Genomic DNA, 72,089 nt, shown 5'->3' with positions numbered 1-72,089 from the left:
AAGATAAGACATGAAACAATCGTTGAATAAAATTGTTTTCACTTATTTAACATATGATGATGCATCTCTTTTGATAAAACAGATAATCTATAAATATTTGCAGTTTTCTGGACAGTGAACATCGACTTTTATGTGTTATTGCTTATCTTTATTTTCAGATTATATTATTATATTGGTGTGATATGGAAATTCTTACTGGGCTGTAAAGCTCACACCCCTTCATCTTTCTTTTCTTATCAGAGTTACAAGATGTCCATGGTTGGCTATGGTATGGATTTGTGAGTGAGCGGATGCATAAATAGAGTACCATTGATACCTGATCAGAGGATTGAAGGAATGTTAATTGTAATTATGCAAGGTTTTATGAATTATATTAGAAATTAATTGTTATGGATGTTAAGGTTGTAATGATTTATTTTGGCCTTGCATATTCTTTAGGGCTTGCTCTAAGGAGTGTGCGGCCATCACGTATCCGACCCGGGTGTTGGGTTCGGGGCGTGACAGAATGGTATCAGAGCCAGGTTATGATCATTAGGGATTATGATATAAGTGATTAGAATATTATAGAGTGATATCAGAGCTTAAATTATGATCATTGGAGATTACAATATAAATGATTTGGATGTGATAGAATAATATCAAAGCTTAGGTTTGAAATCACTAGAGATTATAAAGAGATATTAAAACCTTATGTAAGATCAGTAGGATGTGACAGAGTGGCATATGAGCTTAGAGGTTAGGTTACGTTTATTTGGAGACAATGATACAAGTGATTAGGATATAACAGAACAGTACTAGAGCCCGAGTTTAAGGTCACTAGGGATTGTCATATAAGTGATATCAAAACTTTGGGATTATAATCACTAAAGTATGATTGATAATATCAGAGTTTAAGATTTTGATCATTAAAGGTATGATAGAATGATATTAGAGTTTAGGTTATGATCACTAGAAAATATGATTTAAGTGGTATTTGAGTTTAAGGTTATAATTATTCAGAATTATAATTCTAGTGATATCTGAACTTAGGTTATAATCATGAGGAATATAATAGATATAAAAGAGAAGATTCAATATTTAGATTTCGAATCAATAGATATTAAGATAAAATTTATGTATAAGTGGCATATGATATCTATAATAGAATTGATGAGTTATATCTTAGATTTCAATCAGTAAGGTTGACCTAAGTATAAAAGGAGTTGATCTTGGAATAAAGTGGGAGGTATTGATGAGTTATGTTGAGTATACTAGAGGATTTTGGAATGTAAAATTTTTATGATTGAAGATCATGATAATTTTTTTTATTTCGATGATAATTGTCTGAGTATTATGAATTTAGACTTATCAAAGAAAGTTAATTAGGGTATGGTCTAAGAAGAAATTACATCATATGAGAGAGAAATATTTTTGAACACTGAACCTATAAGAGGTCATATATGAAACTCAATCTTAGATGAAAAATATACTTAAATTTTATTATGAGAATATGAGATACACATCTTGGTGAAATTTTTGGTTACTCAAAATATCATATTCTGAATATGATTCCTTGATCTTTCAAGTTACATTGGATTTCAAGTCAAAAGTTTACTTCTCTAAGTGGTTCAAAAGTATTTTGATATTATTGTTAAATTAAAGAAGAAAATTTATTGTGTCAGAGAATGATATACAGGTTATGATGAAATTTTTAATAATTCATATTACTATCTTTGGATTAGATTTTTTTCTGTGATTATTAAAAATGGTGAAGTGTATTAATTATTCAAGTCAAAGTTCGGATTTTTAAATTAAATTAAGACATCTTGCTAATGTTAAATTTTGAATGACTTATACAAGGGACAAGATTTTGTATGGATTTATCGATTAATATTAAGGGTTGTGATGAAGAGAGCTCTATAAGAAATAATCAAGATGATTCTACTTAAGGATGTTGGCTTGAGTTCTTTTAGTTGTCAAGTTGGAATTAATTCTTTTGAAAAGGAAGATTGATTTAGAAATTATCTAAATGATTGTAAGGTAAATTTAAGATTAACTCCAATTAATTCTTGACATGTCGGATTTTTGAAGAGTGATGAAACTTATGCAATGATTTCAAACATAGAAAGTGGATCAAGTTTTAATTTTTATATGCTATACCCGAAGGTAGTAAAGATAAAGAAATATAAAATTTTACCGTAAGTCTTATATGAAATTTGAAGGTTGGATCTATCCTGGATTGATCTAACATATAAGGATATCTTTATCTTTGATAGACTTATATAGTTTGATAAATTAATATCAGAGTACGCAGCAAAAGCATGGTGGGTTAAAATGATTAGAAATATTAATTCTTTGATTTCGAAGATATTATGGAATACATTAGTTATAAATAAAGAATGATTTTTAATCTGATCATAGCCGGATAATTTTTTTCAGTAGGTTGTTTCATTATAGATAATGCCAAGAAAGTTTAGATATCTCAAACAACACAACTTAATTTCGAGGACGAAATTATTTGTAGGGGGGGAGAATGTAACACCCCGGCCCAAATCAGCCCAAAAAGCCCAAAGTAAAAAAAAAAAAAAAAAAAAAAAAAATGAAGAAGACTCCCGCTGGGAGTCTTCTTCCACCCAAATCACTGATGGAGAGGTTGAATCCGAGGCGGATTCGACCTCCCCTACACCCTATAAAACCCTCTCTCCTTCCCTCTAAGGTTGGTCACGACGAGCACCAAATTTTTCTTTTATTTTTCTCGAATTTTTCCATTGAAGCCGCGGATGTCCTCATCGTGTTCATCTCAAATACTCGCCGGAGACCTCACCGGAGTCGGAGGTAAGCCCTTCTCCTCTTTCCTCTCTTCCTTCCCATCTTTTCCACGGCTTCGTGCACCCTCGCCGGCCGTCAGGATCGTCGGAAAATTCATGAATAAAATGACCCTGTTTTTGCTCTGTTTCGGCCGAACTCTTCCCTCTCTTTTCCGGCCACCGGCGCCGCCGGTTGCGGCGTCCCATTCCCGAGACCGAACCCCCATCTCCCTCTCTTCCTTCCCTGAAAATTTCGACCGCCGGCGATCGGCCAATAGCCGGAAATCACGAAGAAAGGGGACGGATCCCCTGTTTCAGCCAAGGGTGGCCGCGGGAAGAAAAGAAGAAAGGAAGAAGAAGAAGAAAAGAAAAGAAAAGAAAAAGGAAAAAGAAAAAGGAAAAGAAAAAAAAAAAGAAAAGGAAAAAGAAAAAGAGAAAAATAAAAATAAAAATAAAATAAAATAAAAAAAAAGAAGAAGAATGAGAGAATTTTCCTCTCTCTCCTTTTTCCCTCTTTTCTCTCTCTTTTCTCTCTCCTCTCTCTACCTTCTCTCTCTATATTTTCTCTCTCTAGATTCTCTCTCTAGACTTTTCTCTCTCTTTACGGATTGTCTCTCTAGGATCTTTTCTTCCTCTCTGATTTCATCATGAACCCTAGAATAAACTTGAAGATGAAAATAAGATGATCCGAGGTTGCTCCGAAATTCGTGCAGTAGGTCTGATTCCAGTCTGATTCTATTCGAAATTTGTAACACTTAATTCATATTGAGTCACCCTGATAGGACCTCTGATGATCTCGATCATGAGTGCCTCATCGGAAGGATACGAAAGTTTCTCTCTCCACTTTCTCTCTCTACTTTCTCTCTCTATAATTTTCTCTCTCTTCATGGATTTTCTCTCTCTATAAGTCTTATGGATCAGTGGAGGATCTAGATACTTAGATAAATCCTAATTTTGATTTATCCTAAGAGAAATCCTAGATTTGTGTTATCAGGTCAATTATCGGTAATTTTCTCCATATGTGATTTTTATATTGATCAGGGTTATGAAGAGATATGATTGTCTGCATAAGATATCAAGTGGAATATCTTATTAGAGAAATTTATAAATCAAAGAAGAACATTGATTTCTGTGTTTGGATCAGTCACCGGTAAAGGTAAGAATCTCTGTACATGATCATCATTATATATGTTATTTTACCGTTAGTTTTATCTCCTTGATTTTGCATCGTTGGATTTGAGATCGATGAATTTGTTATATCTGAGACATTGTTATTTATTTATGTGATTTTGAGCATGAGTATGCTATATCAATACATATGTATCAGCGATTGATGGCATGATTATGTGTATGACATATTTATTTCACTGCAAAAGATGAATTGATTAATGAAGTTAAATATTTTAATTTCATGAAAATGAAAAGAAAGAGAGATATGGTTTGGACTGGCCTTGTCATGTGGAATAACTTGCCAGGAGCTTATGTCTGGGACAGCCCCCACAGGCTTATGTGTGGAAGAATATGATCCGAGAAAGATCATGAAGAATCTGATCCGAGAAAGATCATGAATGATTTGATCCGAGAAAGATCATGGCCACTTTGATCCGAGAAAGATCATGAATATTTCGATCCGAGGAAGATCACAGAAATCGATCCGAATAAAAGATCGTCGCATGATCCTGGTAGTCCAAAACCAAAGCCAAAGCCAAAGCTAAAGCTAAAGCCAAAAAGAAAGGATTAAAGATGATGTGATAATAGAAGAAAATAGAAAGATAAGACATGAAACAATCGTTGAATAAAATTGTTTTCACTTATTTAACATATGATGATGCATCTCTTTTGATAAAACAGATAATCTATAAATATTTGCAGTTTTCTGGACAGTGAACATCGACTTTTATGTGTTATTGCTTATCTTTATTTTCAGATTATATTATTATATTGGTGTGATATGGGAATTCTTACTGGGCTGTAAAGCTCACACCCCTTCATCTTTCTTTTCTTATCAGAGTTACAAGATGTCCATGGTTGGCTATGGTATGGATTTGTGAGTGAGCGGATGCATAGATAGAGTACCATTGATACCTGATCAGAGGATTGAAGGAATGTTAATTGTAATTATGCAAGGTTTTATGAATTATATTAGAAATTAATTGTTATGGATGTTAAGGTTGTAATGATTTATTTTGGCCTTGCATATTCTTTAGGGCTTGCTCTAAGGAGTGTGCGGCCATCACGTATCCGACCCGGGTGTTGGGTTCGGGGCGTGACAGAAATTTCTTTGGCCCTACAAACTGTGCAAATTATTAGTTGTTCTTTCCAAATACATATTGCTTCTTTGGAAACATGCAGAATCATATAGTTATTCTATTTATCATATTTCTTCATATAATTATTTAATTTTGCTCTTATAATTATTCTTTATTATATTTTTAATAAAAATCTAGAATTATATTACTAGCCATTAAATAGATATTCAAACATATATGGTTAAATCCCTTAAAACTTTGTTTTGTAGAACCAATTAAACAATTAATCAAAACTTCATACTGTACCAAACAAAAAAAAAAACAATCAAAACTTCACAAATAGCCTCTTGGTCTATCACCCATGTATGTGACAAGTTTAACGGTAAAGACACATAATGAATCTTTGATTCAACTACTCTAATATATTATTAGAGTCTCCTATTATTTCAATAAAATAGCATTTTAACATACCTTAAGGCATAGATAGTGAATGTAAATAATTAGAAACACTTGCAAGATAGATCATAGTTTCTAAAGTTTATACTAAACTCATAAATAAACATATAAGTAATGGACATATTATCATTCTCTTAGAACCATGTCAAGCTTCCTCAGTTGTCCATCTTACTGGACAATTATACTTTAGAATTTTGGATGAAAAATCTCTGGTGTTCACTTGTTTAAGACTTGCATGAGTTGTTGTGGAAAGCTAATAGAGATGATCTCACCACCTCCATTATATTGTCCCACCATGAGATTCAAGGTTGCTAGTTTTCTTAAGATGCAATTTTTCTTTCTCCTAAAAGATGACTGAGGCACCTCCCAAGCTTAAACAATGATTATGTCTTCATTGAATATTTAATGACTTTGTTCTTTTAATAAGAGTATGTTCCAGGTACTTAAAGCTACAAATAATTCTGCTGTGTTTTGTTAGGTTTTTAAATATTTACTTATTTATGTTATAATTTGCTGAGGAAAGGCACTTATAGTTGTCTTTTTAAAAAATTATTGCTTGTAGATTATATTCCTTAATTGTGGCCTATTCATGAAAGAAATATCTTCCTTTCAACTAAGGAAATAAAGAAAGCATGTTAAATTCTTTATGTTACATTACATCTTCTATGCCATCTAATGCAAATAATAGCTACGTGAATTGTTAGAATAATGGCCTTTTTAAGCTTGTTTATAATTTAATTTCAAAAATTCTATCAAAATGCATAGATGATTTCAACTGATCCTCTTGATCGAAAATCAACCAATGAATTTTTTTTCTTCTTAGCGCTACTGCTGTAGCTTGGAGATCGTCTAAGCAAAACATTATATTTCAAAATACTATGAAGGGCGAGTTGATTGCTCTAGATACCACCTATATTGAGATGGAGTAGATTAAAAATCTTATTTCAGAGCTATCTTTAGTACCTAAACCAATTCCAACCATATCAATCTATTATGATTATAAGGTTGCAATGGAACTGACTAATCAAAAGAATAATAATAAAAAGATGAACAGGTATATCCAGATTCATCATAAATTTGTTAGGTAAATCAAAAAGAATAATACCATTTTCTTAGAATTATTCAAGTCTGAGAAAAACTTGATAAATCAATAAACTAAGGATTTGTCTAGGAGTGGAGTCCTAGAATTATTGAGGGGTATAGGGCTTAAGTCCACTATTTGGCCATTGACAGTGGATACCCAACTTCTGTGATTTGATATCCCATGAATGAAGTTTAATATAATAGAAAAGAAGGAGATTGAGTAATCGTATTAGAGCATATTCTCGGAGTATATCTCCTCCCATCCATATGATAAGTGTTTTTATCAGTGAAAAAGTAAATTTGAAAAGGTTGAGTTATATTGTTAATGAATCCAAAATAGGCAATCTGCAAGATATTAGATCAAAAATACCTTTGAAGGACTGACCTATGTGAGAGTTATTATACAAGCTACGACTAAAGGTTTGGGCTAATCCTAAAACATTCTCAAAAAAAAAAAAATTCAAGATACTAGGCACAAAACCTTTGAATGGCGTTGGCTACATAAGTTGAAGTTTGAGTTAAAGAACCTATTTCAAGGTCTAATCTTGTGACACTTGGAGGTCCCTCATGTGTTGCTGCTTAAAGCAATATGGGGTGAACACTACAACAAAAATAACTATTAATAGTATTTTTAAATATCGCTATAGGCCATAAAGAATGCCGTAAATATGTTTACTAGCATTTTTTGTGGTATTTTCTTTTGTGCTATTTTAAGATGGTATCGATAATTAATTATTGATATTTTTAGAAAAATATTAATAAAAATTTTTATTCTAGTGGCATTTGTAAGTGCCTTTAAAATTTTAATTCTATATAAGTGCCTTTAAAATTTTAATATCGATATTTTTTATATATAGATAAAATTATCAAAAAATAAACTATATTATTATTGTGACACCTTGAATCAAGAATGTAGTGATCTAAAGCATTTATATTTAACATTTATATAGATAAATGGCACAGCATTTCATTCATGATACACTTGAGCATTTGAAACTTAATTGATTAGTAGTAGTGAAGTATAAAATTTGTTTGATACTTGAGGAAGGAAATAATTGGGGGATTGAATTGATAATAGTGATATTAAAGTTGAATTTTTAGGTGATTATTTATATCTATTTTGAAAGATATTTATAGATATATTGGTGATTATAAAGCAAGGAATGAGCTGATAATTTTTGGGATATTTTAGGTATATAAAAATAATTTTATTTTGGTGATAAGGTGGTGGTGAGCCGACTCCAAATCCAGGCGAGCTGACTTGGCCGTAGGATGATAGCAAAAATAAAGTGGATCCTATGTATTTTTTATTTTGATTTAAAAAGAAATTTTTATGGGATTAACTCAGCAGCTTCAAAATATAAACAAATGGGATGGAATTCCTGTTAATAGCACCTCAGCCAGTGCATTAATTGCATATTTTTCCTGGTGTGGACATGTGGCAAACTGCTCCATTATTTCAATTTAGTCCTAAGCCTTAGCCACCGGTTCTTTTCTGCTACTGATTTAATTCCTTAATTAAGACATATGGAATAGAAAGGGAGAGGGGCTGTAGAAGACCCTATTCTCAGTTAGAAATCCAAAATAATTCAGCAAGAAAGAGGTGATTTTGAATTGGAAGTATAAAAGTTGCTAAAATTGCTGATCTTGAAAAAGGAAGGAACTCGCTTTAATTTCAATAGGGTTTTGATTAATTGAGGTAAGAATTTTAATTTCTAAGCTAGATCTGAATTAAACCCTGAATAGTTACTATTAGATGTGATATTTTAATGAATTAAATTATAAATTTAAACCTGAATTGAGGGTGATTTATTGCTATAATCTTTTAAAATTAGAAAACAGATTGAAATCTTCCTAGCAAATAAATTAGAGTTTATATCGACTGAACTTAGAATAAATTATAAGGATGAAATACAATTAAATTGCTAAAATTTTGAGTGTATGTTGAGATTTAGTTAATCCTAAAATAGAGCAAAATAGAATTAATAAAAGCAAGAGTTGGAAGGGCCAAAGAATAGGTATAACAAGCCAAGCATGCATTCTCATGTTTATGTATCATGTAAGCATAGCATTAATCAGTGTGTACCAAATTTTATAGGAGGAAAAGAAGACTCAAGGACTATTTTGGGAGAGTCAAGCACCAAGGAGGTGTAATAGTTAGCAAGAGGTGAGTGATTTTCCATCTAACTTCGGTGTTTTCTCACCGTATTTTGCTATGAAAGGATTTACTTTGAAAGAAAGTTAGATATTTATTATTCTACAGCTTATATATGTGTATGCAAGCAAGAAAATAGGGAATGATCTTTTATTGACAGGTTGTTCTAAAATATGTATGTATATGTTTAACCAGTTTGGACAGCATAGTATTTTTGACTTGAAAATAGTTTAAATCGATTTATCAGTTTTTAAGAATTTATCGAGTATATTTTTCAACAAGCTATCCCTAGGAGTGATCAACCTATAGGGTGTGCCATTGAAAGAATAATGCCCTATAAGTCCATCGCATATGGGATGCGATAGGGTGTTTTTAAAATTTATCTTCTAGACTCATATAATTGATATTTATATTATCAATAAAATAGATATTTTTGATTCATTGTATGCTGCATCTTATTGTTTTAAAATTATAATGAACCTCATAGGTCCGAGCCATAGTTTTAGGGCCGTGATTAGATCACACCAGTGAGACCTAAATTCTTGATAGCCATGATCTAAAATATTTTCAATCATTGGTTTATTGAGTCAGAGATCAATGATACTAGTAAGACTGGCATGTCCTAGTATGCTCAGAAATGAGGATGGTTGATCTCACAACCACTTGTGTGGTAACACTAATATAAGAATATGGATATTCATTAGAGAATGAGTTTACTGAATTGACCTGTGAGAGAATATTAGATGGAGTCTTATTTATATATCAATTGATGATTGTATAGTTGGATTTGTGTAAGTGATCCTTTGATCTGAGATCACCATGGTTCCTTGTGTATATGGATCCATATTTTGGTTCACTTCCTAACTTGATTCTCTGATCCTTATATGGGGTGTTTTGGATGTGGTGAAGTATGCATGGAGATTGTGAGTGATCAATAAGAGATTAATCACTCCTAATAAGGAGAGCGAACATCTTATGTGATCTCATAGGTCAGTGATTCTGGAAGTCTTTGGCCAAAACAGGATGATAATTAGAAAAAAAAATTTAATATATCATCAACTGAATCATTGCTTTCAAATCAAGATACATAATGATAAGTGATTGGGTTTGACATATTTTCATACCCACAGCTCATCTGAGATATTGTTTGACTGAAGGATTGAATTATACAGTAACTTGCCACTGAAGGATATTTTGATAATTTTTTATCAAAATTTTAAATTTTTTGGATCATCATGATACATTACTAGACATCAATCTTAACTTATGGACTCATCAAAATTAAAAAAATTTAATTTTGAAATCAATTAGAAAGAGTCCTAGTTGATTGAGACTCTTCGGGTGACCTAATCTAATCGGATTAGGATTACATCGAAGTCTTGGTCCACTGCCAGCTAGATTTGAAACCTAATGGATCACATCCTTTGAGATTTGGCCTTGGTCTGATTTAATTAGAGTTTAATATAAATTCTATGAGTTAATTAGATATGCTAGCACATTGTATTAATCCAAAATTTTAAATTAATTTAGATCAAAGTGTTTGAGCTAACCTAAACCAGTTGTCTTTAACCTAATAGGATTGGGTCTATCTTAATTGGTTTCCTACCCAACTTGAAATAGTTTCAAGTGAAGAAAGACTCCTCTGTGCCCACCAGAATCCACACCAAAAATAAATTGCCACCCCACTCTAATTACTGTGTGAAGATGGAGAGTCCTTCTTCATGAAGACTCTTATCATTATGCATTGCCTTAAATTCTCAACTAGCTCCTTAATGCTTTTTCGTCAAATTTTAATAGGATTTTTATGGCACATAGAAGAGAGAGAGTCCTTCTATGTGAAGGCTCTCTTGTGCCATAATTCTACATGATGAATTTATTCACTGCGTGAAAAAGTGGAAAACCAAAGGTTGGCACCCCTTGGTCCCATGACACATCTCTTGGTCCCTTATATATATGGGACATCCCACACGGCCTAGTTGCTAGGATTTTGGCTGGAAACTAGAGATAAGAGGCATGTGAACTAGTGAAAAAATTTTTTAAAAAATTTGAGAAAAAGGCAAGGAGAAATTGAGTGGCAAAAGTTGCAAGAAGGGTGGTGAGAGAATTAGCAAGTATTGCTAGTGTGCCCTAGGGTTTGATTTTTTCATGTATTGGAGCCAAAAATCAAATCCTAGGTTGTGAGACATCTAAAGAGTATCTTCTTGACATAATATTGATGGCAAGTTTGGAGATGACTGGGCTTTGGCATGATCGTTCCTTGTGTTCGAAGCCTGTAGTGTTCTTGAGAAGATAAGGCTGTGGCAGCACACCGGTTAGGAAGGACCTTGGCCTACTTTCGTATGGATCACCATTGGAGGGCTTCTACTTTGGAGTCTCATGGACATCATCAATATACCACTTTTATATTTTGGTGAAAGTAAAAAATTCTATCCCTTTTGCATGCTTGTTTTGTTTTGATCGATATCGGCAAGGTGATTCTAGGATTTGAGTTTCGGCTCGATAGTTTTAACTGTTAAAGCTATTGACTTGTTTAGTTTTAAAATTTTAAAAATTACTTTTTAATACGTGGTCAAAACTCAACAGTGGTATCAGAGCCACCCTTGTCTGATTCGATTAAACAAGTGCAAAGTAGTAGCATAGAATTATTCTTGTTCATATATTGCCAAATCTATTGCTTCAATTTTTAGCATCAATCTTAAAAATTAAAAAATATTTTTGACTCTATTAGTACCATGATTTTAACTTTCAATTATTAGAATTATGAATTTATGATAATTTAGAATTTATATTATCATGGTAGCTTGATGCTTAAATCGATGTATGGTTAAGGGTGTTATGCATGCCTAATATGATTAGGGATTGTTTTATTTCTTGGATATGCTTGTCATATGTTATGACTTCAGTTGCACCCCTATTTGATTTTTCGCATGATTATATATTTGCTAGTATGATTGGTGATTACACACTGTATTGCATAATATGTAAAGTATATTTTATGTAGTCATTGTTAGGATGTGCCAAAACTAGTTCAAAGATCCTCTTAAAAATTATATTAAGTTGTAACATCGGGACTCACTTTCATTTCAAATATCGAATTCATTTGATCAATTGGTGTTGAGGAAAGTGTGAAAGGTGATTTTCTAATTAGATCTGTATGCTGGCCTGGCCAACTTTATTGGTGTCTAAGAAAAACTACGGGGAGCCTCCCACCTACTGACCTGGCCAATTTGGTCTTATTGAATTTTGAACTTAGATTGATTAGTGATGTAGACACTACAAGGGCCTTCCTTCAAACTTGGTCGATAGAGTATGTCAAGATCTTAGTGAGCTTGTTGTGCTATCTACAAGGCTTACTATAGAAATTGATATGATGTTGACCAAGTGCATTTTGATGCTTATAGCATATTTTGAATAGTGTTGCTTTGTTGTGCTATCCATAAGGGCAGCATTGTTTAAGTATGACCATATAGGATTGAAGGATCAACTTAACTAGAACACTATAGTTTGTTGTGCTATCCAGAAGGCTATATGTGATCTAAAGGTCAGAAAAAAAAAATGTTGAGAATTATAGAGGTACAATTGGCAAAGAGTTACCTAATTTTAAACTCATGAATACTTGTTATGCTATTTACAAGGTATTTGTGAGGAATAGGAATCTCAACCCCATTAAAAAATATTAAGATGTTTCTCGATTTTCATATTTGAGGGCTATAAAGTTCGATAAAATAGTGAAAGACACAATTATATAAAAATCATAATCTAGTTGTGCTTGTCATCATGAGTTGTCCGCTTATATTGTATTCTTGTTATTGTAAATTAACTACACATATGGCATTCTCACTGTCACTTAGAGGCATACTAGATGCAAACAAATTAATCAGACCTAACTACGTGGACTGATTAAGAAACTTGAGAATTATTCTCACTCAGGAGAAAGTCTCCTATATTCTGGATATATCTGCACTAGATTCACTTGGGGAAGATGCTTTTGAGGAGGAAAGGGCCACATATAAGATGTAAAAAGATGACAGTGTGACTATCAAATGCATCATGCTTGTCTCCATGAGCAACGAGCTTCAGAGGCAACATGAGGACATGGATGTTCCCTCTATACTCCTTAATCTTAAGGAGTTATAGGAAGCAAAGTAGAAATGCTCAATATGAGATATCAAAGCAGTTGTTCCATGCCCGCATGACTGAAGGCACCTCTGTGCAAATGCATGTCCTGAAGATGATTGATTTGATCACTCATCTGGGACAGTTGGGCTTTGCCATGGATGGTGAATTGAGCCAGAATTTGATCCTACAGTCTCTCCCTAACTTTTTTTCTCAATTTGTTATAAATTACCATATAAACAAACTGAACATCAGCCTGCCTGAGCTGCTGAACATGTTGAAAATAGCAGAGAGCCATTTTAAGGGTAAAAAAATGATAAGTGGTATATTTTTATATTTATTGAAGATATTTTTGATAATTTATGGTGCTAACATCTTCTTAAAAACCCTAATTTCATGAATTTATTGAATTTTCTTAAGAAATAAGTGATTTTGAAAAAAAAATATGAAATTAGATATACTTATAAAAAAAAGATGTTAATTTAATTGAGTAATTTAAACACCAAAACAAAGAAAAATTTTTGAAAAATTTAATGCATATTTTTTTTTTTATTTTTCAGATGAAAATTGGAGTGAAAACGGAGCTAAAATACCTTAAAAATAAAGAAAATAGCCTTTGGTGTACGGTGGATTGGCCGCTCGGTCCACAGAGCTAGGGTACGGCCCACCGAAAATGCTACGCGGTCCACAGGTACAGTCTACGGGTAGTGGAAGCTATTTTGCGCCATCCAACAGTTGAGATTTAATCTAAAGATCGATCCAACGACTGCTGTTCATTGCCGATTTATAAGAGAATTTTTTGCACGATCGGACGGTCGAAAATGAATCCATCATGAGATCCGACGGTTGAGGACGCTCCCGACTGAGAATAAGAGATTATCAGCGTGATCCGATGGTTCAGAACCAATCCCAGGCATAATCGGACGGCTGTGGTTCGATCCGACTTTGATAAAGATTAAAACTATGGATTTTGGGCAGATCTGGGCAGTTCAAGCTCCATCTGACGACCAAGAATATTTCTAAAGGGATTAATATGATTTCTAAGGGTTTTAGGACTCCTTTTCCTACAAAAATTATAGAAAATTTATCTATAAATAGGAGGTCCGAGAATAAACTTGGAGAGCAGAAAAATTGAGTAGAATATGTAGAAAAAAATAGAGAAAAATATTATATAGCTTTAGGGACCCAAAGAAAAGACGGAGAGAAGTCGGTTCGCTCTACGAAGTACGACGGAAGATGGAGAGGTCATCAACCATCTTTTCGATGAGGCTTGGCTGATCAACTTCAGATCTTTGTTATAATTTTATTTTTATTTTATTATTCTTTTTAAATTTTTTGTACTTGAATTTTAATTTCAATTAATACAAAAATTTATTTTCCTGCACTTTAAATTCCTGTCTTTTATTTTTTGCACGTAGATGCTGGGATCTAATTAGTAGATCTTAGTACCAATTTATTTTAATATTTTTTAAATTTTTATTATTTATTTTTTTTGTAAGTAGATGCTAGGATCTAGGTAGTAGATCTTAGTATCCGATTTATTTTTCGTACTTTTAATTTTTATTTTTTGACTTAAATTACTTTCTCCAAAATTTTATTTTCTTTTCATAAAATCAAAAATTTTAAATCAAAATCCTGTCTTCTCTATGGATTCGACCCGACTCACTACTTTCTACATGTTTTTAATTTTTATTGAAGGCAAAATTTGATTGATAATCACGATGTCCTAACGACAGCATCGCGATCGTATCAATTTTTGGCATCATTGTCGGAGAAGGCACCAATTTTAATATTTGATTTTTTTAATTTTTTTATAAATTTAACTTACTAACTTTTCTATTTTTTATCTTTGTGTAGAAAAAAAATTCAAAAATTTAAAAAAGAAAGGTAGAAAGCTTCAAATTTTGCTTGGTGAGATCAATCCTAACCCTAATCCTAACTATTTTTTTGTATTAATTATTATTTTTTTAATTAACCTAAAATTCACCCATATAAATCTAATAAAAATTGTATGACAAGAGTAGAAATTTAATTGTTAGAAGCATTCATCATCTTAGATTTTTTTTGGTGATCGCTAGAGACAAGGTAAGCTTTCAGGTTTAATTAATTTCATGCATCTAACTTAGTTGCATAGAACCCCTTGTTTGAAATTGGTTGTGCATATTCATCTTAAATCAATTTAAGGAAAACACCCATAACAAGATAAAATAGGAATTTTATCACCCTTCCTTAGCCCAAAAACAACCAACCAATATCCCGCATTAACCCAAACCTAACTAAAATCAAGTAGATATTGACCTCTAAGATCAATTGAGTTCAGTTTGAGTATTGTGGTCAAGTCAAGTACAAAGTAAGTTTGAACTCACCCCTGAAACTAGTGTCTAAGGCTAGAGGTTATAAAGGCTCAGTCTAAGTAGATTTGTGATTATTTAATTAGTTCCGTTAGCTTACCTGGCCAATTCAATTAATGTCTAAGACAAGCAACGGGGGGACCCCCACGATCCCACCTCTTACCTGGCTAGTTGAAGGAAGTGAGAACAAACCCAATTTGCATTTAAGTTAAGCCACTCTACATCGAACTATTAGGTCTAAGAAAATCATAGGTGTCTAGGTTTGCTAACTTGATTGTAATTAACACTAAACCACAACTAATTCTTCCCACCTTACGTATTTAGGGTCAGGGCTCTTTCTTTTTTCTCTCTCCTTTTTCTCTTAAAAAAAAATGAAACAAAAACAAAACTTGAATCATACATTAGGGTTTGCACTGGTATATGCAAGGTAGAAGATCTCTCTATCCTGACCTAGTTGAATCCAATCCTGAGATTGAATGGTTGATTCATATTAAACCTAAAAATCAGATGGCTGGAGATCCTAGAGAACCACCTAGGCAAATGAAGGAATATTTTATTCCTTCCACCTATAACCCATCGACTTGTATCCACTTACCTGATATCCCTGCAAGCCACTATGAGATCAAGTTGACCACAATCCAGATGCTCTCGTCTTTCTATGAGAATACTAATGAAGATCCTTACAAGCATCTGGATGAGTTCTTAGAAATTTGTTCCACGATGAAAATTCAAAATTTTACTGATGATGCACTTAGATTGACCTTATTCCCCTTCTCACTTAAAGACAAAGCCAAGTACTGACTTGGCATAATACGGAGACCAATCCAAACTTGAGCTGAAATACAGCACGAGTTTCTTAAGAAATTCTATCCTATAGGTCGAACCAACACCATAAGATGAGCCATCACTGGATTTGCTTAGCTTCCAGGAGAACAAATTCATGAATCATGGGAGAGACTTAAAGAACTTCTTAGAAAATACCCACACCATGGTCTATCTAAGTGGCAAATTGTTCAAGCTTTTTATGAGGGTTTAGGTGACCAATACAGACAGATAGTAGATGCATCTTGTGGAGGTGCATTCATAAGTAAAAATGAAGATGAAGCCTACACTTTATTTGAAACTGAGTGAAAATTCAATCAATCATGCTTCATTATTCTCCTACGAAAGATCAATCCCTCACCAAAAGCGGGCAAAAATTTTTAAGATCAAGCAAACAGAGTCTAGTCCTAAGGCCAATCTGAACCTAATAGCCTAAAGATTAGATAAAGTCGACATTCTTGCCCAGAAATTTGATCAGTTCCTAGCATTAGGTCAACAATCTCCTGCACAATACACACCACCACCTAATTATCAGGAGATTTGTTCTATCTGTGCTAGCCCGATCCATCATGTGAGCGAATGTCCCACGGCTGCGCAGTTTCCACTTTTCATTCAAGATCAAGTTCAAGTTGCCCAAGGTTACTCTAAACCTGTCAATGATCCATTCTCCAACACATATAATTCAGACTGGAGGAACTATTCTAATTTTTCTTGGAGATCCCAACAGACTCAGGCTCAGACCCAAATTCTTTCTTTGCAAAACTTTCAGAGTAGACCTCCATACCAGAATTATGCCTACAATAGAGGTCAATAAAGTCAATCTATCCAGCCACCATATCAAAATCAGCTACCATACCCACCTCTTCAACAGACCAGTCTAGCGGACGATAGATTCAACCAACTCCAACAAATGATCATGACCCAATAGCAATCCCTCGCTAGGCTAGAAGCACAAATAGATCAATTAATTAAATCTACCATGAGGAGAGAACTAGGTCAATTGCCAAATGAACTAATACCGAATTTTAAAAATAACCCACCCATCCACCAATCACTTAGATCTAGTCATCAATCCAATGTCCCACCTAAGAATCCTCAATTTGAAAATGACAAAGTAATCTTTGAGCTTAAAAGTGATAGGATTCTTAAGGACCCATATCAAGTCCAGGTGAGTGAGGCTAGTACTGATGCTAGCCAAAAAAAAAATTTAGAAGAGGAGATTAGTACTGAAACTAGCCCAATAGAAGAACCTGAGCCCAGTACTGATATTAATCTAAGTGATAACGAGAAGAGAGCGGATAAGTTATCCAAGATATATTTGCCAAAAGTTTCATTTCCTTCAGTCTTAGAAGCCAGTTCTTCCACTTTAGAATTACCATCTCCTTCAGAATTAAAATTATCTTTGATCACACTTGAGAACACATGTTTAAAATCAAAAGATACCCTTCCAGCACTTCTAACCTAAAAACTCAATTCATGAGCATTTTAGAAGAACAAATAGAAAAAATTCTCAACAAACAAAGGTCTGTGAATGGGTTTGTAAACTATCTTTCTAAAATTAAGAATGGAGATGTGAACTACTTTCTGAAAATTGATAATAAAATATTAAAGTTTATTATAGACCATCTTCTTGAGATTGAAAATTTAAAACCATTAGAATTTGTCAATCCAATATTTGACATGGGATAGGTGAGAAAATCAGCATGGTCTGACTGAAGACGGTAAACTTAATACTTCTTGGGAGGCAACCCAGGTTTCAATTTTTAATTTTATGCTTTTTACTTTCTTTTGTATTTTGTTTAGGTCAATCAAGTCTTGCTTAGTGTCTTTTGTAGGGGTCTGAAGATAATATTGGCTAACTTGGGGGAAGAACCAATTTTAAAAAAATTTCTGGATCAGGTGACATCTTTCCTTTTCTTTCTCTTTGCATGCACCGTTCATTTTTTCTACTCCATTGAGGACAATGTTGATTAAGTTGGGGGGAAGAATAATTTTTTTTTTAAGTTCTCAAGTAAGTTAGTATTTAGTATTTAAGCATCTGATTACACTTAAGAATCGAGTTAAACCAAATATTTTAAAAGAAAATTGATGCACAGATCAGAGAGTTTGTGAGAAATTGAGGCATCAAGTATTAAGAAAACTTAATAAAGAGTTAAGTTTAGAACTTAAATAGTTTTTTTTGAATATTTTTAAATTTTTCTATCAGCATCAAAGAAGAGTTTACTTCTTATGGGCTTGTGTAAAGTAACTATACATTTTTTCATATATTTAAAAAAAAAAATTCAAGTACTTCATGCTGAGTAATCAGGCCTCTTTGCCTAAGCAAGCATTGAGTTTCACGTTAGAAGGTATGAAGGGCAAAGAAGCTTTATTGTAAAGCTAGTTTTAACTCGTAGCCAGTTTGATTCGAGCAAGTAAGTTCGAGGGGTATTTTATACCTAATGCCCTAAAGTCATCTAATTTGGGAGTCATTGACTGAAAACTCGCTACATGGGTCAAACAGAAAGCTTAAGGGGTTAAGACACTCAATAGCAGTATGATATTTAAAAAAAAAATCAATCAATAAATGAAGGATGGAAGTAACAATATACTTGTTCATATGAAGGTTAATAATTTGGAGATAAAGGTAGGGATAATTTGAAAAAAATTCAAAAAAAGTTTAGTATTCTTAGTTTAACTCCCATATTGACTAGTATTGATACCCCAATGATATACCTCATTTACGCTCTACTGAACATCAGTGGCCCTTTTAAAAATTATTTGGTGAAATTCAAAACTTTAAGTTAAACGATACTTAATTCTAAATTCTTTCTTTACTCGAGGACGAGCAAAGTTTAAGTTGGGGAGTGTGATAAGTGATATATTTTTACATTTATTGAAGATATTTTTGATAATTTATGGTGCTAACATCTTCTTAAAAACCCTAATTTCATGAATTTATTAAATTTTCTTAAAAAATAAATGATTTTGAAAAAAATATGAAATTAGATATATTTATAAAAAAATAGATATTAATTTAATTGAGTAATTTAAATACCAAAATGAAGAAAAATTTTTGAAAAATTTAATCCATATTTTTTTCAATTTTTTAGGCAAAAATCAGAGCAAAAATGAAGCTAAAATATCCTAAAAAATAAAGAAAATAGCTTTCGATGTACAGTGGACCGGCTGCTCGGTCCACAGAGCCAGGGTGCGGTCCATCAAAAATGCTATGCGGTCCACAGGTGCGGTCTACGGGTAGCAAAACCTATTTTGCGCCATCCAACGACTGAGATTTAATCTGAAGATCGATCCAACAGCTGTTGTTCGTTGCCGATTTATAAGAAAATATTTTTGCATGATCGGACGGTCGAAAATGAATCCATCATGAGATCTGATGACTGAAGATGCTCCCGACTAAGAATAAGAGATTATCAGCGTGATCCGATGGTCCAGAACCAATCCCAGGCATAATCAGATGGCTGTGGTTCGATCCGACTTTAATAAGGATTAAAACTATGGATTTTGGGCAGATCTGGGCGATTCAAGCTCCATCCGATGGCCAAAAATATTCCTAAAGGGATTAATATAATTTTTAAAGGTTTTAGGACTCCTTTTTCTACCAAAAAATTATGAAAAATTTATCTATAAATAGGAGGTCCGAAAATAAGCTTGGAGAGCAGAAAAATTGAGTAAAAAGTATAGAAAAAAATAGAAAAAAATATTATATAGCTTTAGGGACCTAAGAAAAAGAAGGAGAGAAGTTGGTTCGCTCTACGGAGTACGACAGAAGATAGAAAGGTCATCAACCATATTTCCGATGAGGCTTGACTAATCAACTTTAGATCTTTGTTACAGTTTTATTTTTATTTTATTATTCTTTTTAAATTCTTTGTACTTGAATTTCAATTTTAATTAATACAAAAATTTATTTTCCTACACTTTAAATTCCTGTCTTTTATTTTTTGTATGTAGATGCTAGGATCTATTTAGTAGATCTTAGTACCAATTTATTTTTATACTTTTTAAATTTTTATTATTTATTTTTATTGCAAGTAGATGCTAGGATCTAGTTAGTAGATCTTAGTATCCGATTTATTTTTTGCACTTTTAATTTTTATTTTCTGACTTAAATTGCTTTCTTCAAAATTTTATTTTTTTTATAAAATCAAAGATTTCAAATCAAAATCCTGCCTTCTCTGTAGATTCGACCCGACTCACTACTTTCTACATATTTTTAATTTTTATTGAAGTCAAAATTTGATTGATAATTACGGTGTCCTAACGATAGCATCGTGATCGTCAAAAGGCTCCGGTACTTCTTATCGATAAGATCAATAAGAAGAAGGTGAAGAAGGGTTCTAAGAAAAAGATAGACTCTAAGGCTGGCATTTCCAAGAAGAATACGAAGAAGTTCTCCGCCAAAGATACTTGCTATCACTGTGGTAAGGAGGGCCACTGAAAGAGAAATTGCAAGGATTACCTTGCAACCATGAAACTAGTAAACATTGCCAAAAGTTTGTATATGATACAAGCTAATTTATCATTAAGTACTTTATTTTCAAATTTTTGGATATTAGATACCGCCTGTGGTTCACACCTTTACAAATCATTGCAGGGTCTATAGAAAATAAAGAGTCTGAATAAAGATGACTTCGAGCTATTCAGTGCTAGTAGAGAGTCCATTCAGACTGAAGCCATAGGAACCAAGATTTTGAAGCTGCCTTCGGGTAAAGTTTTGAAACTGAAGACCGATTATTATATCTCTAATATTGTTAGAAATATTATTTCTGTATTATTGTTATTGGAACAAGATTTTGAAATAAATACAAAGAATAATGGTTGTTCTATATATTTTTCTAACGAATATTATGGAAGTACTTTTATTGATAATGGTCTTTTATTTTTTCACTTAATAATAATGTACTTCATATTGATAATATGATGAAAAAAAAGAGAGGATGTGAATGTCACATGCCTCTGGTATTGTCGACTTGGCCATATAAATGAGTCAAGAATTGACAAGTTGTACAAAGATAAATTCTTTAATCTTTATGATTATGAATCATATAGAACTTGTGAACCTTACCTCATAGAAAAAATGACCAAGACTCCATTTACTGGACATGAAGAAAGAGTGAGTGACATATTGGACCTTGTACATACTGATGTTTGTGGTCCAATGTCGACTTAAGCCAAAGATAGATACTCTTACTTCATCACATTTACTGATAATAAATCTAGGTTTGGATATGTGTATTTAATAAAATATAAATTTGAAGTCTTTGACAAATTTAAAGAGTATCAAAGAATGGTTGAAAAATAAATTGATAAAAGTATTAAAACTCTTTGATCTGATCGAGAAAGAGAATACTTGTTTAGTGAGTTCCTCAATTATTTAAAATAAAATGGAATACTCTCTCAATGGACACTTTCTTATACTCTACAATTAAATAGAGTTGCAGAAAGAAGAAATCGCATCTTCTGGAGATATGCTCTCGAGGCCGCAGCGTATGTCCTAAATAAAGTACCTTCTAAATCTGTTTCTAACACTCCATATGAAATATGGAAAGGAAAAAGATCCAATCTTAAGCATCTTAAGTTTTGGGGTTGTCCGATTTATGTGAAAAATATTGATGGACATAAGCTGGATGCTAGATCAAAAAAATATAAGTTTGTAGGTTATCCTAAAGAGAGTATAGGATACTACTTCTATAACTCTACTCAATAAAAGATGTTTGTTGATAGACATATCATTTTCTTGGAGAAAGAGTTTATCCAAGAAAGAGGCAGTGGGAGGTCTGTTGAACTTGTGAAAGTTCAAAACCTACAATCCATCCAGGATTCACAAAGTAGTTCTTAACCAGATGTACCTATTGTTGAGACACAGCCACTTCACACACTTTCTCTCCGAAAGTCAAGTAGAGTACATAATGTACCACTCAGATATGGATTTATCATTAAGAATGATAATAAATCCCATATCATTGAGAATAATGATCCCACGACCTATTCGGAAGCAGTCATAAGTAGTGACTCTGACAAGTGGCTCAATACCATAAAATTCGAAATTAACTCCATGTATACCAATCAAGTTTGGATTTTAGTTGATGCGCTTGAGGGTGTGACCCCAATAGGCTGCAAATAGGTCTTCAAAAAGAAGATTGAAGCAGATAACCAGGTAGAGACCCATAAGGCCAGGCTGGTGATAAAAAGTTTCAGACAAAAATAAGGTGTTGATTATGAAGAGATCTTTTCATCGATAGCCATGCTCAAGTCTATTCGGATAATGCTTGCTATTGCAGCATACCATGACTATGAGATCTGGCAGATGGATGTCAAGACTGCCTTTCTCAATAAAAATCTTGAGAAAGAAGTCTATATAACTCAGCCAGAGAGATTTGTCTCTAGTAAGAGAGCAAATCGGGTATGCAAGCTGAATAGATCCATTTATGGATTAAAACAAACATTGAGGAGCTAGAACATCCATTTTGATAAGGCAGTTAAATTGTTTGGCTTCATCAAAAATGTGGATGAACCTTGTGTGTATAAGAAGACTAGTGAGAGTGCTATAGTCTTCTTGATCTTGTATGTAAATGACATACTGCTCATTGAGGATGATATCCTGATGTTGCAATCGGTCAAGATATGGCTATCATAAAAGTTTTCCATGAAAGATTTGGATGAGGCATCCTATATACTAGGTATAAAGATCTTAGAGATAGATCAAAAAAGATGCCAGACTTGTCCCAGTCTAGGTACATTGACCTTGTGTTGAAGAGATTCAATATGGAGGAAAGTAAAAGAGGTTACTTGCCCATAGGTCATGGCATACAATTCTCTAAGAAGATATCTCCTAAGACACCTGAAGAGAGAAATAGAATGAGTTCTATTCTTTATGCTTTGGCTGTAGGATCAATTATGTATGCTATATTATGTACCAAGCCTGATGTGGCTTATGCCTTGGGCATTGTAAGCAGATTTCAGACTGATCCTGGGGAGAATTATTGGAAAGCTATGAAAAATATACTCAAATACTTGCGAAGGATTAGAGATATTTTTCTAATATATGGTGGATCTGATTTAAAACTAGAAGGTTATATTGATTCTAATTTTTAATCTGATCTGGATGATAGCAAATCAATATTTAGATATGTGTTTACTCTATATGGTGGTGCAGTAAGTTAGAAAAGTTTCTAATAGCAAACTGTTACTGACTCTATCACTGAGGTTGAGTATATTGCTACTAGTGAGGCTGCTAAGGAGGCCGTCTGGATGAAAAAATTCATCATAGAGTTGGGTGTGGTTCTAGGATTTGAACAACCAGTGTCTCTTTATTGTGATAATATTGGAGCAGTTGCTCAAGCCAAAGAACTAAGGTCTCATCATAAATCCAAACACTTCCTAAGAAAGTTCCACCTCGATCGGGAGATAGTCGAAAGATGCGATGTGATCATGGAGCGAGTTGCGCCAAGAACAATATAGTAGATCCATTTACTAAGATTTTGTCAATGTAGCAGTTTGACCTCCATCTTGATAGCATGGGCATCAAGTATGGGGGCGATTGGCTTTAGTGCAAGTGGAAGATTGAAAGAATAATGCCCTACATGCCAATCGCATATGGGATGTGATAGGGTATTTTTGTAATTTATCTTTCAGACTCATATAATTGATATTTATATTATTAATAAAATAGATATTTTTGATTCATTGTATGCTGCATCTTATTGTTTGAAGATTATAATGAATCTCATAGGTTCGGACAACGATTTTAGGGCCATGATGAGATCATGCCAGTGAGACCTAAATTTTTGATAGTCATGACCTAAAATATTTTCAGTCATTGGTTCATTGAGTCAGAGATCAATGATACCGATAAGACTGGTATGTCCTATGTATGCTAAAAAATGAGGGTGGTTGATCTCACAACCACTTGTGTGGTGACACTAATACAAAGATATGAGTACTCATTAGAGAATGAGTTCACTGAATTAACCTACGAGATAACATCAGATAGAGTCTTATTTACATTTCAACTGATGATTTTCTAGTGAGAGTTGTGTAAGTGATCCTTTGATCTGAGATCATCATGGTACCTTGTGTACATGAATCCATATTTTGGTTCACTTTCTAACTTGATTCTCTAATCCTTGTATGAGGTGTTTTGGATGTAGTGAAGTACATAAAAGTTATGAGTGATCAATAAGGGATCAGTCACTCCTAATAAGGGGAGTGAACATCTTATGTGATCTTATAGGTCGGTGATTTGAAAGTCTTTGGCCAAAGCAAAAAGATAATTAGAAAAAAAATTTTAATATATCATCAACTGAATCATCACCTTCAGATTGAGATATATAATAATAAGTGATTATTTTTGACATATTTTCATATCCACAGTTCATCTGGGATGTTGTTTGACTGAAGGATTGAATTAATGGTAACTTACCACTGAAGGATATTTTGATAATTTTTTATCAAAATTTTAAATCTTTTGGATAGTCATGACACATTGCTAGACGTCAATCTTAAATTATGGACTCATCAAAATTAAAATAGTTTAATTATAAAATCAATTAGGAAGAATCCTAGTTGATTGGGACTCTTCGGGTGACCTAATCTAATCAGATTAAGATTACGTCGAAAGTCTTGATCCACTGCTGGCTAGATTTGAAGCCTAATGGGTCACATGCTTTGAAATTTAACTTTGGTCTGATTTAATTAGAATTTAATATAAATTCTATAGGCTAATGAGATATGCTAGCATGTTGTATTAACCTAAGTTCCTAAATTGGTCTAGATCAAAGTGTTTGAGCTAACCTAGATCAGTTGTTTTTGACCTAATGGGATTGGGTCTATCTTAATTGATTTTCTACCCAACTTGAAACAATCTTAAATGGAGGACTCCTCTGCACCCACCAGAAGCCACTCCAAAAATAAATTGCCGCCCCACTCTAATTACCATGTGAAGATGGAGAGTCCTTCTTCATGAAGACTCTTATCATTACGCGTTGCTTTAAATTCTTAACCAGATCCTTAATGTTTTTTGCCAAATTTTAATGAAATTTTTATAACATGTAGAAGAGGGAGAGTCCTTCTGTGTGAAGGCTCTCTTGTGCCATAATTCTACACGGTGAATTTATTCACTACATGAGAAAGTGGAGCGCCAAAGGTTGGCACCCCTTGGTCCCATGATATGTCTCTTGGTCCCTTATATATATGGGACATCCCTCATGGCCTAGCTGCTAGGATTTTGGATGGAAACTAGAGATAAGAGTCATGTGAATTAGTAAAAAAATTTTAAAAAAAAATTGAGAAAAAGATAGGGAGAAATTGAGTGGCAAAAGTTGCAAGAAGGGTAGTGAGAGAATTAGCAAGTGTTGCTAGTGTGCCCTAGGGTTTGGTTTTTTTATGTGTTGAAGCCAAAAATCAAATCTTAAGTTGTGAGACAACTGAAGAATATCTTCTTGGCATGATCTTGGTGGTAAGTTTGGAGGCGACTGGACTTTGGCGTGATCGTTCCTTGTGTTCAAAGCCGACAGTGTTCTTGAGAAGACAAGGCTACGGCAATGCACCGGTTAGGAAGAACTTTGGCCAACTTCTGTGTGGATCACTATTAGAGGGCTTCTACTTTGGAGTCTCATAAAGATCACCAATGTGCCACTTTTTCATTTTTGATGAAAGTAAAAAATTAATTCTATCCCTTTTGCATGCTTGTTTTGTTTTGATCGATATCGACAAGGTGATTCTCAGATTTGGGTTTTAGCTCGATAGTTTTAACTGTTAAAGCTATTGACTTATTTAATTTTAAAATTTTAAAAATTATTTTCCACTATATGGCCGAAATCCAACAACCAAAACAATAACTTGTAAAACAGCAGAAAAAATCCGACACCTCCTTAGCGAAATAGCATGTCCAGTGGGATTCAGCAGTATCAGATGCTTCGTATCGATTGCCCATGGTAGGGGTGCGTTGTGGTGTAATCAGCGATAGCTAATAGATTTTTTTAATTTAAAATGATCTTTTACATGGTTTTATTCTTGTTTAGCATATAACATGTTTTGAAAATGTATTAGTAGTGTATGTATATTATGTTATCATGAGTATCATAGCTAAACTTTTTTGTTTCCCTATTGTTAGATGATTTATCCATTCACTGAGACTTAAGTCTCATTCCCCCTCACATCTTTTATTTCAAATTTGGAGCATTATAGCTAGGCACATAAGTAAGGTATTAACATCTTCATCAGCATACATCTTAGCGAGGTTGGTCATGTCAGCTATAGTGAGGGGCATTTTGGTCATGTCAGCTGGAGAAAGATACATTTCGGTTATGTTTGCTAGTAAGAAAAATATTTTGAAGGATATGTTGTATATTTTGGGTTCGTTTAAATCAGAAAGTTGTTGATGTATTATATGTTAAAACCATATGTATAAAGTTATGAAATGATTAATGAAAGCTTAAAGTTGTTTGTAAATTATGTTGAGTTGATGTGTGATTTATGTTTGATTTAAGTATAGTAGGATACGGTGGCTGAATAGGATTTACTAGTGGCTTATGAACCACGGCATAAGGTACTGGTTAGACTCTGCTCAACTGTTATACCCTTGCTCGATTTAGGAAGTGGGGTGTGACATTTATTGGTATCAAAGCAAAAGTAGTAGATTGCATAGGCATATGCATACCATAACTAATTGTAAATAGTATTGTCTAGCAAATTAACATAAAAGGAGATGAGTGGTCTTCGAGCCAACTCGGTAAATTGAAGAGTCAACTTGATTCTCTGTGGCAAAAACATGATTTTTTGTTGTTTTGATCTTTTGTGTTCAAGCCAGCTCAATTTTTGTTGGAGTCGACTTATTTTCTTTTTGAGCCAACTCAGATCTCAGGCTGTAGAATTTGGCTCTCTATTTCTTTAAGAGAGCCGACTTGACCTGAGTTTGAGCTGATTCGACTGGAGTTCGAGCCGACTTGGCCTGAGTTCGAGATGACTCGATGCCATGCCAAACTTATGTGCCAGCTTTCAAAATGCATCGGAGTCGGCTCTACTCCATTTTGAGCCAACTCCAACTCCTCAAATATTTTTTTTATATGAAATTTTTTTTCGATTCATGTCTAACTTGCTCAAGGTATTCTTAATTGGTTTCAATTCTATTTTAATAGTACTTTCCATCTGCAAAAGCATTCTTAAGAATAATTTATAGGATCATAGTATACTTTTTTTTTCAATATCTAATTGTCATCAAATCATTTTGGGGTCAATGAATTTGATTATTCTAATTATATTTTGTAGGAGGATGGTTCAGACAAAATCAAGACATGGGGGAGAACCACCAGTGGGAGATAGAGATCGAGGACGAGCCCTAGATAGGGGTAGAGGCCAAGGTCGAGGTAGATCGAGGGGAGTTGATAGGGATGGCCAACATCATAAGACATCATCTAATGCCTCATCTTCTACCCCAAGGGTGGAGGTAGAAGATTTATAGTTGCATGATCATATGCATGACTCTCGATCCATTACACTAGTATGATCAGTACCTCTAGCACAGACAAAGGCATCCATTCCTAGAATACAAGAATTGATAGGTATAATCACTCAGGCTATCGCTGCTACTGTAACTTCTACTCCTAATTTTTAATCTCAAAAATATAGATAGAGAAGAAAATTATGAAAGGACTAGAAAATTGAAGGCAACAAAATTTTTGGACACTACAGATCAATACAAGTAAAGAATTGGATTCAGAAGATAGAAAGGGTGTTCGCATTGATGAAGAGTACTGATGAGTAAAAGTTGGGCACAGCTACTTTTCTATTAGAAGGTCGAGCTTGACACTGATGGACATCTTATATCGACAGGCAGCCATGAGGTATTGTTATTTTTTGGAGTAATTTTAGAAAAAAAATTTTATCAGCAGTATTACTCAGTTGTATATTAGGATCAAAAGAGAAAGAAATTCCTTAGTTTGACATAAAAAAAGATGACAGTAGCTGATTATGAAGTCAAGTTTATTGAACTATCTAATTTTGCTCCAACATTCATGGTAGATGAGAAGAAAAAATGCCGAATATTTCCAGATGGACTGCGCCTTGAGATCAAGGCAAAGATAAAGATGCATAATTACAGTAGTTTTGCAGAGTTGATTGTAGGAGCTATCAGGGTAGAAGATATTTTGAAGGAATTATATAGCCGGAGGTAGGAAAGGAGCAAGAGAAGTACGCAGAGTTTCTCCATGGGTGCAGGGGGAAGTCAACCATTAAATAAGTTTAAAGTTTTTAGGCAGCCCAGTCAGAGTTTCAAAACATCAGTGGAGTCAGGTGTGGGATCTTTTGCTTTTACCAATCTAGAGCAAAAAAGGACAGAACAGAGATTTGTGCCACAATCCACTGGAAGTAGGGTGACAGGAGGAAGAGAGAATCGAGGCAGCTTTAATAAGGGTGCCAGTTCAATTGCTACTTCACTAAGTCATGTCTCCCAGTGTACTAATTGTGGAAAGTTTTATTTTGGAGAATATAGAAAAGGATTCAGAGGGTGTTATGAGTGTGGACAAATGGGCCATCAAAAGAAGGATTTCCTTAGAAATGCTCAAGCTAGTGGTCTTTCATAAAGGCCAAATGCTCCATCGAGATTTCAAGCTAAGGGTGGCAATTATATAACTAATGCACAAGCAAGTAAAGTGGGGACTAGCACCAGTAGACAAAATGCCATATCAGACAAGTTGAGAGCTAAAGCAAGGGTGTTTACTATGATCAGGTAGGAGGCACAGGCTACCCCTGATGTGGTGACAGATACATTGTCTATATTTGATCATGATACATATACATTGATTGATCCTGGGTCCATGAATTCATATCTATTGCCTACATTTTTCATACATGTCAATAAGAGTTTGAGTCAATTAGATTGTAGTTTGGTGGTATCTGTGCCAGTGGGGGAGCCATTTGTCGCAGATCAGGTGTACAGGGGTTGTTTAGTGCAGGTAGGTGAGCATGAGTGAGCAGCAAATCTGATTCTCCTATATATGCATGAGTTTGATGCAATTTTGGGTATGGATTGGTTGTCTGCACATCGAGCAAAAGTAGATTATTTTAGAAAGAAAGTAGTTTTTCAGACCCCAGATGGCAGAGAAGTGTGCTTCTCAGGTGTACGTCATGTACTTCCTTCATGTGCGATTGTAGTTGTGATAGCTAGTAAATTACTCAGAAAAGGGTGTGAAGCCTATCTGGCATGTGTCGTCAATACAAAAGCAAGCAAGCCGAATCTGATAGACATTTTTGTGGTTTGTTAATTTTTAGATATTTTTTTCAAGGAAGTTCCAAGGTTACCACCGAATAGAGAGATTGAGTTTGGCATTGATTTGATTTCGAGAACCAAATCAATATCTAGAGCACCCTATAGAATGGCTCCAGTAGAATTAAGAGGGCATAAAATACAGTTGCAAGAGTTATTGGACAAGAGGTTTATCAGGCTGAGTATTTCATCTTGGGGAGCTTCAGTATTATTCGTTAAAAAGAAGGATGCCACTATGAGATTGTATATTAATTATCGATAACTCAACAAGATAACCATCCAAAATAATTATCCGCTACCACATATTAATGATTTATTTGATTAGCTTCAAGGGGCTAGAGTGTTCTTAAAGATAGATCTCATATCAGGGTATCATTAGCTTAAAATCAGAGAAGAGGACATATCAAAAATAGCCTTTCGAATCAAGTATAGCCATTATGAATTTTTAGTAATGCTATTTGGTTTAACCAATACCCCTGGTAGCTTTTATGGGTTTGATGAATCAGGTGTTTCAGTAGTATTTGGATAGATTTGTTATTGCTTTTATTGATGATATACTGATATAACCTAAAGATGAAGCAAAGCATAAAGAACATTTGAGGATTGTTTTACAGATACTTCGAGAGAAACAGTTATATGCTAAATTGAGCAAAAATGAGTTTTGGTTGGACAAAGTGATTTTTCTAAGCCATGTGATTTTCATAGAGCGTATATTGGTAGATCCATAAAAAAATTGGTGCCATTGTGAATTGAGAGCCGCCCACTAGTTCGACAGAGATGAGTTTTCTAGATTTGACAGGTTATTACTGAAGATTTGTTAAAAATTTCTTAATCATTGCATCTCCAATGACAAAGCTGCTTAGAAAGAATTTTAAGTTTGAGTGGATTGATGAGTGCCACAATAATTTTGATGAACTAAAGAAAAGGTTAACCATAGCTCCAGTACTTACTTTTTCTTCCAGTGGTGAAGGTTATGTGATATATAGTGATGCTTCCCACAAGTGTTTAGATTGTGTATTGATGCAACATGGGAAGATAATTGCTTATGCTTCTCGACAGCTTAGATCATAAGAATTGAATTATCTTACTCATGATTTAGAGCTTGCTGTAGTTGTGTTTACCCTTAAGATATGGAGACATTATCTATATGAAGAAAAGTGTCAGATATTCATAAATCATAAAAGTTTAAAGTATGGGCTAACCCAAAAGGAGCTAAATCTTAAGTAGAAGAGGTGGATTGAGCTTATCAAAGATTATGACTGCACAATTGATTATCATCCTGAAAAGGCTAACATGATAGCAAATGCATTGAGCCGAAAGTCCATAGCCACTTTATCTCATATTAAGGTTATGTATTTGCCATTGATGATGGAGTTGAAGGCACTGGAGGCTGAATTGTCAGTGAGAGATTTTGGAGCCTTGTTAGCTAATTTTTGCGTCAGACCTACACTAGTTGATGAGATATGTAAGGCTCATATTCAAGATCTTCAATTAATGAAGATTATAGATGCTGTTCAGAATGGATCTCGAGCATATTTTATAGTTGAGAAAGATGGTATTTTGATGTATGAAAATCATGTATGTGTTCCAAAAGCAGAGGATCTTAGGAAGCAAATAATAGAGGAAGCTCATTGTTCAGCTTATGCTATGCATTCAGGAAGCACAAAAATGTACTGAACAATCAAACAAAGCTATTGATGGAACGGCATGAAGAGAGAGATAGTTGAATTTATATCTAAATATTTAGTGTGCCGATAGATAAAGGCAGAACATCAGGGCCCAGTTGGAAAGTTGCAGCCACTTCCTATTCTTGAGTGGAAATAGGAGTACATCACTATGGACTTTGTCTCAGGTCTTTCGAAAATAAAGAAGGGTAATGATGCAGTATGGGTGATTGTTGATAGATTAACTAAATCAGCTCACTTTCTTCCTATTAAGATGACTTTTTCACTGGATAAGTTGGTAAAGCTATATGTAGATGAGGTTATTAGCAAATATGGAACTCTTATTTTCATTGTATCTGATAGAGATCCTAGATTCACATCACGATTTTGGCCAAGTTTGCAAAAAGATTTGGGTATTAAGTTGAATTTCAATACTGCTTTTCATCCATAGACTGATGGACAATCAAAGAGAACTATTCAGACTTTGGAAGATATACTGCGAGCATGCGTTATAGAGTTCTCAGGCAGCTGAGATAAATATTTACAACTAATGGAGTTTGCTTATAACAACAGCTATCACTCCAGCATAGATATGACATCCTATGAAGCTTTATATGACAAAAAATGCAAAACTCTGGTGTGTTGGAATGAAGAAGGGGAAAGGAGACTCTTAGATCTAGAGATAGTGCAAATTACAGCTAATCAAACCAAATTAATCAAGAAAAGATTGAAAGCAGCACAAGATCGACAGAAAAACTATGCAAACTCAAAACACAGGGATGTGATTTTCAGTGTAGGTGATAAGGTATTTATTAAATTTTTTTTAGAAAAAAATATTATGGTTTGAAAAATGAGAAAAATTAAGTCCAAGGTATACCGGACCATATGAAATAATAGAGTAGATCAAGTTGCGTATCGATTGGCACTACCACCAGAACTCTCTCAAATTCATAATGTGTTTCGCATTTTCATGCTACAGAAGTACATTTTAAATCCATCACACATTTTACAGTCCAAAATAGTTGAATTGAAAGAAGATTTAACTTATCCAAAAGAATCAGTATAGATTTTAAGTATAGAAAAGAAATAGTTGCATTCTTGAATTATATCATTAGTTAAAATTTTATGGTGGAATCATAATACAGAAGAAGCCACATGGAAAAAAGAAGATGAAATGAAGACAAGTATCCGCATCTGTTTCAGATTAAAGGTAGTAGAATTTTAGAACGAAATTCTTTTTGAGTAGAGAAATGTGACATCCCGAATCAAGAATGTAGTGATCCAAAGCATTTGTATTTAACATTCATATAGATAAATGGCATAGCATTTCATTTATGATACACTTAAGCATTTGAAACTTAATTGATTGGTCGTAGTGAAGTATAAAATTTGTTTGATACTTGAGGAAGGAAATAATTGGGGGATGGAATTGATAATAATGATATTGGAGTTGAATTTTTGGATGATTATTTATATCTATTTTGAAAGATATTTGGGGATATTTTGGTGATTATGGAGTAAGGAATGACCTGATAATTTTTGAGATATTTTAGGTATGTAAAAATATTTTTATTTTGGTGGTAAGGTGGTGCGAGCTGGCTTTAGATCTAGACGAGCCAACTCGACTGCCGGAGGACAGTAAAAATAAAGTGAGTCCCATATGTTTTGTGCTTTAATTTAAAAAGAAATTCTATGGGGTTAACTCAGCAGCTTCAAAATATAAACAAATGGGCTAGAATTTGTATTAATAGCACCTCAGCTAGTGCATTAATTGCATGTTTTTTCTGGTGTAGACATGTGGCAAGCTGTTCCATTATTTTAATTCAGTCCTAAGCCTTAGCCACGGGTTCCTTTCTATTGCTGATTTAATTCCTTGGTTATGACATACAGAATAGAGAGAGAGGAGCTACAGAAAACCCTATTCTCAATTTGAAATCCAGAATAAATCAGCAAGAAAAAGGTGATTTTGAATTGAAAATAGAGGAGTTACTGAAATTACTGATATTGAAAAAGGAAGGAACTTGCTTTGATTTCAGTAGAATTTTGATTAATTGAGATAAAAATTTTAATCCCTAAGCTAGATTTGAATTAAACCCTGAATAGTTACCATCAGATGTGATGTTTTGATGAATTAAATTATGGGTTTAAACTTGAATTAAGGGTGATTTATTGCTGCAATCTTCTGAAATTAGAAAATAGTTTGAAATCTTTTTAGCAAATAAATTGGAGTTTATGTCAACTGGACTTAGGATAAATTATGAGGATGAAAGATAATTAAATTACTAAAATTTTGAGTTTATGTTGAGATTTAGCTTACCCTAAAATAGAGTAAAATAGAATTAACAAAAGCAAGAATTGAAAGGGTTAAAGAATAGGTATAACAAGCCAAGCATGCATTCTCATGCTTATGTATCATGTAAGCATAGCATTAATTAGTGTATATCAAAGTTTATAGGAGAAAAAGAAGACTCAAAGACTATTTTCGGAGAGTGAAGCACCAAGGAGGTGCAATAGCTAGCAAGAGGTGAGTGATTTTTTATCTAATTTTGGTGTTTTCTCACTGTATTTTGCTATAAAAGGATTTACTTTGAAAGAAAGTTAGATATCTATTATTCTACAGCTTATGTTTGTGTATGCAAGCAAAGAAACAGGGGATGATCTTCTATTGACAGATTGTTCCAAAATTTATATGTATATATAACCAGTTTGGACGGCATAGCATTTTTGGTTTGAAAATATTTTAAACCAGTTTATCAGCTTTTAAGAATTTATCGAGTATATTTTTCAGCAAGCTACCCCTAGGAGTGATCAACCTATGGGGTGTGCCATAGCATCAACTTGTGAAATAGCAAAAAATAGTTGGTATCTCCTTAGCGAAACAGCATGTCCAGTGGGGCTCAGTAGTATCAGATACTCTATATCAATTGCCCATGGTAGGGGTGTGCTGCGGTGTAATCGGTGGTAGCTAGCAAATTTTTTTTGATTTAAAATGATCTTTTACATGGCTTTATTCTTGTTCAGCATATAATATGTTTGGAAAATGTATTAATAGTGTATAGTATATTATGTTATCATGAGTATCATAGCTAAACTTTTCTGTTTCTCTATTGTTAGATGATTTATCCATTCACTAGGACTTAGGTCTCATTCTCCCTCATATCTTTTATTTCAGATTTGGAGCACTATAGTTAGGCACAAAAGTAAGGTATTAACATCTTCATCAGCATACATCTTAGCGAGGTTGGTCATGTCAGCTATAGTGAGGAGCATTTTGGTCATGTCAGCTGGAGAGAGATGCATTTCGATTATGTTTGCTAGTGAGGAAAGCATTTTGAGGGATATGTTGTATATTTTGGGTTTGTTTAAATAAGAAAGTTGTTGATGTATTATATGTTAAAGTCATATATACAAAGTTATGAAATGATGAATGAAAGCTTAAAGTTTTTTATGAATCATATTGAGTTGATGTGTGATTTATGTTTGATTTAACTGTAGCAGAATATGGTGACTGAATAGGATTTACTAGTAGCTTATCAACCACGGTATAAGGTACTAGTTAGATTCTACTCAACTGTTATACCCTTGCTCGATTTAGGGAGGGGGTGTGACAATTGTCATTTTTAGAAAAATATTGATAAAAATTTTGTTTTAGTGATATTTGTAAGTGCCTTTAAAATTTTAATTCTATTATAGGTGCCTTAAAATTTTAATATCAATATTTGTTATATACCTATAAAAGTTATCAAAAAATAAACTATATATCTTAGAATTAAAAGAAAAGGAGGATTTGAACCAATAATCTTTTCTTTAAAGGGCACGCTCTTAACCACCAAACTTCAAATTATATTATAAATATATAAAAATAGTTTATTTAACTTATTAATATTCATTCATGTCATTAAATAAGTAATACTAAGAATATATACATATAATAATATATTTTATGAGATCGGTATGACTAAATCAAGCTCTATATAAAAATTAATAATTTAAGATTTAGCAGTATTTTTTTGAAGTCCCATAAACTATGATATTACATACTGACATATTAGTTAAGTATCATAATAGCAATTTTGATTTTCGATACTTCAAGTTATATATCATAAAATAAAAATTTATTGCGGCATTTATAATAAAGTACTCCTAACAAAAAAATATTTATTGAAAGATAGTGGCATTTTTATCAAAAGGCAGTAAAAAAAAAATTAGTGGCATATAACAAGAAATGCCATAAGTAATTTACCATCAAAAATTATTTTTGTGGTGGTGGAATGAAGAATGGGGGAGGGAGGCACGTGTCTTCTTAATGTGCATCCTCTCTCTCTCTCTCTCTCGTGTGCAGCAGTGGCAAGCGGAAAGAAAGAAAAAAAAAAGATAAAGGAAGGCAGAGGTGGGGAGAGCATGGAAGGGGAGGGGGATTCGTGCGACTAGAAATACACACAACTTAGCCAAGAGTTCAATCTTCTCTTTTCTTCTTCCATTTTTATAAAACTCAACCTTCCTCCCATGTATATACTTTCCATGATTTCGCTCTCTCTCTTACTCCTCTATGATAGGAAACAGGATAAGGTCAGTCATTTTATTTCTCTATAAAAATTAGAAATTGATAAAATCTTGGAGAATTTTAGAAAATATATAAATTATTTTAATATATCAATGTATCATCAGTAGACCCATATGCATGTATGGTTTTAGGTTTTAGGTCTCAAAGCATCTGTGTTATTGGACTAAGATTTTTTGTATTTTTACATCCATAAGATAAGTGACTTAACACTTCTCAATATTTTTTTAAATAATTTAATAATCTATACATTTGTCAAATTGAATGGTCAAGCATGTTATATTTTATCTACAATATAGGAAGCAAATATGTATTTTGATACCTCAACAAAAAATTTAATTTGATATATGATTTATTCTAATAACTGATTTTACAAAAATATGGCTGGACAACTTGCATAAATATTCTTTAAATATTTAGCATGTCTATGATCTGTTCTGACCCTACCAACTAGAATTATACGTTGATATTGTTGACTTATAATATGATAAACTAGTTTCAACACTGCACCACCGATGAATTTCTGATTATCTGAGGGCCCGTTATCTATTATTTGTTATCAGTATTAGTTATTCATTACCGACCCATGTCATTGAGTTATGTCGCCATAACCGATTTTGAAGCTAGTATTAGTTTGTGAAAAGTATGCCCTTGAAATGAAAAATACTTACTATTTTTTGATATATGATAAGAATTGAATGTTGCCTGATCAATTATATGAATGTAATTTTGTTATGAATTAACATGCTTTGACTCACCTTGAAGTATTTTGGCACTTAATGGGCTAGTGTAGCTCATTTTTTTTATTTTTTCCTTTATTGTAAATTCTAAAATGTGAATGCTTATGAAACTCTAGGGGAGCATGCTAGCTAGATGTAAATACTAGGTATCGTAGTTATCTTTATTAATTGATTTTGTGTATAACTCTAGATCTGAAAATTATCATCTAACTTTTGTTAATGTTATTTGGAAGTATTTTGACCTTTGTTATCCTGGGATTATATGATAATGGATAAAAGGATGGTGGTATGTAATTATATCAACTCTCAAGGATTGAGAATAATCTGGTTGAAATCTTTATGAAGCACTTGAATTTGTTATTCAAGAAACCTTTCATGTCTGTGGGGTCCACCTTGCAGGCATGCGGCATCTGTTATGCTCTGGTTCAGGACATGATAGATTAAATGGTATCAAAGCCTAGGTTTAAGATTACTAAGGATCATAATAGACTATATATAATTTGCTAGAATAGTGATATAAAAGTTTAGAATCTAGGATCTTCAAAACCCATTAGAAAAATTGAGAGTTGGGTAGAACTTAAGTTATGAGATGTCTCTCTCTCTGTATTTGCTTTCTTATCAATAATCTTGTGTTATTATATCTACATTTTATGGTAATGGTTGCTTTATTTTTCACTAAAATTAAAAATGTGGCCCCGTCATGTCCATAAGTGAAGACTAAGTGAGTTGTTAAGAGGTCCTCAGTATGAAGCTCCTCGTGAATCAATGGCTGAGAACACACGGGATCAGGAGTATTTAAATTAGAATGTGAATCTTGATGTCCAACAAGAAGTGGTAGTTGATTAGCTAGTTACAAATCAATCAATCCTAAACCAGCCAATAGTTTCACCAAGAAATATAGCTAAGAATTCGAATTGAATGCTTGAACTAATTCAGAAGGTTGTGGGGTTGGTACGTCAACAGAGGAAGTTACCTCAGTAACCTTTGAACTCACTGCTATAGAATTCTAGCCCATCCGATTATAGAAAGAGTATAACATATTTTAAAAAAATTGCCCCTCCAACCTTTAAGGGTACTACTAATCCCCAGGAGGCCGAAGTTTGGATAGATGAGATGGAGAAAGCCTTTAGGGCAATGGAGTGTATTGATGAAGAGAAAGTCCAATGTGCTACCTATATGCTTCAGGATGAAGCTCATCATTAGTAGAAATTATTAGAACATATACTAACCTTTGGTTATGGACTTGTTACCTTGCAGAGGTTCCATGGTGCTTTCCATTCTAAGTATTTTCCTTCAAGCCGATTGAAGTTGGAAAGGGAATTTATTAACTTGTCTCAAGGGGAAATGACCGTGGATGAGTTTGAGATTCAATTTGATAGACCATCTCAATTTGCTCCTACCCTAGTCATAGATAATGAGTCTAGGATGAGGAGGATTGAGGAAAGATTGAGACCATGCATTCGAAGGAGTCCGGCTACAGTACATTCAGCAATTTATGATGATCTAGTGGATAGAGCTGAGAACTTGAGAATTATTAGAAAAAAACTTAGGATATAAAAGGAGAAAAATAAAAGAAGAGAAGTAGAGATTTTGAAACTCACAGTGGTCGGTATGGATAGAATTTTAAGAGACCTGCAACATTTCAAGTAGCTAAGAGTTCGGTTACTCATCTGGTTTTTACACTAAGCTTCCTCGATAAGAAAAATAGGGATCTTATGGTAGCACCTATCAGCAAGACAAGCCTGAGTGTGCAATATGTGGAGGTGTACATAATTTTTTTTTTTTGCATATGTACCCATATCATCTAACATCGTTAAAAATTAATGGTTTAAAATTAAAATAATTAAAATATCTTTATGGATAGATGTACAAAAAAAATATTTATAAAGATATATATACAAGTAGCAATTTTATGAGGATATTTATGCAAATTTGAATATTTGAAAGGGTATACACATAAAAAACCCAAGATAATATAATAGGCATTTATCAATGACAAAGTTTAGAGATGATCCCGAACAAAAATCGAGTCTCCTAAATCTCACTTCCAAAAATCTTTTGATCCAACAAGAGAAAAGAAAGGGAAAAACAAAATATGAGAGAGAACAAACAAAGAGAAAGAGTGAGTACAAGAAGAGAGAGAAGAGAGGGGAAAAAGAAGCGAGAGAAGAGAACAAATCTCTATCTCTCTTCCTCTTCTTCTTCTTCAAATAGGGGATCGCCTCCTCCTTCCCTCTTTCTCTCTCAATACAGTAGTAGATAGGTCCGATGTTAGCATCCTACGGTAGTGCCCAACAATGGCAAGGCAACGACCCGAATGGCAGCATCCATGGTTGGAGATGGTTGTGAGAGAAGGAAAAGGCAAAAATAAGGGATGCCATGTTTAATCCAAATTGATAAATTACTGGTTCAATTTGAGTGACAGTGATGGTGGGAAAATTGGGAAGAGAAAGAGAAGAAGAGGGAAGACATCTATCTCTATTTGGTTATTTCAAATAGGAGATTCCGGTGACCCTTTACTCAATGACAAACTAAGAAAATTTCCAAAGAAAATAGTGGAATTCCTTTAAAAATTTGTAATGGAATTCAAAGGAGAAAGATGGCATCAATTTATAGTTGAATCATCTAAGATTTTCGATCTAAAATAGATATGCTAATTATCCCGATCTCATTGAAAACGAGGAAGAAGAAGACTCTCAATCGGAACTTCTTCCCCCTCCTGTCACGTGCTGTGCACATGAAACCTATGCGTCCAGGCCTCTTCAGGCCGGCCCATGGGCCAAAATAGCAAGTATTACAATATATTTGAAAGCTAATGAGCATTTGAAAATATAATAATTTATTTATGGCTAAAAATTGATTTTGGGGTTGGTGTGGAAAATTTGGTTTTTGCATTCTAGTTTGATTATAATTCAGGCCTAACTAGTAGGGCTAGTTGCTAGCAAAGCATGCATTTCCAAACTTTCTTTTGGATATCCGTCATATAGTTAAATATGATTTTGGGCTCATGCCATAAAGCTAAATTTGGTTCCAATCCTTTATCATAGGCCTCTTCATTGTGAAAACTAAGAGAGGAATTGTATGATCACATTTCTTTAATTTTTATAAAATTATTCAGTTGCTTGAAAGTTTTATATTAAAAACTAGCTATTGCACTTCAATTTTAAAGGAATACCTAGTTCATATTTTTTATTATTTGCAAGCCAAATATAGAACTCTTATTTTGATTCTAATTTTTTTTTCTTTATGGACCCATAGATCTATCTTTATTTTATTTGAGTATGTTATTAGGTTTTTTTTGCATGTGTACCCTTGTAAATATACAAAATTACTTGAATACCCTTGTAAAATTTGTATTTATATGTATGCTCTTGTAAAATACCTACTTTGTATGGGGGTATATAATAATCTGCTAACACTATTATTTAAAGTGATATTTATTTACATTAAAAGTTTATTAAAACTATAAAATTATAATTATATCCCTCTAACTAGTAGCGGGCATACCTGTCTTGCGGCGAGCGGCCCCAATTAAAATCAGGTCTCTCTTGCTTTTGCAAGGATGCTCTGGTGGCCTATTTGGCCTATTTCACCATCATCACTTTTCCTATCGAGATAGCAACAGGGGCTCCTCCTCCTTCGCCTCCTCCAGCTCGCCATCACCGCCTTTGTCACTAAGGTAGCACAAGGAGCTCCTCCTCCATTTCACCTAAGCCGCCAAGGTAGCATGAGGGCCTCCTCCTCCTCCACTGGTTCACCATTGTCTTTCTTTTCCACCAGGATGGCACAAGGAGCACTCCCCCTTCAATGTCTTCTTCTTATGTTCTTGAACTACTGGAGAGCAGTACAAGCCAGATCTTTGTCTTCATCTCGAGCTGGTCCTCATGAAGTCTCCAAAGAATAGGTAGTGAACAACTCCCTTCTCCTTGAGCAGTTTTAATTGGCAGCCGTCTCCTCTTGTGAAGCTATTTGTGGCCTTTCAAAATATTAAAGTAGAGCTTCAGTTTGGCAATGCAACCTTGGTGTGGATCAGTGCCTCTCTAGCCCAGCATCAGGCACTTTTTAGATAGAGAAGGATCAAAGGCTACACGATCCCAATTGAATGATGTTTATCCCTTGACCATGTTTCTCATTTCCAGATTTTAATGGGCTGCGCGTGAGGGTCCGTTTGGTTAAGGTTAATCTACTGTAGAAACATAAATCTCATCTCAAATTACTATATTTGGTATGAAAAATAGAAGAGAAAGATGATAACGACAAAAATATCGATTAATTGTAATCCATACTTGACAAAAATATCCTCAATAATGAGATATTAATGATAACAACAAAAACCAAACAGAATAAAGCTCAACAAATATAATACATATATAATCATTGAATTTGTTTTGATTTTTTCTACATTCATTCAATATAGAGCTTTTGTAAAAGAAAATTAAGATGTAGATAGCATTATGCAAAAGACTATGCAATTATAATCATTATATAAAACAGATTGGAGATGACAATACGATCCTTATATTGAAAAGTTATTTTATATCGATGGGCATATTTGTAAATTTGATCATATTTCTTTATAGGATTACCTCCAACCATATATAATAATCTTTTTCAGTATCATTTTTAATTTTTTCATCAATCAAATGTAATAAAAATTATTTTCCTCCATAGTCAATTTTCCATATAAGTGATTTTCAGGAATTGTTAGATTACCTTGTACTTTGACATACCCCAACCAAACAGGTCTTGAGAAGTTTCATACTGACCCAGAGTCTAGAAGAGGGCTGGTGCAATTTGCTTGGAAGTTGGGCATGAAAAAAACCTTGTGAGTTTCTGCTGGTTCATTGGATAGCATTTTTACCTCTCTAAACCCCAATTTGGTTTTATCCCATGAGAAACCAAATTAAATTTAGACACTAATCATATTAATCTCTTTATTATTATTATTATTATTTGTTGCTTCTCTTGTTCTAATCATTTATGCCCATGATTAGAGAAAATCCAGGGTTTCGAGCCACCTGATTGTTGGGGGAAAGTTCATTCCAGCTTGGGCTTAAGGAGGGGCACGAGCAGAATTACAAAAGTGAAATCTTGTTACTCGTCAATTTTGATCTCTCCCCTCTTTAGAGTCCAAGTTTTGGGGGAGGGAAAGAAGTAGGTGACCGTCGTCTATGAAAAGTCCGCATACCGTCAGTTAAAATGTGGGCTGTTGTTTTGACATTTGACTCTTGGTGCGTGGAGGTGTGAATTAATGGATGACGGATCAAGAGACTACGTATGAAAAATTTACTAATATATCCTATCAAAAATTACTTCTTATTTTATGTATATCTTATTAAAAATTCATATCTATATCCTTCAAAATTTTTTATTTTACATATCTATCCATTAAGAATATTTCAGTTATTTTAATTTTAGATTGCTCATTTCTTAACAATGTTAGATGGCATGGGTAGCCATAAAAAATAAATAAATAAATGGGTATACACTTAAAATATATATTTTATGAGGACGTACATATAAATATTGATTTTATAAGATATTCATGAAATTTTGTATATTTAAGAGGATATACACAAAAAAAAATTATTTTTTATTTATACTCTTGATTTATGATTCGATCAGAAAGAAGGAAGATATTTCTCAACTCGTTCAGCTTGAATATCTTCAAAAAAATTAGAAGAAGATGAAACAATTGTGAAAGTAAGGCTAATTAGATCCTCTTTTCTTTCATCAATAATTTAAAACCAATGTATACAACCTTTATTTATAATGAAGAGGTCCATCCTTGCTTAACTCGAATTGCATTCCTCTTTTTAGTTCTAATAGAACTCTTTTTTCTAAAATAGGCATGGTTAGTAAAAATAAACTTCAAAAGATAAAATCACTACAAAAAATCTGACTATTAGTGATGCCAAAATATCGCTAATAGTCCTTTTGCCGTCGCTAATACTATTAGCAACGATACTCCGTCGCTAATTGGTGATCAAAACAATCCTAGTCGCTAATTACCACTATAAGCAACGGATTTTTTAGCCACTGCTAATAACAACTATTAGCGACGGTATTTGTAACGACTAAATTCTATCACTATTTATTTTTTATTTTTAAATCAAATTAAAAAAAAATTAAAAAAATTTAGCGACAATAATTTTGTCACTAATGCCGTCGCTAATAAATATTAGCGATCGCTAAAGCCGTCTCTAATGCCATGGATAATAGTTAATTTTATTTTTTTTAAAAATCTATAATCATATTTTTTTTAAATCTATTTTAATTAATCACAATCAATTATAATTCCTAACACCTGTTATAATAAAAATCCAAAGATAATATGACAATCATAAATAAAAAATTAATTATATTATATTAAAAATATAAATTATATAATTTTACAAGCAGTATCAAAAAAAATATATAATACATCAAAATAAAAAAAAATCAAATCCGATCCTCCTCGTCGTCCTCCTCTTCCTCTCCAGTAGTTGGTAGGTGAGAGCTGGATGTCCTAGCATCCTAAAATGAAAAAAAATAAAATATTATTAATAAATTTCGATATGGAGGTATATCTTTCGATGTGGAGGCATATCTTTCGATACATTCCTCTGACTCTTGAATAAGTTTCATATTCTTGCCCGTTCTATTCGATGATATGGAGCTATAGACACCCCCAACCTATCAATTGGATGGTTAGATTGAATTTTTAGCCCCCAGATCTTCTTCTCCGACTTAAGTATAAATATGTGAAGTTTCTAAATATGAAAATTTCAAACAAGTAAAAAAGTTACTAATAGAATTACCTGATGTGATGGTTGAGACAACGAGCCCAGCTGGTAAAGCAACTGTACGGGTCTTAGAGAATCTCTATAATCGTATCGCAGATGGCATCCCAGAAGCTCTAAGATCGCTGGCTCAGAAGCCTCTACACGATCTCCTCCACCTGTGCATCGCTCCAAGTCTGAGACATCTAGGCCGAAGTCTGTGAGGAAGTCGAAGAGTATCAAACCGCTGAAGGGTCGAAGCTGTGGCCAAATCCTATGACCCGCCTCCTACTCACCCCTCTGGTGACCTTGAGCCATCCCTCAAGGTCAAGGAGGGGCTGAGTGGATGGGTCATCGCCGTGCTGCATGACGACGTACTCCACGTAATCCATCTTCACAGTTCAAAAATACATTAGTTCTAATATATATATATATCAGATCCTGTAACAACTAAATAAATACAGTTTGCAATTCTTACTGCGATCCGTCGTGACCTAGAATCTAAGTAATCACCAATCCTAGACTGGTGTGTGGTCTCCCACAACAGTAGCTGGCCTAGTGGATGACCCAACTATCATGTCTATCATAAATAAATAATAAAATTAAATTAATTAAAGCATACATATAAGAGTTTTTACAGTTTTAGTGAAGAGTTTTGGTATAGATTTTTTATCAATCTATTACCACAAGATGTATGCCAACAGAGCTGCTCTGTGCCTGATCAGACCCTGCTGGGCGGTCTGGTTCCGTCAGACCCTCTGCCATCTACTGAAGTACTCCTCGCTGCTCCACTAATCATAGAGAGCCTCCCATACATCCGTCTATATCCAGTGATCCCTATAGGATCTCTAGTCCGATGGTGATTGAGAATCAAAAGCTCAATGATAGATTGCTTGAGGCTATAGAGGCCATCTCGGAACCTCCATGTGGCCACCTCATCGAAGGTCTGACGGGTAGCCTCCTTATCCTGGGGAGTCTAGAATCGGTAGTACTCCTGCAAGATAAAATCGAAGAGTGTATTAATAAGTAGAATACAAATGTACCATGAATTTAAAAATTAAACATTTCTAACTTATCCTAAACATCTCTCAGGCTATATCACGAGCTCCAGATAGCCAACTAGAGAACTCGTTCACCAGTCAAAATTCAAGCCAAGCCTAAGGCCCAGAGAAATGCTCCTCCGATCGCCATCGAAGTAGATAAGTAGGCTAGAGCCGATCCGCTGGTGATGACCCAGCCTCGAACCCCTGCCATTGAAGGTAGTAGGCTACTCTCGCTAGAGTGCTTCTCGGATTCCATCTCTCGAGAATAATATTAATTTTAATAATATTATTAATAATATTATTAATTTAATAATATTAATTAAATATTATAGTTAAATAAAATATTTAATTAAATAAATAAATAAATATCTAATTAATTAATAAAATATATAATTAAAATTAATTAATATATTAAAATAAAAGATTTTTAGCGATGGTGACAGCACCATCGCTAATACTATGGTGCGATGGTGCAAGTCCAACGACGTAACGCTCTGGTGGTTGGGCGCTCCGAAAGAGGGAGATGGACCTGCAAGTCCGGTTAGGAGGAGAATAGGGAGGGTTAGGAGGAGAATAGGGAGGCGGCTGGCAGTTTGATCTGGAAAGGGGAAGGGTGGGGAGAGAAGGGGAAGGCAATTGTCGGTCCAGTTCGGCAAGGGGAGGGGTAGGAGGAGAAGAGGGAGGCGACGGAGGTCCTGATCCTATAAGGGAAGGGGCGGGGCCAGAACTGGGAGGTGGCACACGGGGGGTCCAATCCGGCAAGGAGAGAAGGGGGAGGTGGTGGGGCACCCAATCCGGCAAGGAGAGGGGTGGGGGGAGAATGAGGAGACGGTGGGGGGGCCAATCCAGTAAGGGGAGTGGCGAGGGCCCAATTCGGCATGGGCAGCAGCGGGAGTACCGATATGACAAGGGGAGCAACGGGGGAGAAGGGGGAGGCGGCGGGGGTCTTAATCCGGCAAAGAGAGGGGCGGGGGGAGAATGAGGAGGTGGCGGGGGCCCGATCTGACAAGGAGAGCGGCAGAGGGGCCGATCCGACAAGGGGAGTAACGGGAGGAGGCGGCGAGGGGCTCGATCCGGCACGTAGAGGGGCAGGGGAAGAATGGGGAGGCAACGAACATTCTGATCCGTCAAGGGGAGCAGTGGGGGGAGAAGGGGGAGGCGGTCAATGGGAAGAAGGGGGGAGCTTGGGGAAGATGAAGAATTGGGGGTGGAGGAAAACGAGGGTGTGCGGGGAAGGGAGGTGGGGGAAAATGAGGGCACACGCAGGAAAGAAAATAGCCAGGAAGGGGAAAAGCTATTAGCGATAGAAATATGCCATCACTAATAATAAAGACCCATCGCTAATAATCAAATAAAAAAAATTTTATAAGCAACAGAATTTGTCATCGTTAAAAGCCAAATTTACCATCACTGAAATATTTTTTGCGATGGCAAAATCTATTGCTAATAAAAATAAATCCATCACTAATACTCCTAGGCCAAATAAAAAAAATTTATTTTTTATTAGCGATAGAATTTTCGATGCTAAAAGCCAAATATGCCGTTGCTAATAATTTTTTTATTAGTGATGAAATTTTTTTTCTCCCATCGGTGCATTATTTGTGACTACTAGCGACAGTAAAAGGCCGTCGCTAATGCTGTCGCAAATATATATCGACGGCAATATTTCATCTCCAAAAACTAATAGCCATTGCTAGTACTATTATCAAAAAAATATATTTTTTCAAAATCTTTTAAATATTTTTTTTCATAATTATTAGTGGTGGTAAATTTTTTCGTTGCTAATAGCTATCAGTAATTAATTAATTTAAGTATAATTATAATGAAAAATTTTTTAAAAACTTTTAAATTTTTCAAATTAATTTAATAGTATTAGCCACTACTAATTTTTTTTATCCTTTTTTTGGTGGTTAAAGACTATTATTAGTGATGGCTTTGTTTTCCATCGCTAATACTATCACTAATATTCCAAGTTCTCGTAGTGAATGTTTCGAAAGTTAGATTTCGATTTTTACATCAATTCTACCTCAAGCTTTTGTAGCTCTACCTGATTTTTTTTGGATTAAAAGATACATCTTGTCAAAATCTTATCTAAAAAAGAAACTTTTGATTTGAACAATCCATTTAAAGGCCCAAAAAAGAAATTTGGATCTCATCACTTGGGATGCTATGCCATAGATCTCAAAAAGTTATCCAATATTTTTTTTTTAAAAAAAAGATCATCTTAATTAGGCATCATATGACTAAGTTATGGCATCCATAATATTATCTTGCAACTCAACTTTTGAATATAATGAATCTCGCTCGAGGACCCTATCCATTCTCATCCATAACAGTCAAAGTAATCTATATCGAGTCTTAGAATTCTCCTGAATCAATCCAACTAGAGATGGTAGTGTTAGTGGATGGTAGCTCATTATTTTATTTATCTTCAAGAGTTGGGAAAAATAGTATTTAATTTTTCTTTGAAAGAGTGGAGGCTAGTTTATGGAATATAATTCATATTATGTTTTATTAGCATTCTTATTTGATGATATTTATGAAGTATGTTTTTAATGAACGTTGTTTAGCTTTGATTTTTTTGGTTTTTTAGGGTTAATAATGGTTGTTTGCCATCGAAGCTATTTTGGTTGGGTTTAGTAGAAGCTTTGAATTCAATTCACCGCCTTCATAAGTGAAAAATTAAATTTCCTTTGGTGATGAATTATCAATGGTAGCATAGTATAATTCCCCACGTTGCAGGAAATTTTTAAATTCAAGTTTGTTTTGAATTCCTTTCCAACTTGTAGTTGTGCAGGCATAAGATTTATACAATGCACAGAATTGTCGTAGTCTCATGGTCGGGGGTCAATTTCAATTGCTCTCCCTGTCTAGATGACACGGGTCGTTCCAGGTGATAAGTTTGACGCAGGGTCTCAAGGTTCATAATCATTGCTTAGAAGAATCCGGAACAAAGTTTTTGAAAGCTATACGGCCATATAATATCAGAGAAAATGGAATAGGATATAATTTAGTATCATCATCACGGCCTGCAATTGATTGTCAAAAATCAAATGCACGATATAATCGTTCAAAGAAAACAAAAAACTATATCAATCTTGATTGCATTGAAGATTTCAAAAAACTACGTTGAACGGAAGCTTGCTTTGCTTTATTACAAAATACCAAAAGAGTCTTGCTGCATGCGGTTTATCTCACCTGCGACGCCGCTGCATGCGGTTTCTCTTATGGGCCGCCATTAATATTCTTTCAGTCAAGGAGTCCACATAACCATCCAATATACTGCGAATGTACAGCCCAGTGTGATGATATGAAGCTACAAGTATTGCAAAGAAGATGGCATCATCCTCCACATTGCTATCTTCTTGGTTTTCTTCTACTTGGGGACGCACAATTGGGCTTGAGGCAGATGTGCAGGTCTTCTCCAGTGGCGGCCCATGTAATCTAACATTACCTTCATAGCTACTCTTGTCGAATGTGCCAAATTGGTCTTTGAAATCCGGTGTACATCCAGATAAGTTATTGTAAGCAACTGAGAAGACCTCCAAGAACTTGAGTTGAGTCAATTGCCGGGGTATCGTACCACTTAACTGATTATGTGATAGGTCCAAGCTCTCAATCTGATTGAGTTTTGAGAAAGTTTCAGGGATTGGACCTATTAGCTGATTGCATGATAGATTCAATTGTACAAGCTCATCCAGATTTCCAATTTCAGGTGGGATGCTTCCTGTCAACTTATTTACAGACAAATCAATTCCAGACATCAAAAGCAAATGATCTGTTGAGTAGGCATATAAGTTGCCTTTGGTGATGATGTCCACCATCATTATGTTATATAAGAAAACATCCACACCCGAATAAAGGTATTGATCCTGAAAGATTGTTTTGCGAAAGGTCCAGAATGCGTAAAGACTGTAGCTTGCATAACTCAAGTGGTATTGAGCCTTCAAGTGAATTTCCACTAAGAACAAGAATCTCCAAAGACATATTTTCTCCTATCTGTCTTGGCAGTTTACCTGAAAGCTGGTTATTGCTGGCATCCAATGCTTTAAGGGATGAAATATTGAAATAACTACTTGGAACTTTTCCTGTTAAAGCATTCCCGGCAAGATTGATCCACGCGAATTGGAAGCAAGGAGGTAATGACTCGAAGAAGCTATTATTGGATAAGTCTAACAATTGAAGATATGTTAGATTACATAAATGAGATGGTATTTGGCCATGGAATTGATTTCCCGCAAGGTTAAGGATTTCCAGATATGAATCAACTCCTATACTCTCTGGAATTGTACCCGACAATTGGTTATTTTGGACTTCCAATGTCAATAATTGCCGGTAGTCTGACAAATTGCTTGGAAACGTTCCAGTAAAGTTGTTGTTGGAAAGCTTCAAGAGCCTCAGTTCAATGCAATCAATCATCAGGCTATTTGGTACTGCACCGGACAAATTATTATTGGACAAATCCAAGATTTGCAAATTACTCATGTTACCCAATGATGAAGGGATATTTCCAATTAGATAATTTGAGGATAAATTCAGGGCCGCCATATTTGGAAATATCGTGCCGAGGTCTGTAGGCATCGATCCACTGAGGAAATTCATAGAGAGATCAACTGTGGATATGCTTGTATTCAGAAGATTCGGGAAATGAAATGCACCCACTATTGAGTTATTTCTCAAGTTGAGATATGTTAGTACGATTACATTTTCGAACAACCAATTTGGAAAATTTCCTATCAAGTTACTATCGGAAAGATCAAGAAATTGTAAGTTGGATTGAGAAGCAAGAAAAGCTGGTGTTGCAAGGGTGTTCGCATCCAGGTTACAATGGGACAACATGAGGGTCAGTAGCTGGAAGGGGGGAACAAACTTCCCACTGTCAAGATGTATAAATAACTCCTCATTGTTTGACAAGTCGATATATTCTAGCCTTGAAAGATTACCAAACGAGAAAAATGAGAAATGTCCATCAAATTGGTTTTGAGAAAGATCTAGATGCTTAAGTGAAACAAGACTCTCAACGATGCGTGGTGGAATATTACCCTTCATGTTGTTGTAAGAAAGATCTAAATATTGAAGAGAAACTAGTTTCTGCAGAGATAAAGGAATACTTTCATCGAGTTGGCTGCCATAGAGATCCAACTCACGTAGGTTCTGCAGTCTACCGAGCACTGCAAAAAAGGGAAGAAAATTAAAAAAGGAATAAAACCTTTTGCTCATAATATGAACAAGGCTAGGAAACTTGTGACTCAATTCTTGTTTACCCTAATTTTTTGACTTCAGTTAGTCAACTTGGTGACTCAGGTGAGTCGAGCAAGCTAAGTAAATACTATAAATGAAATACAAAAATAAAATAAATAAAAAAATGTTAATGCTGCCCAATGATCAAGGAAGGTAATATTTGAAAATTATGATGAAATATTATCCATTTAAAATTTATATGCTCCACTCGTTGATTCTAGAAAACTTTAAAAGTAACGATATGCATGATGTGAACTTAGCATAAATGCCTGATATGAATTAAGACTCATTTTAACTTCCTAAGCCAACTTAGAAATATCATATGATTTAAATTAGGGAATGTGAATTTAATGAGTTTTCTAATTTGACCAAGTTAGCTGAGTCAAGATAGACTTCGGCCAAACATGGCTTAGACTAGGAAAATGGTTCCGCTTGGCCAAGCCATCAGTCAACTTGCATAGGGCTTTTTTTTTATCTTGAATATGGAGAAATGTCTAAGCTCAAAAGAAAAAAAAGGAATATGGTAAATTCTTAGTCAAATGAATAAAAATTATACCCTGTGAAGGCACTGAACCCGTTGGATTATTTTGGAACAAATATAAGAAATTAAGGGAGGATAAATTTCCCAAAGCTATGGTATCCCTCCTGTGAGCTGATTTTCTCCAAGATTAAGCAATCTAAGCTTGTGCAATCCTAGCAGGCTTGGAATATAGAGTAATATATAAACCATTATATTCAAGTTGTTAATGTGGTCTTATGACAAAAATAATTGCAGATGATCCGGTAAGTTACTACCTTCTCTATTAAGTGCGTCATGCAGCATGTTGCCTTCAAGATTTACGACATTGAGAGATGACAAATTTTTGAAAGATAATGAAATACTTCCAGTGAGATCATTCAAGCTGAGATCAAGGAGTTCCAACTTTCTAAATCCTGATATGTCTGTCAAATATAAAGTTTTCAAAGCAAGAGAATGTTAAGTTAAAAATATTTACAATAAGATGATGGGAAAATATGAATAGGCTAAAAAAATTAGAAAAACAAGTTGGATGAGGGCAAGGCTGACGTAAACTAAGAAGATAATATAAACCATTATACTTAATATGTTCATGATCTTGTGAAAGAGAAATAATTGCAGCCCACAAATTATTACCTTCCATATCAAGTGTGCCCATTAGCATGTTGGCTCCTAGATTCAGGACACTGGCTCCTAGATTCAGGACACTGGCTCCTAGATAAATTTTTAAGAGATAATAGAATAGTTCCTCTAAGTCTGTTATCAAAGAGATCAAGGATTTTCAACTTTCTCAATCTTGATATAGCTGTCAAATATAAAGTTTTCAAAGGAAGAGAATCTAAATGAGGAATATTTACAACAAGAGAATAGAACATATGACTAGACTGAAAAATTTAGAGAAACAAGTTCAATGAAGGAGCAGCTATATAACATAAACTAAAAAGACAATATATAAACTATAATCAATATGTTAATGGTCTCATGATACAGAAATGGTTGCATATGATTTTGTAAATTATTACCTTCCACATTAAATGCGCCATTGAACAAGTTTTCTTCTAGATGCAAGATACTAAGTGAAGATAGATTTTTGAAAGATAATAGAATATTTTTAGTGAGCCTATTATAGCCGAGATTAAGGATTTCCAACTTTCTCAATTCTGGCATATTTGTCAAATACAAAGTTTCTAAAAAAAATGAATTCAAATCAAATATTTATGACAAGATGATAGAAAATATGAATAGACTAAAAGAAATTGGAAAAACAAGTTGGATAAGGGCAAGACTGACCTATCTGTGATAACGATCTTGCAATTTGATTATAGGACAAGTTAAGCTGTTGAAGCTCATGAAAGGAGGAAAAAATGGTGAAATTCAATTGCCAATCCTGAAGTTGATCATATTCTACAAGGCTCGATAGCATGAGCTTTGACACTTGTTGTGTGCTGTTGTTGCAGCTCACTCTCTCCCAAAGGCAATAGTCTCTCACTCTTCCCCATATCGGTAGTGAAGAGTTGTTGTAGTGAAGGAGAGAAGATCTGAGTTTTAACAAAGCTTCATTGTAATATCCAAATCCAGATTTAAACCCACCGTACGATTCTTAAAGCAGTGGAAAGGAGAACAAAAGAAAATAATAGAGATTTCCTTTAGGCCAGCATGTGCTCTGCACGTGCTGGCAAGCCTATAATTACCATGGACATAAGAACATGCGAAAGAACTCCCAAGGAGTTCTTCACTGATTGTAAATCTTAATCGACTGAAAAACAAAGTAGAATTAAACTCTAAATTTCTCCCTATTCGTGATCTATTTAAAAGCCCTAATTCCTCTGATTTCTCCTCATCGAAAATCATCAAAGCTTGCTGCAATTCTTTCCTTCTTTTCCTCTTGATTGCCGGCAGCTTAGTTTTGTCTTGGCCACCAAAAATCAGATCAAATCCCTTCAAAAATCAGGAAAATCTCTTCTCTCTTACTCTCTCAATCTTTTAGGGTTTTTAATCTTGAATTTTTGTGGAATTTTCTGCTGAAAAATCATTTGAAAATCACTATTTTCTGGATCCCCTATTTTTCTTGTTTTGTTTTGATTTTCCATCGTAGTTTGGCCGTCGCCGGTCACCAGACCCGATAGCTCGATGTCGTCAGGGATTGCCCCACAATTGAAGTGGTGGTCGGCTGGGGGGGAGGCCTCTTAGTTCAAAAACAAAGGGGAGGAAGACCTCTCCTATTTCGTGAAGGAAGAAAAGGAAGAGAAGAGGATGCACAGGTCCTCTCTTCTCGTGAAGAAAAAAAAGAGGAAAAAAAAGAAAAAAAAGAAAGGAAAGAAAAGAAAAAAAAGATAAATAAATAACAAAAAAATAACAAAATTTTTCTCTCTTCTCTCGCTCCCTTCAGTCTAAACCCTTGCTTTCTCTCTCTAGAATGTTGGACTTTCTCTCTTTACTTTCTCTAGAATTTTCTCTCTCTCAATGGATTTCTCTCTCGAATTATTTTTCTAAGATTAGCCCAGTGAAAGACTTCCTTTTGATGATTTTGATCGAGTTTAATGAAGGATCCGATCCTAAATAAAATTTTAATTTAAGATTTATTTAAATTTAATTTTAAATTAAAATTAATATAAAAATATAATTTTGAATAATAGGCACTATAGAATTTCCTAAAAGTTAATCGATTTGTTCATTTAGTGGTCTGTAAAAGGTAAGTAACGAATTCTTGAAATATTTCATATTTATTTTGAAAGTAAATAATTATTCTTTGAATTATGCATGATCTATGAAATTATGTTTGAACGAAAAGTGATTTTGAAATACTATGAGTTATTGTGTTGCCCAGCTATGCAACCCAAGAGGGGGGGTGAATTGAGTTTTTAAAAAATTTAAAGTTAACTTACAACTATGAAGATTATTTAACAATGAGCAGGATAAATATGGAGAGTAAAATTTATGTAAGGTGTAGAAGTTGGATGCAAGAATGCAAGAAGATAAGAAAATTTAAAAGGAGAGCAAGTAAGCACAACACAAACAAAAAGATTTATAGTGGTTTGGTGCCAACCTTGTACCTACATCCACTCCCCAAGCTTCTACTTGAAAATTCAAATCCACTAAACCGTATTCAATCCGAATACAACATCGAAACCTCTGACTCTAGCTATTCCAAGCTAGAACACTTATTTTTTGGGTACAAGCCAACTCAATACAATTCGATTTAAGGTTCGGATCAATCTTTCCATGTTTTGGAACCCTTTCAAAATAAAAAATCAACATAAAATAGAGTATAGCAGTTAATCACACAGAAATACAGATGTAGCTCCTTTAATGAGCGAATAAAGCTTTAAATTCACTTTACACAATAAGAAGGAAGCTCTTCTAATTTTCCTCAAGATAGTTGAAGACTTGAATGAGCTCTTGAGGGGTTGGTGAATTTGAAATAAAAGCTTCTTTAACTTCAAGAGGGCTCTTTTGTTAGGGCTGAAATGAATGCTTGAAGAACCTTTTCAAAACCTTATTGATTCCCTCCTTTAAGTACCTTTTATAACTTCAAATGATGGTAGAGAGTAATCTGGGCTGAAATAAAGCCGTTAGAGCACATTAAATGGGCATTAAATACAGCCAAAACGAGCTGAAAACTAGCCGTTGCAAAGTTTTTCCGTCACAGGGGTCGACTCATGCACATGAGTCGACTCATGGGGTCGACTTCTGTGGCACAGAACAGAAAATGACTATTTTATAATTTTAGCTTACACAGCATCAGAGATCGACTCATGCCCACGGGTCGACTCATGGGGTCGACTCACAGGGTGTGCCAGCCAAAAAATTCAGCATGCCGTTCAGCTCCTTTCGACATGAGTCGACTCATGAGGTCGACTCAAATATATAAACATGATTTTCTTTTAAAATACATATTCAAAAATATTAAAATTACGTCCAATAGATTACAAATCTTCTGTTCTTGCTTTTGAGGCTTCCGAATCAGAACTTGATAAAATTATGATTTTGCTCCTGAAATACAATAAATCTTTTTTCAAACTAAAATCATTAGTAACCCCCTTAAATACTTTGTAATCATCAAAATCAATTCAAGGAGCAACAATCTTCCCCTTTTTGATGATGACAAAATACTTGAGCAAAAGTATATATAAAGCATTGAATCATGAATTTCAAATTTGTTGCCCAGCTATGCAACCCAAGAGGGGGGGTGAATTGGGTTTCTAAAAAATTTAAGCTTAACTTATATCTTTATGAAAAATGTTTGACAATAGCTAAATAAGTAGGGAGAGTAAAGTTACTTCAAGGCTAATGGCTAAATGCAAGAATGCAAGAGAATAATGAAGAGTTAAAGAAGAGCAATTAGGCACACCATAAATAAAAAGATTTATAGTGGTTCGGTGCCAACCTTGCACCTACATCCACTCCCCAAGCTCCTACTTGGGAATTCCAATCCACTAATCTTGTATTCAACCCGAATACAAACACCAAAAACTCCGACTCTAGCTACCCCAAGCTAGTCCACTTATTTTTCGGGTACAAGCCAACCCAATACACTCCGATTCAAGGTTCGGATCAATCTTCTCTTGTTTTGGAACCCTTCCAAAATAAAAACAATAACTCAATCAAAGTATAGCAATGAATAGCACAAGTAAGTACAAAGAAAGCTCCTTTAATGAGCGTATGATGCTTTAAATACACTTTACTCAAAGAGAAGAAGACTCTTTTGATTTTTTCAAGGTGGTTGGAAACTTGAATGTGCACTTGAGGAGTTGGTGAGCTTGGATTAAAGGCTTCTTGAATGCTTTGAGTGAGCTCTTGCTTAGGGCTAAAAAGTTTGCTTGAAATCCCTTTTTCAAAATCTCTCTTCTTGATTTCTCTTGTTGATTCCCACCTTTTTGTCCCTTTTATAGCTTTAAGAAATAGTGAAAAATATTCTAGACTGAAAAAGAGCCGTTAGACCACATTAAATGAGCATTAAAAGTACTTAAAATGGGTTAAAAACTAGTCATTGCGGAAAAATCCCGTCACAGGGGTCGACTCATGCTTGGGGGTCGACTCATGGATCGACCTCTGTGGAAAATCATCACAGAATCGAACGGGATGCAAAGTTCTATAAAATTGGCTTAAAATCTGCAGAGGTCGACTCATGCCTTGGGGGTCGACTCATGGGTCGACTCACAGGGTGTGCCAAGTCTGTGCCGGCCAGAAATTTCAGCGTGTCAGTCATCTCATGTGCCATGAGTCGACTCATGGGTCGACTCATGATTTTCAAACATGCATATCTTTCAAAATACAAGCCCAAAAATAATAAAATTTTCACCAATGGATCACAAATCTTTTGTTCTATCATTTGATACTTTCAAATTAAGGTTTTGGTAAAATTATGATTTTGCCCCTGAAGAGCAATAAGTCTTTTTCAAGCGAAAAATATTAGTACTCCTTCAAATACTTTGTAATCATCAAAATCAATCCAAGGAGCAACAAAATTTATGAAAATGTATCACTTCAATATCATAGCCAAGTATTTGAACGAAATACATCATAAGCAGTTTGAAGATCAATTTAAAATTTGCTTATAAGTTCATTTGCTTTGAAAATTAAATTAAAATTAGCTGACGATTTTGGTTCAATTCTTTGACACATTTGCTTAACAATTTTGCTTATTGCTCATTTCTTTATTACTTATTGCTCAATCTTGATTTTGATTCTCTACTCTCCTTTTTGACAGCATCAATTAAGATTCTCTATTCTCCCTTTTTGATAGCATCAATTAAGATCTTAAGGGATTTTAAGGATAGAGAAAAGAAAGATAACAAAAAGGACATATTTTCTGTACTCCCCCTTTTTGATACCATATTTTACTTCTTAAGCCCCCTTCTTTGATTGCTTATTTCTCTACTCCCCCTCATTATAGCAAACATAAAGGATATATCAATTTGCTCATCTAAAAGATATTGCAATTCATAATATTTCACAGCACAAACATGAGTTATTTTTCATATCTCATAATTAAAATAATTCAATTTGATCACATTCATAGACATTCATTGAAAGTCAAAGCATATATATATATATATATATATATATATATATATTCAAAAAGTGACTGAATACATAGGTGTTACAATACATATGAGTTAACTCAAAAAATAAAAGTCATAGATAGAGACTATCCAAGAGTTAATTAGCCAACAAATACAAGGCCCATAAGATAGAACCTAGACATAAAAGACTAACTAATCTAGATCTAATAGATGTCATGGCTAGAGGGATCAGATTCTGAATCAGAGATAGGGTGAGGAGATGTAGGATCAAGTCCACGGGCACGACCTCGACCGCGTCTACCTCGACCATGGGTAGAGGTACCAGCATGAGTAGAGGGGTGAGAGGATCTTGGAGCCTGAGAAGCTACAGATTGTGCTATAAGAGAAAGTCTGATGGTGTCCAAAAGATTCAAGGCTCTCGAAACAGATTGCATCAGGGCACTGAATTGAGTAGAAGCATTCTCACTGAAGCCCCTGATCTCTCTCCTCAAGAAGTCAAAACCACTCTCTAAGACTCCTCGAAGTCTAACCGCTTCTGCAGTTAGGTCTGAGACCTCTGTGATGTCCTCATGCGGCTGGAGATGGGCTAAAACTAATACTTACCCCTACAAATTTAATACTTTGCCTGTCAATCTCAAAATATATCCCTCAAGCTGCTCAATGCGTACCGACTGAGCAGTGAGCATCTGAAAAATAATAAAAATATGAGGGATCAGAGTCTGGTCTGAGTCATCCTGGGATGTCGATCTCTGTGCAAAGACTGAAGTGACAAACTATTGAGATAGAATTGAGGCTACATGCTGGGACATCATCTCAATTTGATCATCTGCTAGTCTGAACTCTGAAGAATGTACCCTGCTCTCTGACTGTGGAACTGAAGCATGCTCCTCACAGACTCTGAAGGACCAGCCTCGTGATCAGATACGAACTGAATATCTGAAGATGCTCTGTGATCACGAAGAGGTGAAGACGGTCCCTCCTCCTCTGCTCTATCCTCTGCTCTCTCCTCAACACCCTTTGTCCAACCGCCATCAGTCTTAGAAAAACCCATGCGATGCAGTGTGTGGTGGTTGATGGTGTCAGAATGGGATAGTCGAGCAACTGCCTCCCCCTCAAAACTGACTCCGAACCTCCTAAAAACTAGGATGAGTGCCATCCCAAAAGGCAAGTGAGCCTTAGACCTGTTCAAGGTCTCTCTTATGACCTCAAACATCAATGCAGGGAGGTTCAAGGGGGTTTGGGTGATCATATGGTACATAAAGCAAATGTTCCTACCAGATAGAAGGTCGTATCTACCACTCCTAGGGACAAACAGTTTGGTTACCAAGTGATGTAACAGCCTCATCTCAATAGAAAGAATTTTTGCTTCTAATTTATTTAAACTTTCAGTATAAGTTCTTCCTAAGATAACATTAATTTCTTCTTCTTTAATTGGGAGCTCCATATTGGTATAGCCTTCACAAGGCAAATGCAGTATCTGTTCCAAATATACTGGATCAAGAATAACATCAACACCTTTTACTATAGATTTCACTGTTCCATTGCTATAGCTCAAATTTAAGTAAATTTTTCTGACTAGATTGATATAAGTATTTTCTTTTAAAGAGCAGTAAAATTTTCGTCCTTGATTCTTAATCTTCGATCCAATAGAGAACCCTTCTTTTTCAAAAAACTTGAAATCAATATTTTTTTCGGGTTTCACTTTTCGATCAGAGAGAGGTACCTTGCTTGGGCTGATTGGAGACTGAGTGGAAGCTGAAGCAGGACCTGAAGCTGGGATTGGAGTAGGAGAGGGCTCGACTGCTAATCTCTTTCTGTGCACACTCTCTTCTAACCCGTGAACGGATTTTCTCCTCTGTGGAAGCTTCATTTTGGGAGCCATTTGCACAAGAAGGACTTGCACGGAGCTTATGAGACTAAATATGAGGGAGAGAGGAAAAGATTCTAGTGAAAAGGCAAAGATTTTGGAGAGGTGATGTGTCGATTTGGAGAAGACGGATAGAGTCTAGGGCAATCTCGAACCACCCCAAAAGAGGAAGGAAGAGGAGAGAAACTTGGTTCCTAAATGGGTGATTTGAAGGGTGAAAATCGATGGGAGAAGAGATTTAAGAGAAATCTTTGGTTTGAGGGAGAAGAGAGGGAGAGCTTTTGGTTCGGTGGGAGGAAGAAGACAAAGGGCTGAGTCGGCTCATGAAAAAATTTCCAACAAAAAGAGAGTGCCCGAAGGATTTTCACAGAATTACAAGTTTACCCTAGAGTCGACCCTGGGGTCGACTCATGGCACAGAAAAATTCAAAAGAATGATGAAAAAATTTTAAAAAAATTTGAAACTCTGAGAGAAAGATGTTTACCTGGATATTAATCATGTGAATGATAGTTTTGAGCTTTTGAGCTCCAAAAAAAATAAAAATTGAGCTCAATGAATTTGGTTCAATAAATTTTTGGCATTAAGAGCTTGGAATCAGAGAGACACCTAGGCTGATGGATCAACGATTCCTAGTTCTCTCCTAATTTCACAAAATCTATCTTACTTAAGGCCTTGGTAAAGATGTCAGCCAATTATTTTCAGTATAAACATAATCAAAAATTATATCTTTATTTTGGACATATTCTCTTATGAAATGATGTCTAATTTTAATATATTTTGATCTAGAATGCTTAATTAAATTTTTAGTTAGATTTATAGCACTAGTGTTATCACATCTTATGGGAGTTTCATTGAGTTTGATGCCAAAATCCTCAAGTTGTTGCTTAATCCATAAGATTTGAGCACAGCAACTTCCAGCTGCAATGTATTCAGCCTCGGCCGTAGACAGTGCTACCGAGTTTTGCTTCTTACTAAACCAAAAGATTAAGTTAACTCCAAAAAATTAGCAAGTTCCACTAGTACTTTTTCTATCTAATCTACATCCAGCAAAATTGACATCTGAATATCCTATTAAGTCAATTGATGAGTCCTTAGAATACCATAGTCTTAGAGTTTGTGTACCATTTAAATATCTAAGGATTCTTTTAACTGCATTCAAGTGTGATTCTTTTGGATTTGATTGAAAGCGAGTACAAAGACAAACACTAAACATAATATCTGATCTACCAGCAGTTAAATACAATAGAGAATCAATCATGCTTCTATAAAATTTTAAGTCTACATTTTTACCTCCTTCATCCTTGTCAAGCTTACATGATGGACTCATGGGTGTACCAATTGCTTTAGAGTTCTCCATTCCAAATCTTTTGAGTAGTTCTCTTGTGTACTTGCTTTAGATGACGGAGATTCCTTCCTTTATTTGTTTGATTTAGAGTCCGAGGAAGAATATAAGTTCTCCCATCATGCTCATCTCGAACTCTCCCTGCATGAGCTTAACAAAATCTTGACAAAGAGTTTCATTAGTAGACTCAAAAATAATGTCATCAACATATATTTGTATAACTAATATATCATTTTGATTTCTTTTAATGAAAAGGGTTGTGTCTATATTTACTCTATATTTTCTCTTGAAAAATCATTATTCAGCAGAAATTTACTTAGCCTTTCATACCAAGCCCTAGGTGCTGGTTTCAAACCATATAATGCTTTATTTAATTTAAAAATATGATTAGAAAAAGCATGATTTTTAAAATCTGGAGGTTATTCTATATAAACTTCTTCAGTAATATATCCATTTAGAAAAGTACTTTTGACATCCATTTGGAATAACTTAAAATTCATAAAGCAAGCATATGCAAGTAGAAGTCTAATTGCTTCTAATCTAGCAACAGATGCAAAGGTCTCATCAAAATCAATTCCTTCTTCTTGATTATAATCTTTTGCAACTAATCTTACTTTATTTCTTATCACATTTTCATGTTCATCCAATTTATTCCTATATACTCATTTTGTGCCAATTATTGAATAATTTTTAGGTCTTGATACTAAAGTCCATACATTATTTCTTTCAAATTGATTAAGTTCTTCTTGCATTGTATTTATCCAATTATAATCTTTTTCAGCTTCATCTATGATTTTAGGTTCAAGATAAGAGACAAAAGCAAAATGATTGAATGCATTTCTAAGTGAAGAGCAAGTTCTTACACCATGTGTAGGATCACCAATGATTAGTTCCTTGAGGTGATTGTGATCATACCTCCATTCTTTGGGTAGATCATTTGTACCTTGAGATTGTTCTTGTTGTTCTTTACCTTCCTCATCCTGTTTGTCTTCATGTTCTTCATCATCTTGAATGGTTGAGTCTTTTAGAGTGATCTCCTTCATTCCTTCTATAAGAGGATCTGCATCATCAATACCTTCATTCTTCCTTGAAGGAAGATCGTTAGTTTCATCAAAAATAACATGTATTGACTCCTCTACTATTAAAGTTCTTTTATTGAAAACTCTAAAAGCTTTGCTAGAAGAGGAGTAACCAAGAAAAATCACTTTATCAAATTTTGTATCAAATTTTTTTAGTCTTTCTTTACCATTGTTCAAAATAAAACATCGACAACCAAAAATATGAAAATATGCAATGTTTGATTTTCTTTCTTTCCAAAGCTCATAAGGAGTTTTTTTTAAAATTGATCTAATTAAAGTACGGTTTAATATGTAACATGCCGTGTTAATTACTTTCGCCTAAAAATATCTTGGAAGGTTGCTTTCACATAGCATGGTACGGGCCATTTCTTCAAGGGTTCTATTTTTTTTTTCTACTATTCCATTTTGTTGGGGTGTCTTAGGTGCTGAAAAATTATGGTCAATACCTTTTTTATCACAAAACTTTTCAAAATCTTGATTTTTAAATTCGGTTCCATGATCACTTCGAATATTTTGAATTAAAAAACCTTTTTCATTTATGATTTTTCGATAAAATTTTGAGAAAATATGAAAAGTTTCATCCTTATGTGCCAAAAAGAAGACCCATGTAAAATGAGAGAAATCATCAATAATTATAAAATCATATCATTTTCCACCTAGACTAGTAGTTCTAGTGGGTCCAAATAAATCCATGTGTAATAGTTCTAATAGCCTAGAAGTTGAAACAATATTTTTAGATTTGAATGAGACTCATGTTTGTTTACCCATTTGGCATGCATCACAAATTCTATCCTTTTCAAAATTCAATTTGGGTAAGTCAATAACCAATTTCTTTTTAATAAGTTTTGAAAGTGAATGCATACTAATATGTGCAAGCCTACGATGCCAAAGCCAACTAGTCTCATTAATCTTGGCATTCAAGGCTACTAGGCATTGCATGTTTATTTTGGAAAGATCATTCAAATCTACCATATAAACATTATCATGTCTATGCCCAATAAATTTAATGCCTTCATTAATAGGACTAGTTACAATACAAACTGAAGATTCAAAAATGACTTTATATTCTTTATCACAAAATTGACTGATGCTTAATAAATTATATTTTAAACCATCTACTAATAAAATATTTTTAATATACTTGGAGGGAGTGATATCAATGTTACCTATACTGATGATCTTTATTTTGTCATTGTCTCTAAAGATGACCATCCCTCCATTTTTAGCATCAAGTGTGATGAATTGGGATTCATCACCAGTCATATGTCTTGAGCACTCACTATCAAGATATCATTTTCGGTTTGCTCCTTGGGATGCAAGACACACCTACACACAAGAATCAAGTTTTGACTTTAGATACCCAAATTTTCTTGGGTCCTTTTTGGTTAGTCATAATGATTCCTTTTGGAACTCATATTTTTTTATATTAAAATTTTTAGTTTTGTTAGAAAAATATGAATAGGATTTGTGTTCTACTCTACCACATTTAAAGCAAGTCATATTTGAAAATTTATTGCATGATGAGTTTACAAAGATATTTTTTAGAAGTTTTTATTTCTTTAAAGGGTTATATCCAAAACCGACTTTATCATAAATGGCCTTTTGATTGTCAAGTATCATGTGAAGTTTATTTGAACTTAAAATAAACTTTTCAACCATTAGTTTTAACTTGGCAATCTCATTTTTTAAATTTAGATTTTTTTGAGATAGAATTGATTTTTTATTTAAAATACTCTCATTTTCTTTTAGTAAAGATTGATTTCTTGATTTTAATTTTTTGTTCTTTACCCCTCGCTTCTTTAGTTCATCAATTAGATCATAAAATGCTTTATGAAGTTCTTCAAAGGTAAAGTCAATAGGAGTTTCAATATTTATCTCATTTTCATGTGCCAAAAGGCACAAGTTGGCTTGTTCATTTGAGTCTTCTTCTTCGAAGCTTGACTCATCACTTTCGCTCCATGTAGCCATCATGGCCTTCTTCTTGTACTTTTTGAGACCCTTCTTCAGTTGTGGGTATTCAGACTTAAAGTGTCTCGATTTCTTGCATTCATAACAAATAAGAGGTTGCTCCTTATCCTTCTTTTTGCTATGTTCTCCTTTTGTAGGTGGCCTCTTCTTCATTCCTTGTCTTCTTTTCTTCAAAAACTTCTTAAACCTTCTAGTAATGAGGGTCATTTCTTCATCCTGCTCTTCATTTTCTGTATCATCGGATTTCTCATCAGGTTGAGCAATAGATTTGAGGGCGATTATCTTTTTTTTTTGATATTTTCTTCTTGGTGTTATTTCATGCTTAGCTCGTGAGTCATCAACGATCCTAGAAGCTCCTCCAAGGATAAGATATTCAGATCTTTGACTTTTTGGATTGCGGTCACTTTGGCCTCCCAAGTTCTTGATAAAGACCTAAGAATCTTTCTCACGAGATTATTGTTAGAATAAGACTTACCAAGACTTTTTAGACCATTAATAATATCAGTAAAATGAGTAAACATCTCAGTTATTGATTCATCATGCTCCATTTTAAAAAGTTCATATTTATGCACAAGCATGTTGATTTTTAATTCCTTCACTTGATTAGTTCCTTCATGAGTTACTTCTAATCTATCCCATATTTTTTTAGCTGATATGCATGTTGAAATATGATTGAATTCATTAGCATCCAGAGCACAATATAGGACATTCATGCTTTTTGTATTAAGTTGAGCCATTTTTTTGTCAACCTCATCCCATTCTTTTTCAGGTTTGGCTGATTCTACACCATCAATTAATTTAGTGGGTGTGTGTGGTCTATTTACTATGATACTCCATATATCATAGTCAAGTACTTGAATAAAAATTTTCATCCGAGCTTTTTAATAGATATAATTTGACCCATTAAAAAGTGAAGGTCAGTTTGTGGACTGCCCCTCGGCTAGTGAAGCACCAACTTGAGTTGCCATAGATCTTTAGCTCTTTGATGGTTAAATCAAAGTAGGACAAGAGCACTGAACTCTGATACCACTTATTGCTCAACTATGCAACCCAAGAGGGGGGGTGAATTAGATTTTTAAAAATTTAAAATTAACTTACAACTATGAGGATTATTTAACAATGAGCAGGATAAATATGGAGAGTGAAATTTATGCAAGGTGTAGAAGTTGGATGCAAGAATGCAAGAAGATAAAGAAATTTAAAAGGAGAGCAAGTAAGCACAACACAAACAAAAAGATTTATAGTGGTTCGGTGCCAACCTTGCACTTACATCCACTCTCCAAGCTCTTACTTGGGAATTCAAATCCACTAAACTGTATTCAACCTGAATACAACGTCGGAACCTCCAATTCTAGCTATTCCAAGCTAGAACACTTATTTTTTAGGTACAAGTCAATCCAATACAATCCGATTCAAGGTTCGGATAAATTTTTTCACATTTTGGAATCCTTTCAAAATAAAAAATCAACACAAAATAGAGTATAGCAGTTAATCATGTAGAAATACAGATGTAGCTCCTTTAATAAGCGAATAAAGCTTTAAATATACTTTACACAATAAGAAGGAAGCTCTTCTGATTTTTCTCAAGGTGGTTGAAGACTTGAATGAGCTCTTGAGGGGTTGGTGAACTTGAAATAAAAACTTCTTTAACTTCAAGAGGGCTCTTTTGTTAGGGCTGAAATAAATGCTTGAAGAATCTTTTCAAAACCTTGTTGTTTCTCTCTTTTAAGTGCCTTTTATAACTTCAAATAATGGTAGAGAGTAATCTGGACTGAAATAGAGCCGTTAGAGCACATTAAATAGGTATTAAATACAGTCAAAATGAGCTGAAAACTAGCCGTTGCGGAGTTTTTTTGTCACAGGGGTCGACTCATAGGGTCGACTCATGCACATGAGTAGACTCATGAGGTCGACTTCTGTGGCACAGAATAGAAAATGATTGTTTTATAATTTTGGCCTACACAGTATCAGAGGTCGACTCATAGGGTCGACTCATGCCGAGGGATCGACTCATGGGATCGACTCATAGGGTGTGCCAGCCAAAAAATTCAGCATGCTGTTCAGCTCCTTTCGACATGAGTCGACTCATGAGGTCGACTCAAATATATAAATATGATTTTTTTTTAAAATATATATTCAAAAATATTAAAATTGCCTCTAATAGATTACAAATTTTCTGTTCTTGCTCTTGAGACTTCCGAATCAGAACTTGATAAAATTATGATTTTATCTCTGAAATATAATAAATTTTTTTTCAAGCCAAAATCATTAGTAACCCCCTCAAATGCTTTGTAATCATCAAAATCAATTCAAGAAGCAACATATTGATTATGCATATATTCAGTGAAAATTATGATATGTTACGATACAAAAGTATTTTAATCTAGATAAAATTTATGCTCTCACCCTAATTATATTTTGATGGGCTCTACCAATGGAGATTATACGTTGGTACTCAGTAGACCCTGCCAGTAGAAGTTATGCACTGGTATTTAGTGGATCCCGCCAGTGGAGGTTGTGCGCTGGTACTCAATGGATCCTGTCAGTAGGGATTGTGTGCTAGTATTTAATAGACCATGCCAATGGAGATTGTGTGCTGGCATACAATGGATCCTGCCAATAGGGGTTAAATGTTGGTCATAGTCGAGGCTATTGAGTTATGAGTATCTTGATTTGAATTAGATTTATGATTATATTGTATATAAATATTTGAAAAGATTGGATTTACAATATTGAATTAGAATGAAATATATTTTATGTTTATTCACATATTGTTCTTGAATATTATAAAATATCTGAAATATCTAGTTGAGATATTTGTTACTTACGGGACTGTCTAGCTTATTACCTCTCTTTTTATTTTTTTCAGTTTTAGATAATTAATTATGATAATGGATAATAATAGGATAGAGCTTTTAGAGGCGAGATTTAGCATTGTCAACTTCATTGAACTTAGATCTATTATTTTATTTTTAGTAAAACTTTATTAGATATAAGACATTTCATTTAGTTATTTAAATTAAAATTAAATAATAATTATTTAAATTTTATTTTACTGTGATGCATTGATATCGTGATGAGATGCCTTGCATGCTTATGGAGAGGGTTCTTCATAAGTATGCTGTGGTTGCCATGACCTCTGACTCGCGATCTCAGTTCGAGGGCATAACATTCATACTCCTCCAAAGGGCATCCAAAGTTGGGGCTGTAATTACATAGGACTACAATCAATGAAGTCCATAATAAATTTGTTAGCCTTGAGCAGGAGACAAAGTGGTAGCAATTCCTTGTAGTAAAGTGAAGATTGTAAGATAACCGTCTAATGTACATTTGCTTCACATCTCATGCTTGCTTAATTCGTATAAAAGCATAGGGGCATGGAAGTCTAGGTATGCGATCAAGTCTTCCATTCAATTCCAAGTCTTCCATATTGTTTTCTGGAAAGAGATTGGACATGGTCCCCTACCTAAAGTAATTATTAAATTGAATGAGTGAAGACTAATATATTGAGTGGGAGAATGTACAAGTGGGAATAAAATAAAGAATGGAAAAACAAGTGTGGAAAAAAAAATCTAAGACAGGAGAACATCTCTGGAGAAGAGAGCATCATAGGTACAATGCGGGGAACAATTAATTTAGATTTAGAATACACTCATTAAGGAGAAAAAAGTTTTGTGATAGAAACTTCATCTTATACCTTTCCAAATGCACCTACAAAGTGCACAACAAACGAGTCCAAGTCTACATGGAAGAAAATCACTCATCATAACCCACATAGGACTTTTCTTTTGAAGAAAAGCTATTGGGAGCTTTCCACTCCTGACCAAAAGTTTTTCCAAAATGGAATAGACTCTCGAACAAGGATGGCTTACCAACCATAAACTCTAGATATCTGTAAACCAACTAGTCCATCTTTGACTACAATTCAAGAGGATTAATATTTGAATGTACCATATGAAGGTCAGTGAAGAGACCAAAATCAAGTGTCTAACTTGGTGCCAGTATAAGTTAGTCAAAGTGAGCCTTAGACTAAACAAAACTAGGTTTCATCTTTTAGTGTTGGACTTATCGAATTTTTGTTGTGGAATTGAAAACATATTCTACTAAAAAAAGTGTTCTTTTTTTTTAATGGAGCATGAGATGTTTTCTAAAGGGAAGAGAGAGGTGTGTCTTAACAAAAAAAGCAAACCGAAAAAAAGGCAGGATGTCAGAGAGGGGAGGTGTCTTCTAAGCCCTTGGGGTGAGGGGCTTTTCAACTTTCTTTTCTTTATCCTTTTGTGGCATTCTCTAAAGTGCTGTAAGGGCAAAGCTGAGTTCTTTTAAACAAATATAATTTTGCTCTCTCTAACATTTTTTTCTCTTCTATGATTATCTTTTATATTTTTTATTGGTGTTCGTTTTTGTAATCCTAGCTCCAGGCCAGCCAGTCTTAATCAACAAGTTATTATGCCCTTTTACATACTATTATGCTTGAATAAGGACCATGTGATAACCTGATCCAAATCAGCTGCACGAATCTCAAAGTGGCTCTAGAAAAAAAAAAAATCAAAGGAATGAAGGCTCCCGGTGGGAGTCTTCTTCCTGATCGAATCTAGCTTGAAATTGATCTCCTAGGGCTGCCAAAACTCATAGAAAATCTCCTATAAATCTCCCCCTCCCCCTTCCAAGGCATATCACGATGAACATTGGCCCTCCTCTCTTCTTCCTCTATCCCTTTCTTCCTCATTTATGCTGATTTCCCTAGACCTATGTCTGTCAGAAATTGGAGCTGGAGACACCATCAGAGTTCAAGGTAAATGCCAATCCCACCTCTCTCTCTTTCCCTTCTTCTCGTGGCATTTGGCACCATTGCCGGACATCGATCTTGCTAAAAAACCATGAAGAAAGAATCCTATAATTTTTTAGCTTTTCTTTTGCTTTTTCCAACTACCGACATCATCGTCCCTTGAAGTCGAGTGCCATAGCCTCTTAACAACCCTCTGCAATAAGTCCATGAACGTCAAAGAAAGGCCAACAGCCAAAAATGAAGAGAAGCCCTAGATCCCCTCTTTTTGGGCCTTTTTCTATGATTTTCTATTGGTTGATTCATGCCGCTGGTTGTCCCCTGCCCCACCACTATCGGCTACCATTGTTGGTCCTTCAGTTGTGTCGTCGCACCCGCCCGAAGCACCAGCCCACACCTATATCCCTCCCTTGTTTGGCCAAGAAAAGAAATGAAGAAAAAGAAGAGAAGAAAAGGAAAGAAAAAGAAAAAGAAGAAAGAGATAGAAGAGCTCTCTCTCTCTCTCTTTTCTTTCTCTCTCTTGTTTCTTTTCTCTCCCTTTGGGGTTTCTCTCTCTATCTAATCCATAGACCCCAGTATGAATGTAAGATGATCTTTTCAAAGAGATCCGAAATTACTTTGAAATTCATGCAGTGGGTCTGATCCCACCCGATTCTTGCTAGAAATTCATAGCGTCTAATCACTGTTAACCTCAATCTATTGAGCATCTTGACATGACCCCTGTTGATCTTGATCATAGATTTCTCTTTTGAGAGATACAAAAATTTTTTCTTCTCTTTTTCTTTCTACTTTCTCTTTCTTCATCCACTTTCTCTCTCTAAAAAGATCTAAGAACTCTAAAATCGACTCATGCCTTTCTCTTTTAGGAATCCATGTTGATCCCAACAAAAAAAATCTAGAACTACTTGGTACCCGGATGGTCTGTCAGATTGATCACCTGATTAACGACCTCTTTTTATTATTTAATTTTATTAAATTAATTAAAAAATTGATTATAATTTAATATTTTAAATAGGATAATCTAATTCTTCTAATGAAGTTTGAAGATCTAACATAAATGAGGAAAATAGATCTTATGCTCCATATTTATTTTCAAATTTTTATGTTTTCCACACAAATCATCTAGTGCTAATGGACTCATATTTTTCATAAAATAAGAATCAGAGGTATAAGATACGAAAAAGCATATTTTATTATGACCATTGATTTCATAAATATATTTTATAAAAATAACATATTTATAAAGCATAAATTTTATTATTTTTTTCATCTATGTATATATATAGTTTAAGAAAAGATATAAAGATTTTAAATACTCTTAAATAGCTATGAACGAATCTCTAAAATTGGAAAGATTGACATATGGAGCTAGCATCCACAAGAAATATGGCCTTGCCAATAGGTACAAAATTAGCATATGAAATATGAATTCTATCAATTATGAAATATAACGATATCACGGGTATAAAGTGATCTTAGCATGGATATACATGAGCAATATTTTAAAACATGATATGAATATCTGACAAGAATGATTTATACATCATATTTATGAAATTTCATAATTTATGGTTGCATGATTCTCTTTATCGAAAGAGCAAGAAGCAAGAAGAGGGAGGCAGAAGAGGGGCACATGATAAGGTGAGGGGAAGGCATAAGGCTATGGTGGATGTACCATCCTCCATGCACGAGGGAATTGGGGAAGGAGGTGATAAGTGGCTGATGGAGGGCATGGTGGAGGTGTTGACTTCCATCCCCATCCTCTCAAATGGAGGATGAATCCATCCCAGTTAACGGGGTTGAGTCCACACCTAAATGTCACACGATGTGCTTTTTATCAAATTTTACAGAACAAGGAGAAAGTAATATGACCCTCCTAAATCTATGGACTAGCTACTTCAGTATGGACCAAGGAGAAAGACAATCTTCCCTGCTTGATTTAGGGCTCTGTATGCTATTTTCCTACCCAGCATGCTTTGCAAACAGTACCAAAACAATGCATAAATAATCGCAGATCAATTTCCATGCATCTACTTCTCAATTCTAGTAGGTTCTAGAAGTTCAAATGACCATAACCATACCTTGCTGCCATACTTATGTGGTGTCTAATATAGCATCTAAAGCTCTCTAACATGCCCCATGAAACTAGTACTAAGCACTTTGGTGCACTTTAGCTTTGTTTTTAAAACCATTCTTATTATCCTTTATGTAATTATTTTTTTCAGATCTATCTTGTGTCCATTTTTTGTAACGATATAGATAGCAGGTTCTTCTTCTTTTGTACTAGTGGCATATAATTTTGATTTTTTTTTAAATTTATTATCTTTTTTTAATAGGACAGATCATTCATACAATTTTTGTGTGAATACATTTAGAAGAATCAGAAAATAAATATCGCTCGGTGGCTTGGGATCTTTCTCATCCCAGTCCAAAATGACATCCAAAAGTGTTCCACGACAAAAGTAGTCATTCTGTTAGCTGTTATGTTCACTTCTTGGAAGATATGCCTAATAGTGAAGTTTGCACAGTCGGTCAATGAACTTAATATGTCTATACCTCTGCCTAGAAAAACTGGAGTTTCAGGGGCCCTTGAAACAAACTAATGTTTGGATGATCGTACACTTAATGCACTGGACTAAAATATTTAGCCTATTGTTGAGATGAAATAACAGGTCTCATCGACCGATAGGGAAGCCTAGGTCGCGACATACAAAATCGAGCAAACAACACCGACTAAGTGACAAGACTGACTTAAGAACACGTGTATCTTTGGGCATCTACTTTAGCCACCGAAAGTGAGATGAAGACTGAAAAATAAAGACCACCGAGTGAAAAACTAGCATCTAGATAAGCTAATACTTGGTCCATAATGAGTTTTGCAATAGGGTTTACTTGAGTTTAGCTGATTCTTAGGACTGTGGACATGGTGATTGTGATCTACTTTAGGTGGGGGCATGGACTTACATAATATTTATTAATGCAGAAATATAGACAGCTCATGGATGGATAGTCACTCAAGGTTTCTAGTTGTAGATTATGATGTCCGTATAATGCACATGAGTTGTAGATTAGATATGTTGCAATGGAAATGAGAAGCAAACTAGAAAGTATGAAGCTGAACTGAAAATGGGCTATTATGTGTAGAAATCTAGAATTGCCGCTGTAAATGGACTGGGCCTTCCAAATATTAAATTCTTTCCGCACCATGGGCGGTGTAGCTCGGCACGCTCTGCCCGTGGTGATTGGTCGGTCCATGGGCCAGAGTATTCGCTCTGAGGAAAAATTTTTTTTTTTCTCAGGACCCATGCACTGACCAATCATCGCGGACAGTGTGGCCGAGCTGCACTACCCACGGTGCAGAAAGAGTTCCTCCCGACCATAAATATTTGGCAAGGATGGTCCAATTTCTAGGCATCATGATTGTTTGGTATTGGGCTTGAATGCTTGTTATTAAAGATGAGTAATTCTTTATGCACTGCATATAGTGTAGCAAAAATACACCGTCCCATCTTATTGGATCATATAACTACCATTTTTCAATACAGTTCTACTTTTTCATTTAAAATTTTGAATGATAAAAATGCTCCTCCTCTTTTGAAAAAATTATAACATTCTGTGATTATATTATAACATTTTGCAGTTAAATTATAACTTCTTGTACAATAAAAAGTCATAATTTTCTTCCAAAAGTTAGAGAGAAGGATATTTTTGTCATTAAAAATTTATAAAATTTTTAAATAACGAAAATGTCCCACTATTTGTTATGATATCTTGTGGCCAAATTATGATTTACTGTTATGCAGGAAGTCATAATTTGACCATAGGATGTCATAATATACTACAGAATATCATAATTTTTTCAAAAGAAAAAAAATATTTTTATCATTTAAAATTTTAAATAAAAAAATAGAACTACAGAAGTTAAATGTGCATTGAAAAAATGGTGGCTATGTGGCTTAGTAAGGTGGGGTGGTTTATTTTTGTTGCATGACATCCGGTGCACAAAGACTTTCTCATTAAAGATTCAACCCGAACCAAAATTATTGTCTAGCAAAATCTTGGTTTCATGGCTCTCCAATCAGTTGGATCTGACCAACCTCAACATTGATTAACATCTGATTTGAACTAACTTTTATAAAAGACGAGGCAAGGTTGGGTCAAATTATAGACACCATGATTATTCAAGATCGTATCTTCACCTTCCATGTTGTGACCTAATCCAACCCCAAATTAACAAATGACCAAAAATTGATGACTCTTTTGGCTTGAACCTTCCAATATTAACCAACCTAAGTCCCATGGGCATTAGAGTGTGTGAAAGTAATACTGGTTGCCAGAACTAACATATGATACTACCATATCAGAATGTCATATATGAATTATGGTAATTAATCTAATCATTTTAGAACATTTAGCAAGTCAATTGAGCTTGAGCTCCATGGTTGCACTTTCCTCTTTGGAGCTGAGAGGCCAAAGACACGGTCTTGAGTACTATTATTTTTCAAAATATTCAACCTTTCAAAAATTTTTTAAGTAAAAAAAAATTATAGATTTGTAAGTACCTCATTCTTCTCCTACAGCAAGACTTCTCTCACTTATCTGACAAAAAGAAAACAAGGAGAAAATAGTCTAGCAATCATTAATAAATGGCCCTCTTGTCAAGATTTTAACTAATTATGGTATTAGACTGGGGCCCCACTCAAACTGTTAATTGGCCGGTATAAGGTCATCATGATGGTTATGTGCCTCAAACACTAGCATTTCAAACTTTTAATATTTAATAATGATTATAGTTATTCTAACAATATTTTAATGAACAATGATGCGAAAATAACTACATTTTTCCTTCACTTTTCAAAAAAGTATTATTACTAGATCATACGACAACTTTTAGAGAAAGCTTTAATATAAAATTTAAATTTAAAGGTTAAAATTTAAATTAGAAAAAAGTACAAGTAAAAAATGCTAGCATTATTTAGATATAATAGATTGTTATGAATATTAATCATGCATTGCGGTAGCAGTTATTTATCCACACATTATTATGTATATAATACAATGGGTGGTGGTGGAAACTTTTCTGATAATTGTAATACCTTTAAAACCTTGCTATTTTAGGACATGAAAGATTAATTATAGGCATGGCATGGTAAAGTATTATTTACTCTGTGAAAATTATTAAGTACTTTCCTCCAATAATCAAAAAGGATGG

At 34.3% G+C, this 72,089-nt stretch overlaps 2 pseudogenes; one reads left to right on the top strand and one right to left on the bottom strand.

Moving 5' to 3' along the window:
* Nucleotides 1–37,168: 37,168 nt before the first annotated feature.
* Nucleotides 37,169–37,869, top strand: LOC140855794 (uncharacterized; annotated as a pseudogene).
* Nucleotides 37,870–44,465: 6,596 nt separating this feature from the next.
* On the bottom strand, nt 44,466–65,424 carry LOC105035386 (uncharacterized; annotated as a pseudogene).
* Between the last annotated feature and the right edge of the window lie 6,665 nt (nt 65,425–72,089).

This window comes from Elaeis guineensis, chromosome 1, assembly GCF_000442705.2.
Source record: "Elaeis guineensis isolate ETL-2024a chromosome 1, EG11, whole genome shotgun sequence".
Taxonomy (NCBI): domain Eukaryota; kingdom Viridiplantae; phylum Streptophyta; class Magnoliopsida; order Arecales; family Arecaceae; genus Elaeis; species Elaeis guineensis.
The sequence above is the reverse complement of the archived record's forward strand: the minus strand, read 5'-3'. Positions and strand labels throughout refer to the sequence as shown.